The sequence below is a fragment of the Saccostrea echinata genome, unplaced genomic scaffold, assembly GCF_033153115.1.
Source record: "Saccostrea echinata isolate AGI-Se365-2 ecotype Australia unplaced genomic scaffold, CSIRO_AGI_Sech_v1 ptg000003l, whole genome shotgun sequence".
Classification (NCBI taxonomy): domain Eukaryota; kingdom Metazoa; phylum Mollusca; class Bivalvia; order Ostreida; family Ostreidae; genus Saccostrea; species Saccostrea echinata.
Window position 1 is genome coordinate 8,141,849 of NW_026889752.1, and position 72,089 is coordinate 8,213,937.

Consider the following 72,089-nt stretch of genomic DNA (forward strand, 5'->3'; position numbering starts at 1 on the left):
AGAGAGATGAGGAAGTGCACGCTATTTATGGAATTATCAACGACAGATGCAGCTTAATTACGAAAAGTGCTGAAAAAATAATTCTTAACGAGCTTTTCAATTACTATACTCCATTCTTAACGAATATTCATAAGCCCCGCCAGCAGATCGAAAACGAGGCTAAGGTCGGTAAACTATGGCGGGTGTAGGTCACGATAAACATTGCTGTGTCCCGTTTTTGTAATGGTAACGGCCGTCTTCACAAAGAATTATCTTTCCACAAGATTCCAACTCGACCTGATATCAGGAAAGCCTGGATTCAAGCGATCAAACGGGATCCAGGGCCTTATTTTACTGTAATTATTTCATTCATAGTATGTAAACAAACGTCTTCACATTGTGATTGCTGAGCTATATCCACCTAGATCTAATACATGTAAACAATTATACTGTATACTTTCTATTTTCCTTATGGCATTATAAAATTAAAGATTACAATAAGGCACAATTGAAGAGTAGGCCTGTTTGATATCTGTACACATGTGGAAAACACTTGTATACGTAAAACGTGTAATTCTCTGTTAATAATATTGTTTACAACGAATCATTGTCTCCTTCAAATTTTTGAATTAGTTGCTGGTTATCTCTATCTTTAACCGCTTTAGTACAATACATTTTAGTGACCATCCTAAAGCGTATTGTATTATATCAAAATAACAAAGATAAACACTAGTACTCAGGTATTAACTGGAATTGTCAGTCAACACTGAAAATAATAGTAAATAATAATACAAGAATTGGTCTGAATCATATAAAGCAGGTCTTGTGATTTGGGTGAGATATTTATTATACAAATAAACAATTTTCCCATAGATAACTAAAGAAACTGTTGTGTGTTCGAGGCATTTCAAGCCAGATGATTTCAAGTGGACCCCAATCAGAAAGACATTAAAGCCAGAGAGTATTCCATCAGTATTTAATTGGGCAAAAGAGGTGACACCCAGGAGGTCAATTCTGAAGCATCCTCTGCCAGAGAAACGACAGAAATTGGAAGACCATGTAGAAAATCATGATAATGTAGACCCCTTACCTGCAACATCTGAATATGAAGATTGGTAAACAAAACTATCAATTAACAAGTAAAGCATACACTGAAATCATTTTAATTCATGGGGGGAAATGTTCATGGGCAAGCAAAATTTCATTGGTTCAAGGGGAAGTAATTTCATGGGCAACTCATAAGAAAGAAAAAATCAGTTAATAAATATGTTGACAAAATAATTGTTCTTTGGGATGTAAATTCGTGGGCAAGGGTGAAACACAAATCCATGTACGTTGCTCCCCCACAGACAATGGTGATTCCACAGAAGTTGTATTTATGCATAATTTAAATTAATTTCTCAAACTTTTTGAACATATAGTCAAAATCTGCTGGACAGATTGAATTTTAAGTATTTTATATTTACATTTGCAAATGTTTTCTTTAATATAACACTATTAAAAGCAACGCGTATCTATATCTGTATAAACACGGGTTCCTCCCGTCATAAACGTTCGACGTAATTTCTCAGTGACGTCATAAAGGGTCGACGCGCAATCAATAGATCAAACTTGTGCCGTTGAGTTTGAAAAAATCAAACATTTAACGTTAAAGGTTATAAGCAGGATAATATATAATATGAAAAAGTCACAAATGTAAATATAAGTAATAAGGTATCATTTTAAAACATCTATCGGGATATAAATACGGGTTGGTACGAGATCAAATTTACCATAAAGCCCTTCGGGCTTTATGGAATTTGATCTCGTGACCAACCCGTATTTATATCCCGATAGATGTTTAAAAATGATACCTTATTTCTTAAAAAAAGTATTGCAAGTGTATACTATTATCACTGGGACAATGAGTTCAATACGCAAGTTTCGAGATTGTAGCTCTCCAACGATAGAGGCGAAAAAAGTATCCATGTCAGCATGAAAGTGGGACAGGTTATCAATGTACACAAACGTGCATAAATAAATATGCGATGGGTAAGGCTTTTAAAACGTATTTAATGTTATGGAAAGATTATACATGAATATTACATTATGTCAAGCAGTGATGGTTTTGATGATTATGTTGATCAAAATCTACTTTTAATTAGGATACTTGAAGTCAAAAGAACCCTCATAGTTTTTTGTGAAAAAGACGCTTCCTTGATTACAAACCTTTTCTAAAAAAAATGATGGACCTTTTGAAATTATTATAAGGGAAAAGTTGCTGTGTCATTCAGAATGTCGGCGTGCAAAGATCAGATGCGCGTATATAGGAGATCCATGTCTTTTCCCTCGTCTGATGTATTATCCATTGATATTTTAGTTTTATTTCCGATTGTTGGGTAGAAAGACAAACTAATGCCATTACTAAAATTCGGTTATATTCGAGTTGATGAGAGCATCCGAATAGACAGTTATGATAGACCAGTATAGATGATGTAACGTATCCAATATAAACAACTGTCCCATCTGCCGGTTTATGCTGAAACAAAATTCCCCTCCGTAACAAAAGAGCGCACCAAGGGAGATAATCTCGAAACTTGCGTATTGAGTTGTTTAACTGAAGTGTTATATAGAGTCTTGTAGTTGGTCTGCTGGACAGACTGATGCTGGATCATCATTTGAAAGAATTTTAAATCATTTTCAAAACATTATTCAGTTGACAAGCTGTTTATAAAATTACTCAGTTTGCAATTGCAATATTGTATTTTGATGATTTAATTAAACATCAAGTTTGCTGGACAACTTGAGAAGATGCTGGATCATCTTGCTTATATTGATGCTGGATCATCTTGCTTATATTCCAGAAAATTGATATGTAAGTAAATTACATTTGTACAACAATACAGATTAACATTTTCAGAAGTATAAAAACTTATTTCAGCTGTCCCTTGATTCAGCCCTGTGATGTGTCTGATAGAGAGAAAATCCAGATCCTAGAAAATATGTTGAAGGAAAAAGATAGAGAAATTGGGAAACTACAACAAAAACTAGAGATTGAAAGATTTGGAATTGAAAGATTTTCTAAAGATGATTCCATGATAATGTTTTACACAGGCTTCATATCATTTGCAATATTTTCAGCTTTTTTTGATTTTATCAAACCTGCTGCTAATTCAATGACTAGCTACTATTACAAAATGTCGGCAAACACCAACCCAAACATTCTTGGTAGACAAAGAAATATGTTATTAATTGATGAGCTTTTCATGTTTTTATGTCGTTTAAAATGTGGGCTTCTGGAGCAAGATCTTGCTGTCAGGTTTAATTGTCATTTATCAATAGTCAGCAGAAAAATTATTACTTGGACAATTTTTTTGTATTTTGCTTTGGGTAGCATAAACATTTGGCCATCACGAGAACAAATTTACAGGAAAATGCCAGACTGCTTTAAATGTTTGTATCCAAATACACGCATTATTATCGACTGCACAGAAATCAAAACAGAGAGGCCTTCTTCACTTGTTCTTGGATCAAAGTTTTATTCTACATATAAAAGCTCTCATACTTGGAAAGGGCTAGTGGGTATTGCTCCTCATGGTGCCCTTACCTTTGTGTCAAGCCTTTATACTGGATGTATTTCAGATGTAGAAATTACTAAACTGAGTGGTCTCATAGAATTGCTAGAGAGGGGGGACTCTGTTATGGCTGATAAGGGTTTTACCCTACAGAAGGTTTTGGAGGGAACTGGGATTGATGTTAACACACCCCCATTTCTAATGAGTCAAGGACAATTCACTGCACAAGAAGTAGAAGAAACTCAAGCAATTGCCAGACTTAGAATTCATATTGAGCGGCATATACGCAGAGTTAAAGAATTCCATTTGTTTGATGCTATTATTCCTCTTAGTATGGTAGGGTCAATCAACCAGCTTTGGACAGTAGCAAATATGCTTACTTTGTTTAGAGGTCCCCTTGTTTAAGTCTGGTCCTAGAAAGATTATATGGCAATGTTAAAGTTGATTGTGTAAATATTCATCACATACAAGTGGCAGTAACTTGTTATTTCCCCAGTGTTTGTTATGTAGTAAATTTATTCTACAGATTTTTATAAATACTAGTATGTTCGTCTTAATAGATAAAAATAATTGAAGTTGAAAGTGATTAAGAGTATTTTTACCTTTTTCAATTAAATCCAGAGTCAAATTTTTGAAATTTTGTAAATTTTTCCATAAAGTCATTTTGCTCTTAAACTGACAGGTAGTGGAAGTAATTTTTGGCAAAAAACAACAACAATGAGCAACATGATTCTATTCAAATTAAATAGTGATAAAAAAAGAAAATATCAAGTTTAGCTTTCATGTCCAACCAAACATCAAGATCAAATTTTATCAGCTCCAGGTGGGACTCCTCCTGCATCCACACAAAAAAGTGACACCACTCTAGCCCTGTTACAGCCATCTGCATCATGATCTGATAGTAATACTTGTGGGTCTTTTTCAGTCTGTATCCATTCTCATCCTTTGCTAAGAATATGCAATCTGACAGATGATTAACTAGACACTTGATTTCCAGCAATCCATACGAGGGATTAAGGGAAGGGCAGTATACTTTACGGTCTGGTGAAGCTGCCAACCAAGGTGACCATGGGTTTACCACTAGTCCGCAAGGGTATATGTTGACCTCTCGGTCTAGTGCCTACAATATGAAATACATGTACTGGTTGTGTTTTGAAGAGGGATATTAAATGTACAGATGAGAAAATTTACTGTAATAAATGTATGAATGAAATTTATCAATAATGAATTGTTATATATGTATTACCAGTATACACATATTTACTTTTTAAAATAGTTTACCTCAACATAAGCATTAGCTGCTATAGGTTCACAGACAATCCCATGGCGCATACTTGAAGTCACAACTTTTCTGGTTGTCCTGAGTCGTTCAACAAGTGGCTCATACTCTAGAATGGTAAATTGTCAATTTTTGGTTAAATAACTAATATCTCACTTGATCATGTAACTAGAAGTACTATGCTAATTTTCAATGAAAGCTTTAAACTATTGAATGACTTACATTAAAGTTTTAGAAATGTAAACAATATTTATAAATATATGTACAATTGCACATTGTATTTTATTTACTTTTTCTTCTCCTCACGATATCTCCAGCAACCGATGCTGTGATCCGGTCTTGTCTGATCCGATGCCACTTGGGGTCCTGAGCTTTTAGCCGAGTCATCTCCTCAATATCTGATGCCTGTTCTTTGCCCACACTTAATGAACTCAGTTTCACAGTTTTGGTGTAGTCTAATGCCACCAACAAACTATTTATCATCACATTTTTCACTGGCAATGTAGGAAAGTCCTCACAATCAAGAATGTTCTACACATATTCACTTCTCATCCTCTGCTGAACACCAATAGGTGAGCCACGAGGAAACTTTCCAAAGTTTGTGTCAGTGTCTTTTGTCTGGTCTTTAAGGTCTATGGTGGTCAACAGTAGACAAGACTTGTCAATGGCTGCTAAGTTGTCACACAATTCTGATAGAGGGAGCACATCAGTATTACTAGAAATTGGATTGTACAGTGTAGAGTGGATTCCTCGGGGCTGTCTGTAGGGATTCTGGGAATCATATCCAACTACAGTTGTGCTGTCTGATGAGCTCCCACTTATCTTCTCACCCCTGGGTATGTGCCATGTCTGGGGCAGTGATGTTTTGGCAACATCTCTGGGAACCGATTTCATATTGGTTGTTTTCATGTGAGCCAAGCAGTACAGGAGGCCGGTAATGTGTCCACATAAAGCAGATAATCCAATGGCACATGAACATTTGCTGGAATCTCTGTCATAAGTTGGCCCTTCTTTCAAAACTATCTAGAATTTATAACACATTATATAGTACTAAATATCAGTATGCATATGCATTATGAAATACATTATTATTAAAACAAGTAATGTTGCTTAATTGCCTTTCAATGTTTACCTCTAAGTCATGTGGCGACTCATTTTTTTCTCTGTGATCTGAAGGCACGAGCTCGGACCAGACAACCATCACTCATCTTGTACACTGCAAAGATATTTAGTAATAATATTAAATTATGTGTATTAAAAATCTAATATCATTTAGTCTTTGTAAATTCCTTGTCAGTTACTCAGGTAGTTGGAACAAATGTATATTTATATTGATGGGGGAGGCCCTTGCAATCTTGGTATAATATTGTGTTTATCTACACTAGGCCTACATCAATCTATAAAAAAAAAAAAAATTACATCCAAGTTTTCATATATGACATACTTTTTAGACTAATCGATAATTTTCCACATAATCAACTGAACTTGATTCCACTAAAATGGGAAAACAAAATCATGAGACCTACCGGTCTCCGTTTTTGTACTATATACGCCGAGCATCTGATCCGCCCCCTTCATGGGAAAAGTTTTCATGTTTACGTACCTCTGATGTCTGTGATGTATTTCTCGCTAAAATACTTATATCCTTTGGATATCTCTTTGGCACCTAAACTAGTAGAGTTCTTCTTTATGATGTCTTCGACAAAAGAGAACGAAATTGTCGGCACTAAGCTTAGATCGCTTGTAGCAGACGCTGTCAACTTATTATCGGCCATAATTGTTGTACTTCGATACGTACGACCTTAGCCTCGTTTTCGATGCGATATGAATATTCATTATGATCTCATTAAGAACGGAGTATAGAAACATTAACTAGTTCTAAGGTATAAAACTTTTGAGATATTTTCTTTTTTATTCCAAACATTTAGTATCTGTTGCTCTGATTACGGCAATATTTCGTGATCGGAAAATTATTTTTCAAGACCGCCATCCTTAACGAAACATATGAAGGCATACATAAATCAATATTATGTTAAAAACGAAGAATAACAGTCATAGAATAATACATTTGTGAATCAAATAAGTTAATACATGTGATATGATGACAAATCAAATTGTATTGTGATGGAGAGTTTCTTCGTCTTCGCTGCGTCTCCCTCGCTATCGTCGCTTCTATTTTTCCAATGTTAACAGATTTTCCAAATTTTTTCTTGCTGACAATTCTAAAATATAAGGTTGGATATTCAATTTCATATCGATGAAATTAGTGATTTTGTCGTCCATTCAGACAAATCGTTTTAACAATACGATAAATGACTTAAAAAAAAAAAAAAAAAAAAAAAACTGCCGTCATAATGGCTGATTTCTTGTTAAATTTCGATTGATCTGAGTCTTCAAAAAAGGAGCATCCGTTAAAAGTCATTAAAGGTCATCATGCATAACGAAACTTCTGCACTAGTAAATCTTTAATGTAAGGACCAGCTTTTTAGGTTTTTCAAAGTGGTTATCTATAAAAATGTTAATGATGATTGTGTTTTCATGTGATAACTTTACATGATCACTATTTGCATTAATTATTTGAAAAGTACCGGGTTGTTTCAAGATTTGTCACGCATAATATTGAATTATAAAATGAAATGGATAGTATGTACTTAAACCTTTGTTTCTTTAATGTCATAATTCTACTTAACAAACATTTAAATTCCATTTGAAGTTGATTTTGAAAATATGGATAATTAAAAGAAAAAGTAATGACTGTGCAGTACAAAATTATTCCCACTGGACATATTTTACTTGCAGTAAACCATAGAAATAAACGAACCGCGATGTAACAAAAATGAAAAGATTTTAATGATACACACTTCTCTGATATAGGTCCCTGTAAACATCGATAACCAGGTTTCAATTTCAAATCAATTTTAGAAGGCAATGTACTGCTGATATGTGTGTATCTCCTGTATATTAGAGTTGTAGATCCGTAGTAAGAAGCGTCTGTATTTAAGCTAAATTTTCTGTGACCGGTCGGCAGGGAATAGTTACTCCTCCACCTCCATGGCACCCGATCCGACTTCTGATGTTTTAGAGGTCCGTGTTTACTGTTCGTTATCTCCATACTTAAAAAAATGAGTATACAGTGTACATATTTTAAAGTAAATTAGCTAGGTCTTATTTGTACAATATTTGTATTTCAATATTGTGGCCCTTATAGAAATATAGCCCTTTCATGGGGTCGATCCATAGATATATCGACTTCACAGAAAAGCGTATCGACCGAGCACGAAATGCGAGGTCAATATGTTTTTCTGAGAAGTCTTTGGATTGACCAAATGAAAGGGCTACATTTGTTATATAAAGTTTTAAAGAGATTGACAGAACAAATTTAATTTGAAAAGGAGGAACAAACAGACACCAGACACCTAAACATAATAAACTGTTTTCATACCATTGTGTTTCCTTCACTCTTTAGGAAAAATCTAGGGAATGTAAAATATTGAAATGCTAAATTTGTTTAAAATAAATATCACAAATATATCACAATTACAAGGAGGATTTGATGTATCTGTTTTTTTAAAAAGTCCGGGTCAATCCGAGTTTTTAAAGTTTATAATTAAAAAGTACAGGTCTATCCGCATTTATATACCTTGGCACGTGATGCAAAACGAACAATGACAAATCTCGTTACAATGTATGGAAATAATATCCTCAATTATTAAACAAAAATTTAAAGGTGCGGTCACATGATGCGATTTTTCATTCGATTTTCATTAGATCTGTTAAAGGATTTACCCAGCTTCCATATTCATCTCGTTTTACATAATGACCGATTTATTGTACATTTTTTGTTTCCATCTCAAACAAATGTCTGGATCTGAAGAAAATGTTTGGCGGCTATTCCTACAACATCCTTGAACACATCAGGGAGTTGGCATTCTTTACAAATTAATTAATTTATTTGTGTAGGAGAACTGTAACGCTGTCTCTCACCACACTGCCATTTGTTTACACCGAGTCAAGAGCATGACAAATTTAAACGTTTAGGTAACCACCTATAAAACTGCAGCGCCACCAGATAGTAAATGACATGAATACTTCATCTTAGATATCATCATGTGATACACGCAGAGAACAAAACAAATAGAACTTTCGACATGTGCTAAAGAAAATGAAGTGTTTTATTTTTCAAAATATAAAAAAAAATGAGAAGATAACAATTTGGTACACATAAGTGCCCCAAAGTGAAGCTAAGTTGTGACATGAAGAGGATTTCTTGAACATATTATTTAATATTTTCTAGGACAGCCATTGTACAAACAACACATATTATAGTATACTGCAGTTGGGGAACCTTCTTTGCCGTTGACATGAAAAATTCTGAATTTATTAGAAGTGTACGAGCAGGTATCACCATGGTATGTATAAGAACGCGTATCTTCATATTTACTATTTCCTTTAGGTAAGTTAAAAAAATAAAAATAAAAAAAATAAATAAATAAATAAAAAAAAATCATTGGGTTTTTAGTCCCATCATTATGTTATTCAAAGTACAATATGAAGCTATATATTGATGTAATTCTACATATATACATGTACATGGAAATTCTGCAAGACAGCTAACAGATTGTGAAGATTATGTTAAAAAAAATCCATCGGCACTTGTAAAATTTACATTGCAAAAAATCATTTCAATGAAATACATTATATATATATATATATATATATATATATATATATATATATATATATATATATATATATATATATATATATATATATATGTGTGTGTGTGTGTGTGTGTGTGTGAGGGTGTGTTTGTAAGACCCCGATACTCACTACACGCACTAGGTAACACACCAGCAAGTCACTACATTTTGAAGAGTCACCACTTACACTCATGTAGTGAGTTTTCTAAAGTGTTGAAAACGGAATTTCGCACCGTATATTACCCAGAAAATACAAAATTGTTCATAGTGTGAGTTTCCGGTCTGAACGTGATTTTTTCCACACACATTTTCATGCTGCATCATGGCGTTTACACACTTTCCCCTGATGGATTTTTTGCGCATGCGCACGAGTAACTTCCGTGAAAATGGACATCAACAGTAGAAGTAAGTTATTAACAACATATTTTGACAATTTTTACATAGTACAAAATCCGAATTAACTGTTTTTGATATGTTTTATTATTATTTAGTCGCTTAAAGACCAGAGTACTGATAAAAAAAAATATAACATGATTTTAACAGATTATTTTGTTAGAAATGACATTCAGTTAAGGATGTGAATAAAGTTGCACTTCTTCTAAGGATATTTTCTCTACTAATTGAAATAATTAACTTTAAAATAACGTACCGTGTTTAATGTAATTATTATTTTAAACTTTAAAATCAGTTTTATATGTTACATAACATTTATTAATATTGACTGAATTTCCTCGAAACTCCGACATTTTAAAGTAGTTTGTCAAAGGCAATGCGATTGCAAACAGATAAATTAATAAATTATAGGCCCTAAGTTTGTCTTTTGTGCACTTAACATTAGGATATTGAAAAAAGTCATTGTGAGTTACTGGTTGTAAAAGTAGAATGAGGGATAATCCGAATTTCCTGATCAAGAATGATAAAAGTGGACTTACCTTTTCTTAAAAAAAATGTTTAGTATATAAACATATGTAAATATTTTACTTAAAACAAGTGAATTTGTTTTAGTGTTCTTTTATCTGTTTGTTTGGGTTTTTTTTAGTGTTTTTTATCTGTTTTAAACAATTCATTTTAAATAATGTTGCCTTATCTAATGAGATTATTTCATCATCTCTAATGAAATTATTTCATCATATAATCTCACATTTTATATACCAGTAATTTGACTTTACCAGAACTTCCCGAAAGTTAAGTTTATTTGAAAGAAAGAGTTTGACGAAATATATGGAGATAACGAACAGTATTCAAGCTCTGATACAATTGCAAAATATTCAAGAGAAAAAATAAAATTCTTTCATATTTGCTTAATATTAAAGAACAAGTAATTAAAATAATTGTTTGCTTGTTTACCATCCCTTTGAAAATTTTTCTCTCATACTGAGATGCCACCACTTGCCGGTGGAGGGCCAAAAATTTAGACCTGTGCACCCATAAGCAATTATGGATCTTTTTCATGCCAGCGTATACTATGAAACAGAAGCTCGGTATATACAGTCATCCAAAGGACCTGTCCCCATGTCCTGCAATGAGATTCGAATCCGCAATGTAAGCTGCGACTCCAGAGCAAATGCTATAACCACTGCGCATACTATTAGTAATTAAAAAAGATAAATGTGAGTTAAATGGAAAGAATTTTCAAGCTTTTTTATGCAAAAGGATGGGAGCAAAATAAATCAACATTTTTAGACTAACATTTTGGTTGGCTTTCAGTTTTCAGATTATTTCTGCTGCTATATAGTTGAATCCGATTTGCCGAGAAACATTTGTTAAAAAACACTATTACCCACCGAATGATGAAGTCATGCCCTCCGGCATAGCAACAGTCAACAATGCTTCATGACGGGTGATATTCCAAAAATAGTGACTGCGCAGAATTTATGCATGCAAGGTTCACTATTATATGTATTCGCAAAAACATTCAGCATAAAATAATAAATACTGCATGAAGTTGAGTGTAACATTGAAAATTTTCACCCCAAGAAAACCATTGTCAACCGAGGCTCGATATCCTGAATCCTTGGATATCTTGAAGTTCTTTCTCAGTAATATAAAGTTTGAGATTGTATTATATAAATACTGCATGTAGTTGAGTGCAACCATGGCAACATTGAAAATTTTCAGCCTTAGAAAACCATTGTCAACCGATGCACAGCCGAGGTTGACAATGGTTTTCTTGGGGTGAAAATTTTCAATGTTACCCTCAATTGCAACTACATGAAGTATTTTTCATATCATACTGAATGTTTTATACAAATACACAGTACAGTGAGTCGCCCACGTGGCGCAGTGGTTAGAGCGCCTGCTCTAGATTCGCGAAGTAAGGAGTTGATCCTTACGTCGTGGATTTGAATCCCACTGTGGGACGTGGAGACCGGTCCATTGGATGAGACCGTATAAATCGAGGTCCCGTGTCGCAGTAGGTGCTGGCACAAAAAAGATCCCTCACTGCTCAATGGCCGTAAGTGCAGAGTATAGGACAAAATTTGCAGCTCTCCACCGGCAAGTGGTGGCGTCTCCATATGAGTGAAAAATTCTCAAGAGGGACATTAAACAACATACAAACAAACAAACAATCACATTACAGTGAACCTTGCGCGCATAAATTCTGCAGAGTCAATATTTTTTTGGAATATCACCTGTAGTCAAGCAATGTCGACTGTTGCTATCCTGGAGGGTGTGGCTTCATTATTCAGCGGGTAATAGTGTTTTTAACAAATGTTTCTTGATGAATCAGATTCAACTAATTTACATGAAAGTATAATATTAAAAATCATGACTCAGTCGGCCTTTAATCTATCTAAGAGTACTACAATAAGTAAATGTTTGGGTTTTTAAATACATATAATACAATACAGAACAATGTGTTTGGATATAGCAAAGAGACAATCTCATTTATGCAATATGTTGTAAAAATGACAATTTAAAAAAAATATCTTGGAGTGGGGGGGGGGGGGGGTTCCTGAATCTGCCACTTTATATGTACCTGAAAGTGGTCAATAAGTCACAACTTACTTAAGGAAGTCATTGATTACTAGTCTGATAATTAGTATGGGTTAGGAATTAACAAGACATATAGTATAGATTGAAATAGTAATACCTGCTTAACTGGGTTAGCAGAATAACAATGAAACTCCAAAAATTTTAAATACAGTCAAACCTTGATATCTAAGGATTCAAGATATCCAGGGCAAAATACCCAAAGAATAAGGGTTTGGGACTTCAAAATCCCTTTCAACATATCCATGATATTCAATATATCAGTGTCATGGATACTGAAGTTCAACTTAAGTAATTATTGCTTGAAAACTTGATATGTTTATATGCATATACATTATGCATATGCACTATATGTTTGCACTATATATATACACAAACTAATTCTCATTAATTAGGAAACAGCAATATGTTGTTATACAGATATCATGATTTATCGAGTTTGGTGATGCATTGAATTCGCACATTTTAGGGTAAATACAATGTACAGAGCTACAGTTTATTAGACTTTTTAATAAGATTTCTTGTCGCCTGCATGACGCAGTGGTTAGGGTGTCTGCTCTAGAGTCGCGGAGTAAGGAGTTGATCCTTACGTCGCAGGTTCGAATCCCACTGCGGGTCGTGGAGACCGGTCCTTTGGATGAGACTGTATAAACAAAGGTCCCTTTTCACAGTAAGTGCTGGCTCGAAAAATATCCCTCACTGGCCCTGAGTGCCGAGTATAGGTCAACATTTGTAGCCCAACACCAGCAAGTGGTAGCATCTCTATATGAATGAAAAATTCTCAAGAGGGACATTAAACAACAAACAATCAATCGATCAACAAGATTTATTAACTGGAATGAAATCTATAAGACATCAGGCCTAAGGAAAAAAACATGCTTGTATACATGTACCATTACTTGCTAATAAAAAATAGGGTTGATAGGTAAAATTTTGTTTTTATTTTGTTCAAATTTTTTTTATAAAGGCATAAACATTGCTATTCATTTTTTTTAATAACAATTTGAAATTTTCGCAGAAAGATTGGAAATGACAAGGGTTAAAAACATGAAGAATGCTGAAAAAAAGATTTTTAGGGAGTGCCAACTCACTTCGACATACATGTATCCCTGTATTTGAGATATCAGTGTTCTAGATAACAACCTTCATTAAAAGAAATTAAAATCTATAACAGGACATGAATGCCTTACCCAGGATAAGTTTTGATGAAACAAGGAAAAAAGCATCAGGCTTCTATGGTTCAAAATCAGAGTAAAGGAGGAATGATGAGGTCAAGGTCAAAGGAAACTTTATAAAGGTTTGAAGTATTATGACACAGTTGAATAACTCTCACCAATTTTGTGTTATTGTACGTTTGATAGAAATATTATGAATACTTTCTTTAAAAAAAAAGAGCTGTAACTAAAATAAATAGTAAGATTAATGATTAACAAAAGGAACAGGTCATAATTTGGACACAGTTGAAATGTTATCACCAATATGTGTCAGTGCAAGTGCATAGATAAAAATAAATAAAAAGATTTTTTTAAGACTAAGCTACATGCAAAATAAGGAATAGCGAGGTCAAGGTCAAAGGGAAGATCAAGATAAAAAAAATTGACATAGTTTATCTCATATATGTGTATAGATAAAAATATCTTGAATAATTTCTTTGAAATTGAGCTAAATGCAGATTGAAATAGTTGGGTCAATATCATAGGGGTCACAATAAAAAATTCAGGACACATTTGAATACTTCTTACCAACATGTGATAGTACACTGTATGTGTATTTGGATAAAAAAAAAAAAGTTCCTTTAAAACTGAACAAAATGCAAAATGAAAAAGCTAAGTCAAGGTAAAAAAAAAATGGACACATTTGAATAGTTCTCACAATATATCATTGTGTGAATTTTGATAAAGATATCTTGAATACTAAGTATTTCCTTTGAAAATCAGCTGAATGTTAAATCCAAGTGTAGTAAAGTCAATATCATAGGGATAGTCAGACTTTCAGAGGATTGTTGGAAACATGCATTAAATTATAATTATTTCTGATTTAATTGTAATATTATTTTGTTTAGTTTTGAGGATAGGGGAATCATATTCAACATTTTCTATTATATTGTCAATTTCTATCAGAGCCTTCCTATTTGTGGATTTTTTTATGCACTGTACAGCAAATACCTGACCATCCTTAGATTTATTTGCAACTTTTATGAGCCTATATAGCAGGCAACACATGTTTTTTCTTGGAACACTCTAGATAAACATACGTATGTACAAGTAAATATTTTTTGGAAAGAATTTTCAGCATAATGTCATGAACCACAGAAAGCATACAAAATAATGCAACATCTGCTTAATAAGTATATTTGGCTTCGTATTCTTAATTACTAGGATAATTTGAATTGCAATATCAATTACATTCAAATTTCCACAAATTTATTATCCATGAATAAGAGACTAGGCAATATTATTCACCAGAGTGGGACCAGTGCATAAACATAGATTTATAAAGTCTTAAATAAATTGGTCTCATACCTTCCACTGCAGTGAAAGAATATATTTCCCGTCCTCATTTTGTATGAAAATTAAATCAAAGTAAATTAAAGTTCATAAATACCCCTGTACATATATACAATATAATATGACCTTTAAATTTCTCCTTCATCAGCCATGTTGAGGTTGTGATATAGATGGCTACTACTTGAAGGGTACAGACTCCATTCAGTTGCAAAATATTTGGTGATTTCCTTTTCTAAATGAAATAATTTTGGGAATTTTAAAAGTGCATGATTTTGGATATCATGCAACCTGAAAATGTTTGAAAGTTGTATAAAATCTTACTTGACCATGACATTTTTTATTTCTAAGGAAATATGACATGCATTGGATTGTTTTTCTTGTAATTCTAGCAGGGATATATCCACTGCAATTCAATCAAGGATGTAAAGAGATTTTCCTCTGGTAAATTGTATTCTATACATCCTCAGAGGCTGAAGCAGCAAGCTAACTTGTAATACAAGATTTGTTTGTATAGCAAGCCAGCTGGTGTAATTTAGTATACATGTACTATGTACAGCTTGAGCTGAAGGTAAAATATTGTGATGTCACAAGGCATAGTAAAAAAGCACTGGGGCCTTCTGCACACATGTATGGAATACAACACAGAGTAAATCCCCTACACCCTTGATTCAGCCTCAAGGTGTATGGAATACAATCCAGGGTAAATCCCTGTACACTCTTGACTAAAAGTATATTATATGCTTCTAACATACTGTCTAAATCTTAAATGTAGCATACTTTCTAAATCTAAATTGATTAATTAATTTCCTGATAATTTGATTATATTGATTAATTTGACAGTTTTGCACTGAAGGCCAGGTCTAAATTGTCCAAAAACTAGGAGGAACCTGTGATTTGAGGGTTTATTTCATGTATTTGAATAACTACATGTATTCATGAGTCTTTTCTCAATTCATAATAAAATCAGGGACCTTTATTAGGAGGGGGTTCGGGGGAGGGGGGGCGCCAACTCCCCTGTTATAACCAAAATTATTCGTATAAAGATTAAGAAATTTTTATTTTGTTGTTGCTAAATATTGCATTTATGATTTGTGTCCCAGGCCCTTAATCTTTAGACACCCTTCTGGATCCGCCACTGCCCTACAGTTACTGAGTTATATAGATTATGTATGTAGGGTCTTTTGTTGTTAAAATGACTTGTCCCACCCTAAAATGGCCAAAATAAGTACCTTTGCCATCATACTTTGCAACTGTCCCACTCTAAAAGTCATAAATATTGCCTGCATATTACAAGATTTTCACTTTTCAGAAATGTGCTGGTTACCGGAAGTTCACAAGAACCAGTTAAGCGAAGGTAACACCCTACAACATGAACATGAACTGATCACTGAGACTGCATTGCGTATGAAAGACAGTTTTGTAAGTATTTGTAAGCTTTAAAGTATAAAAATCTTCTCTTGTTACTTTTGAAGATGGAAATTTAGAAGATGCTTGAAGTTCATCGTATGTACTGTGAACTTTGGAAAGTTGTCACTTAGTTGAGAAAATTCGAACTAGGTCTGTTGTATGTGTCAATTTTTCGGAACGATAATCTTTATAGTGCCCGTTTTATTCATTTTTTATACACGTACAATGAACACAGTTGGGCCTGCATTACAGTCTATCCTTGTTTGGGATTGGGAAACACAGAAAAGTTACAGTGTCTGTTTAAGGGTTTTTGGTCAACTCGTAACCAGCCTCGTATGATCGTATCTAGGTCAGATCTCCTCCTACAAGTAAGAGCCTCGGTTAAACGTCCCTACGCTCCTTATATACCTCGGAGCGCCAAGTCAAAAGTATATCGCCGTGAACCTCTAGCATGTTGAGTAGATCAGATCAAACCCAATAGGTCAACTCATATTAATGAAACGACAAAATTCAACTCGTAACCAGGAGAATTGTTACAAGCTGACTCCCCTATATAAATTGATGACAACTCATAACTTAACAATATTAACAATTTATTACCTCTTCTGAGGTCAACATGGTGAAATACGGACCCAAGACTTGGTCTACGAGGTGAACTGACCTGACCATAGATAGAATGTTCTATCATTAAAATGATAAATGTCCTACGGACCCTGTTTAACGATAGAATGCATTCCGTGTATTGTCCATGTAGCAAAGAAAATACGGGAGATAACTCTAACTTTGTGCATTTACTATGAAATATCCCGAGAGTTCTGAATGTCAACATCTTGTGTAAATTTGAAACGAGTAAAAAATGTTGGTGAAAAAGTGTTGAATTCTTCCATTATATGGATTAAATTTTTAGATGAAAGGTATTTACAGTCTCAAAAGGTTTTTTATGATTAATTTGACTGTTATTTTCAATGCAACTTCATTAATTTTCTCCAAAATCATTTCGGAGCGATTCTGCAATTTTCTGCTATATTATTGGTATATGGGAGGGATTCTAACTGTAGTGAGGGCCTGTCCCAAGACACAGTTAGATTATTCTAATTAACCTGACCAAGGCCACGTAGTGGCCGAGGTCATGTATGGTTAGCAAGTCGGTCATGTCAAGGGTCCTTCTTTTCACCATGTGGAACTCATATGGGGTATCAATTGTTTTACAATACCGATAAGAAAATTATATATTATACACTTGAGTGCATGATATTGCATTACATTACCAATGTTTTTTGAATGGGATCTTGAATCGCTAGTGAAGTTGTTTATGCTGACTTCTGCAAGTTATGTTAGTTTTTGCATCATGATTTACTGATTAAAACAATTTTTGATTGACAGTAACATGCATTAAATTGTTATGCCCTGTTCACACGGAGAGTTTAATTCGCAGTAAATTAATGCGAAGTAAATAATGTGAATTAAAATAATGCAAATTAAATTGTGTTCACACTACAGCTTATGCGAAGTAAACTAATGGGAATTAAAATTTTATTTCTACGGTAAGGCTATTCAGTAAGGCTATTATGATGTCATTTTCAAATCACGTTGCCTTATGCGCAGCAAACCCATATTACATTCTGTCATAGTCTCTATGCACATTTCAGTGATTAACATAATTTTACTTTGTTTTCCACTAAAAAATAGCATAAGTATCCATATCTGTCCACAGACATGTGGCATGTGACTTAATTGTGCCATTACGCATGCGTCAAAATTTAATTCGAATTAGCTTCGCCTAGCGTTCACACGGAGCTAATGCGAAGTAATTTAATGTGCAGTTAATTAATTTGAATTAAACTAATTCGCATTAAATTCCCTGTGCGAATGCGATTCAAATTTAATTCGCAGTAACTTATGTTTAATTCGAATTAAACTCTCCGTGTGAACAGGGCATTATAATTGAAGTGAACTTTTACTGAGCAAAATGAAAATCTGGCGCAGAATTTTACTATAAAGAAGAGCCATGTCTGCATTTCCTGGAATTGTAACAAAATTTTCAAATGAATAAACAAATAAATTTTTTGACTTATAGGCCCTAGATCTGTTGTATTCCGTATCATAAACAGACAATGCAAATTTTATAACACACTTTTTTAACGTATAATCATTATTCTATGCATTAAGTCAGGGATCTATATACTAACGGGATAGGCATCTCCTTCAGTACCATGTTTACTCGCCCAAAACACTACAAGTTTTTCAAACTATGTTTATTCTCAGTAAAAAATTTGTTTTCCGATAAATGTAATCTGTTCTTTTTGTTTATTGGAATGGATATTTAATAAATTTTAAAGTATACGTTGTAAAATAATCTAAATGTAAAGCAAATTACCACCAAATTTTGCAATTCTCGGCCGATCAGGGGCATGTGTTGATTTAACATGTTTAAGTGATTCAAATTAAGAGATAATCATGGGATATTCCAAATTATTGACTCAACGAAATTGAGCCTATGATATTTTCTGAAAGAAGAACAGAGGCCAGTTTATATATATACATATATAATTATAATAGTAACTTGATCCGAAGAGCCGTATCATGTCAAGTTGACATGCACGGATCATCAGATCAAATGAGTTTGATCTGATGATCCGCGCCTGTGAACGAGACGTAATACGGGTCTCAGGATCAAGTTACTGTTATAATGATAAATTTATTATATACCCCTTTACAACTAGCAAAATATAATAAAAGGAAACTTTTAGGATCAATTACATAACTTTTATCCGTTAAGCAAACCATTTTATCAAGGAACTTTTTGATCCGTGAGAATAAAAACAGCATTTATCTGTGTCAACTCAAAACCATAATATGTTTGTATGTTAACATGTTAAGATTTGAATTGCCTTGGGTACGACTTGACTATGGCCATATGACATTGGGTGGCAGGGGATAGTTTCATACTATAGATTAGTACGCGCTGTCAAATTTCTTTAAAAACTGAGATATCCCCTGATTGATGTGATATTTTATGTAGAAAAATGAATAGAATAATTATGGGATACATGTACATGTGCAGTGTAGCAGAGCTTGCTGAGAAAAATGATGTGCATCATGTAGGTGTCACTCTGATGCTTAGCATATATAGAGTTGTAAATGCAAAACTAAGACATTTGGTCAGTCACAGAGGAAATTCAGCTGAAAAGCCGTGGTGTGCATCTCAGAGGGAAGGTGAATGGCCCCAGATCAATTGGTGAATTTTCATTAGGGCATGCATTGTTCTACAGAATACTGGGTGTTTTATCCTGCTCGCTCGGGAATGGGATGGGCTGTATAGGTGCGACAGCAGCCCAAATCTTGGAAAAACAAGCCAAAATCTTTGGAGACCTCCAAGTGCATTTTCGGTACATGTGCACTTTAATATGTAGGTTACATGTTATACGTTGACACATTTTTTGAGCTATAGATATATGAAGTGCAATTAATTAGCACCCAAAAAACTGCCCCAAACTATGATCTGTTTTTATTGACCTCATGCATATGCCTACCCCCTCGGCACATGTTTGGCATTGAAAAGAAAAATTATCCCCTGCCACCTTGATAACAGATATGTGGAAATAAATTTTCTGTTTTTAGAACTTCATGGAGATTTGTCATCTATTACAGCAAGTATTTAGAATAAAATATATTTAAACCAAAATCATTTTTTAATGCCAACTTTTAGAGATCAAAGAGCGAGCCTAGATAATTAATTAGAATTTGTTAGTATGGTATTTCATTGTACATTTAAGGCCATTCCAAGTTTTTTCAATGTTTAGCGTCCGCGTGTGCCTTGGATTTTTTGACATCCCTTAAAAAAAAAAACAAACAAACAAACAAAATCAGGAGTCCTGAAATTGTTTATTCTGGTCGATTCACTGAATTCTGTCAATTTCTCTAAGTATTTGTCTACAATATGCCATATTTGGAATATTTTAAGCATTTAATACCTTGATTTTGCTGAAGAATAAATATTTCTACGAGAAAAATAGATTAATGGAATCATATTCTTTGAATGACATCATTTTTATGGCTATAATGACTTGTGTTTTACTTTTTGGTTTGTGTGTTTTTTGCGAATAGGTAGGGAAGTATTTGAAAGATGGGTGGATGCTAAACATAGAAAAAACTTGGAATGGCCTAAGGTAATATTTTCCATATGCATCAATTTCATAAATCTGTGGTGCAGCCATGCAAAATGACTTGATATTTTGGAGTTAGGAACCACATCAGAGGAAAAGTTTGTTGCTTAGCCAGTGGATGTCAATATGTTGATTGGTGGCTCTGATTTTATTAGGTCACCTGAGTCACTCAGGTGACCTATTGCTACATGTATCTGTTTTCATCCGTCGTCGTGCGGGTGTGTGTCTTGCGTAAACTTTTTACATTTTCAACTTCTTCTCAAGAACCACCGGGCCAATTTCAACCAAACTTGCAACAAAGTATCCTTGGGTAAAGGTAATTCAAGTTTGTTCAAATGAAGCGGCGCCACACCGTCTTCCAAGGGGAGATAACTAAGAATTAGTGAAAAATTAATGGCATCTTTTAAAAATCTTCTTCTCAAGAACCACTGGACCAGGTAAGATGAAACTTATGTGGAAACATCCTCAGGTAGTGTAGACTCAAGTTTGTTAAAATCATAACTCCCAGGGGTAGGGTGGGGCCACAATGGACGAACAAAGTTTTACATTATAGGAATACATAGGAAAAATCTTTAAAAATCTTCTTCTCCAGAACCACTGGGCCAGGAAAGATAAAACTTACGTGGAAACATCCCCAGGTAGTGTAGATTCAAGTTTGTTCAAATCATGACCCCTGGGCAGGGGTGTGCAATTACAAAAATTAGTTACTAGCCTGGGCTAGTGGAAGTAACAAAGTTACTAGCTTGAGGTTGACAATCATCACTAGCCCATTAACTACCGAAAACAATACATGTATAAGTATAACAAAAAGGTAAAAAAAAAAAAATTAAGTTGAAATAAATAAAACAAATAATGGTTTCCACTATGTTATTGTCAGGTACTTCTCCCTATTTTTATTGAATATAATTGTGACAGTCACTGAAACGACTGGCGATAGCAACACACAATACATATATGTTGAAAAGAATTAAAGATTATGATTTTACAACAAGTTAATTCGTACATCAATTCAGTCGATGTAAATATACATATACTTTCGTTTCAGATTTACTAGCCCGACAGGCTAATGCAGTATAGATTTATGATAGCCCAACCTCTAAAATTGGTAGCCCTGAGCGTTGGGCAATGGTAATTGCACACCCCTGCCGGGGGCAGGGCGGGTCACAATGGGAGATCAAAGTTTTACATGGGAATACATTGGAAAAATCTTCTCCAGAACCACTGGGCCAAGAAAGATGAAACTGATGTAGAAACATCTTCAGGTAGTGTAGATTCAAATTTCTTAAAATGATGATCCCCGGGGAGGGTGGGGCCATAATGAACAATGAAATTTTTACATTGGAATACGTAGGAAAAATCTTGAAAAAATTATTTTCTCAAGAACAGCAAAGCCATGATTGGTTATATTTACATGGAAGCATCCTCAGGTAATATAGAGTGGGGCCACAATTTATGATCAAAGATTTACATATGAATACATAGGAAAAATCTTTAACAATCTTCTTCTCAAGAATAGCAAAGCCATGATTTGTCTTATTTATATGGAAGCATCCTTGGGTAATGTAAATTCAAATTTGTTCAAATCATGACCCCCTGGGGTAGGGAGGGGACACAACAGGTGATCAAATTTTAGTTAGGAATATATATGAAAGATCATTTAAAAATTTTCTTCTCAAGAACAACAAAGCCATGATTAGTCATTTTAATACAGAAACATCTTCAGGTGCTGTAGATCACTAAATTTTCGGGACACTTCATTTTCGCGAGATAGTCACTGACTCCTTATTAGCGAGACAGAATATTCACGAAATGTGTTTGCTGTATATAATCTTTAGGAATACTAAGATAAGTGAGAATGAAATTTTCACGAGCACACTGTCTCACGTAATTACGCAAAAATAAAGTTCTTGTGAATAAAAAGTGTTTTACAGTAGTGTAGATTCAAGATTATTCAAATTATGACCCTCGGGGGAAGGGGGGGGGGCATATTAGAAAATAAAACTTATAGGAAAAAAATCTAAATGGGGGACAGATTAGAACTTAATTTATGAGTTGTTACTGAATATTAGACTAATTATTTCGAAGATCATGATCATCCTATTTTTCTTGCTTTTGGGCAACAAATTAAGGTTCTATCAGTTTATTTTATACTCTATGGATCTTCTATGGATTATTGTTTTATACTCACGTGACCGTTAAGGCCCTTGGGCCTCTTGTTATATGATAAATCATGGATATCATTTAATTTCGATGATGAATACCAAGAGTGCAGACTGCAATGAACTTACAAACTAGAAAATCAGGCTTTCTTGCATTTTGTGGGGTCAGCCAAATGGCACAGTGCACATTTTACACTAATACAGTGGCTATACAAGCTATAATTTGGGTCCATTAAAAATGAATTTGTAATTTTTTTTATTTGTTTACCGAATAAAATTATGAAAATGTTGTAAATCACACTTGAAATTGAACATGTGATTTAGATGGCAAATCATAATTATTGATTTTCGTTTGTGTCGGCATCCCGGTTAAAGTTTTAGGAGCAAGTCCATTCCCAAGTAACTATAAGCCGTACCTGGACCCAACTTACATGGATGATGCATCTAGGGATGGACAATACTAGACTTGCTTCAGATACTGGATCTGACCTAAATTTTTCTAGATGAGTGACCAGGTTAAAGTTTTTGGAGCAAGTCCATGCATTTCCAAGTAACTAAGCCCTACCTGAACCAAAGTTGCATGGAGGATGCACCTAGGGATGGACACTACCAGACTTGCTTTGGATGCTGGATCTAACCTTTATTTTCCAGATGAGTAATTATTAGCCTTACCAGAACCAAACTAGCATGGAATGATGTATCTAAAGATGGACACAAGAAGACTTGCTTTTGATGCTGAATCTGACCTACATTTTTCAGATATGTGACCAGAGTAATGTCTTTGGAGTAGCTCTATCACTATATGACATGTTATGACTAAACTTGCATGGATGACGAAACTAGGGATGGACACTACCAGACATGCTATGGATGCTGGAACTGACCTACATTTTCTTTATGAGTAAACAGTTTAAGTTTAAAGTTTTTGGAGCAGGTCTATTCCCATGCAACTATAAGTCCTACTTTAACCAAACTTGCATTGATAATTGATCTCACACAAAATTGGTACAACCTTACAACATACAACCTGGTACAACCTTGGTACAACCTTGATTTACCTTACTTATAGATAACACATGTACCATTCATTGAGCTTTGTAATCTTTGATTACCTATGTTTATATGTTTTAAAAAAAAATCAATAAACAGTTAACTTTTTTGTAAAAAGAATCACTAGTCAACCAAGAAACTTGTTTTCCCTTAGATCCAACACAAGTTTTGGTGGTCATTTGATTACAGGCAAAGAATTGATTAAAATTTAAAAAAAATCTTCTAATATTTGGTCGATAAAATATTTCAGGAGGGATCATTTCAATGACAAAACAAAATGTTAACAATGGTTTTCAAAAGGGTGTCAATTTCATTTGTTACCCTCCAAAACAGGCACCATTTATATAGTATGTTATGAATTAAAGCTTATGTATTCCCTGATCACATCTATTTTCAGAGAAGACGAATGTCACCTTCGTCAGAAGCAGATTTTTACTGCCAGGCTGGCTTTGACCAGAAAGGTTTTGAGATCAAATTTATATCAGGCTATAAAAGTAAGTTTATATTATTTATTTACTCTCAACATCTGTGGTTTTGTTTTGTAAAGTGGATGGATGTAGAAAGAATGATAATATTGCTTGAATTTCATATTTTTTCATTACATGATTATAATTTTATATGCTCTTAATTTATAGTTTTGTGCAAAAAAGTTAAAATCCAGATTGATCTGTATTTAAATTTAAGTTTGTATATTTTTTCCAAAAAATATTTTTTGTATAATTTTTAACATAAATGATGTTTAAACAAATTGGAAATACTGGGGCTGATTTTAGAGCAATCCCCTAGTTACAATATGATGTCACACAAAGACATATTTAGCAGAAGACTTATACCTGGAAAATAAGATCTCAGAATCTGAATTGATAAATTTTTTTGTAATATTTTGTGTCTATAAGTAAGTCTTTTATTGAACCTATTTGACCAAAGTGAGCATCGTGGCCCATGGGCCTCTTGTTTGAAGACAGTTTTAATTTTTAAAAGGTGATGTTGAATCTAAATGCTTTGATGTTTTAGACATCCAAATGGCTAGCTCAGATGTGGAAGTGGAATCGGACCCTTTTAGTTGGGAATTCAATGGAAATTCATTTGACAGTGATGATGATGATGAGATTAATTCAGGTAATATATATAAATATAATTATACAAGTTGCACTACCCAGTCTGCTGTTAAGCTAATTTCATGATATCATAAAGTCATAAAGAGGGATTTAATATTTATCATGTTTATTCACATGTTTTTGGACACAAACTATTTTTTGAGGCGCATCCCTAACAGCGATGTGGCCTCATTGCAGTCGACCCCCATTTCTTTTTTTCAATTACTGCGGCGACAAAGGACTCCACAATATTGATTCTAAATACGCCATTGAAAATAGAGCAAATGTATATTGACAAGTTGGTGATATTCATTGTCTATTTTAAATACCAAATAACATAAAATCTCACATATATATGTTGTTTATACTTTGAAAGCAACAAAGATAACAAAAAAGAAACAATTACAAATCAAAACAAAAATAGAGAAAGAGAGAAAACAACAACAAACAAACATGTGCTACGCGGAGTAAGATCTATTTACATCGCAACAGCTCTTGCCATAAATTATTAGGCCTTGTAATACGACATTACTTGTACGAATATCTGAGAAAAATATACAATAATTTTATTTTATAAAACATCACTAACAGTAGGAACAAGATGGTTGTTTTTATAGAAATAGAAGGGAAATCATTAATTTATTTTTTCACTTGATGAAACGAATAGTAAGATGTTCAACTGAATAAATTTTTGCAACAAGGGCCACCTTTCGCAGTCAAGACGAACTCTAAAAACGGCGTGAACTCCGAAAACGAAGTCTTTGGCTCCATCATGCATTGCGGCAAAATGGCGTCCGATGTAAACAAACGATGGATTGTCGTTCGCTTTCTTCAAATATACGGCTGCATAATGGCAGTATTTAGTGCATTGTGACTTTACTTAAATTTTTGTTGAATGGATAATTATATTTATGAAATTATTTTGTGGATATTGACTTATTTATTGCTTCAAACTCTTGCATAGTAGTAAATTGGATTATACGACATCGAATTGAATACTGCCGGTAAGAATTATTTTCTTATTTGATTTATTGTCTCCTTGATTTAAATTTTATGTTGTTCCTACGATATCTAGGTGCTTTTACTTGTTTTTGAAGACACCCAGCTTGTATGTATTTTAATTAGAAAATGCGCATTTTTCACTACGGAGCAGAGATATTCACAGGTTTATATTTAGAAGACATGTTGTGACCTTAATTTCTAGAAGAGTGGTTTTTAAAGATTTCATTTTGATAGCTAATAGTTTTAAAAATGATTTCATAATAATATCTGTTCGTATGTGATAAAAAAAAATCGGTAAATAACCATGGTAAGAACTTACGCGTTCAATTCAGATGTTGTACACAAATAAAAATACTGGAATGCTAATATATGTGTAAAATTCTGTCAAGTTTTTAACAGTTACAAGTTTTTGTAGACCCATCATTTTTGCCAAAAAATCGCTATTTTTTGTGCGTGTGCATGCGCGGACTCTATTTTCGAAGTCTTTTTCAGTCTCAATTTCTTACTTCCGGAAAAGCAAAGCTGTTTTTGGAGTTCGTCTAGACTGTTTTGGGAAAAAAATTCCACGAGGAAGGGTGACACGAAACGGTGAAATGATCGGTTTTTGGAAAAATGTCAGTTGAGTATGATAAAATATCTGATAAAAAATTGCAATGACAGTGGATTTCAATTTATAGGTTTACTAATACCGTATAAACAAAGACTTTTTGAGTTAATTTTATCGAAAATATCGGAAGAAGCGTGTTTCATAGTATACCGTATACCACTCCCGATTGTTTTTTTTTCAGTCCGAATTATATGAACATTTCATGTATCCCACTATGGTTTACGTATTATGTCATTTTGATTGATAAAACTAGTCTAAGACAAAGTATTGATATTTAAAAAAAAAATGCTCATAATGAAAGAAACGGAAAAAATTCAGATATGAAATTATATAGAATTATTCAATAATCATTCATTTCTAAATTCTTGTTCATTATTTCATCTTTCTACTATGTTTATAATGAAAGAATAAAAAAAATAAAAGTATAATTAAAATCAATTATAGATTAATTTAAATATCAATGAATTATAATTGATATATCAGACTATCTTTAAAAAAATGTTTGTTTGCCCTCTTCCGACCGACTAAAAAAATGCCACGACTCAAAATCTTTTTTTAACCTCAAAGAAATGATATTTTTAATTTTTATTTTTATTCCTGATTTTTTTTCGTTCCCTCAAGATGTATGTCAAATTTTTCTGAGTAAAAAAATTTGAGTTTTCTACCTTCAGTGCGATGCGTCTCTCAGGCCTTCAGGCCTTTGATTTTATGTAATGCCACCATCAGTATCAATACTTCATAAAGATAGGCTTCACCCAGTCTGACTATTAAGCTAGATTTATAATAAGGTTACGAACAAGGATATATTTTCATCAAGGAGCAGTGGTCTAGCTTCCATTTGTTGCAGTGTCTCCTAAATTGTGCACATCATTGAAGAACCATTTATAAAATTTTCAAATCAATCAGCCAGAACATTGTTATAGCAAACATGCTTAAAATGAATTTATATGCTTACATTGAAGTTATTTCCTTCCCCATAGATTTAAAAGTGTTGTAAATGGAAAGTTTATGTTTATAAAGAATTAAATATTTTGGTCCCCAGCTCTTTGCTATTGTAAGCATGTTTTACTGTATTACTCCCTGTTGTTTGAATAATTAATTTATCTTTATTTTGTGTGATGCCATTTTAACCATTTCTACTAGTGTTGTCAACGAGTACCTGGTTAACCGGTTAATCAGCAAACAATGCGAGTATCAGATAGTAAAACTGCTACTCAGTTACTCGGATATTTAGACAAAAGTAGAAAAGAAATGTTATTTTGTTCAGAAATGAATGTACACCTCTACCATTTTATTTACCGTTATTTAACGTTAGACTTGATCTAGCGTTTCACAAACATGACCGATTTGTTTTGATAACACTTAGTTTTCACAGTTTATCTAATCGATGGCTTTGATTGCCAAGCAGTATACAATGTAGAAAACCTGGGTTAATTATAATTACCTCACTTATACTGTGCTAGTCCGCAGTACAGGATTAATTTTAAACAAGATGCCTCCACAGCCATCAAAAGCATAGATTCCGAAATGTTTTAAAAGAATTTAAATTCGAAAGGTGTAAAATATGTAAAATGAAATTAACATACACAGAAACAAAACTAAAGTAAGTTTATATTTAGGACATCTGCAAAAATTGCCAACTATTACAGGATATTCAAGAACAAATTCATTTAGAAGCTTTAATTTGTCTTTGTGTAATTAAAAATAAATAAATGAAATGCATCTACAGTGCATTTGCGTTTGATATTGGCCAGTATGTAAATGTTAAACATGGAAATTGTAATGATGTTACATATATTACAGTTATTATTGAATACATACCATGAGCAAGGATGTTTAAAGGTCTAAAAAAAATCCATCCGTGTAACCGTTTACTTGATCAGAAAAGTAAGCGAGTAACCGGTTACTAAAAATTGTCCGATTTGACAACACTTATAAGTATCAACACATAATTATAAGATTGGATGCTGCTCGGTTCGGATGGCCAGAGTCATTTTTATGACATAATTGAAGACATATTACTGGCATTTTGTTTTTCTCACATTACTTGAATTCTTGGTTGCCTACAACAAAAATATTTAAATTGATATTTGTAACAGAGATTTAATTTTCAAATTTAAAAATAATGTTACAGTAGTTAAGAACTGGAATTAGTGTAAAAGTAAGAAGAACTGGTATACATTGCTAACACAATGAAGCATCGGCAAAGTATTGAAATTATGAAGAATAAGAATCAGAGTGAAATGTATTGAGCATGGATATGAAAAGAAGTGACATACTGTTATGAATGAGATTGAGTGGCCTCTTGCTTTTACTTAAGGATTTTCCAAAACACTGATTGATTTGTATTTGAGAATAAATTGTAGGATTCTTATGAGATGCAAATCCAATTTAAAAGCTTCATCAAATTAAAGACAGACTGAATTATATGTCAAAAGAATGTGAAATGGCATTTCATTTTGAAATAAAAACATGATTTCAACTCAGAAAAACCAATGGGGTACAAAGTAAACAAACTGGAGTGACATACCTAGATTCTCTCTAATGGTTAATACATGTATGTTTAATTTGGGATGATTATTTTGATTCCATATTTCTTCTATGATATGCATTATAGATAAGTCTACTAAACATGTTTTATAGAGTTCACTACCCCAGGAGGTTAAATATTATGATTAGATATTATATCATGTTTTTTGTTTTGTTTGTTTGTTTGTTTGTTTGGCGGGGGGGGGGGGGTTGCTGTTTACCAATCTCCTATGCAGAGTAGTCGTTCGTTCCTCTCTCAAACCTCTGCAATGGGCTCGCGTCAAGATTTTGACATAACGTAAAAAACATAATATTTCAAGGATTATTTCTTTATTATTACTTTCATTCTGAATGAAATATATTCATGTTACAGACATACATTTTTAGGGAAAAAAATATAAATTTTGCTATTTTCTATTCAGGGATATACTTTCATTGTTTATAATACTAGTTGAGCCATATATAATTTATCCATAGTAGGAACAAGTTGATGATGAATTTACTGCAAAGGAAATGTAGTTTGTTTTAACATTGCCAAATCACTCATTGTGTTCATAGTTAAGTGCTAGGTATTGCAAATTAAAAATCCTATTACAATACCTTGGATACATTGCAATATTAAATTTTGTATTGAAATAAATTACAATATAACATTATTTCTATCTTTTTTATTTTTTTTTTTTTCTTTTTTCATCAAAGACAAAACATGTAGTATATTTTTTTCCTTCATTCCATAGCAACATTGATGTGAAGCCAGCAATTTTTTTCATGCTACGTACAGTATCTAATAATCTCTGCATTAGTCACATACCTCAGTATTTGTGTCGACGTTTTGAGTTTCTATCTTTAACTTTAAAATTTATCACGCAGATGTAGTGAATTTCCATGTCAGAGGACAGTAATTGCACACGTAGTGATTTTCCTTCCCAGAGTATATTATTTACACACACATGTAGTGAGTTTCCTTGCCAGAGTACATTATTTACACATATGAAGTGAGTTTCCTTGCCAGAGTATATTATTTACACAGATGTAGTGAGTTTCCTTGTCTGTTTAAAATTATCACACACATGTAGTGAGTTTCCTTGCCAGAGTAAATTATTTACACAGATGTAGTGAGTTTCCTTGCCAAAGTACATTATTTGCACACATGTAGTGAGTTTCCTTGCCAGGGTAAATTATTTACACTCATGTAGTGAGTTTCCTTGCCAGAGTACATTATTTACACATATGTAGTGAGTTTCCTTGCCAGAGTATATTATTTACACACACGTAGTGAGTTTCCTTGTCTGTTTAAAATTATCATACACATGTAGTGAGTTTCCTTGCCAGAGTACATTATTTGCACACATGTAGTTAGTTTCCTTGCCAGAGTACATTATTTACACACATGTAGTGAGTTTCCATGCCAGAGTACATTCACTACTAAGTCAGAAATGTACTGACATTCCCATTTTTTACTGATAAACTTAGACAATTACTGACCATGTGCTGTCTTTACTGCAAAACTTAGACAATTACTGATCTTTTTACTGCCGGTGCTGATAAACTTAGAAAAGTGCTGACAATCTTAGTCGGTGCTGATAAACTTAGACAATTACTAACCCGTTTACTGTCCCTGCTGAAAAACTTAGACAAGTGCTGACTTTTACTGATAATTACTGTCCCTATTGTTCTCGCTCTCGGGGAGACTGCAGATGTGTGAAATTGATTTTTTTTATTTAAAAGAGGGTTTATTTGATTTTTAAAAATTAAATAATTTTTTATCTATGCCCCAATGATATTTAATAAAGCTCCTACGATCAATGTATAGTAGAATTATTTATTTAAGAATATTTCATAAGGAAAACATAAAACTCCAAAACCTTTCAGCAGATACCGGTAAGCAATTTATAAAGTTTAACTCTTTTTAGTGGCGTTTATTAGCGAAATATCATGGCGTTTTACAGTGATCTTTTCCTACTGATTATAAAAAAAAATTATTATTTCTTATTTCTTTGATTTACATGTACTCCCTCTTTTTGTTTAATTATGTATGAAAAAAATAAAACTGTCTTGTTAGATGTGTTATATGCATTTAATTTTTAATAACAATATTAATTTTGGACCCGCAGTATTCGGTGAGCCAGGGGTGCCCCCCTTTCTGAGAATACACTTTTTGGTGTAATTTTCATACATTAAATTTGACGTAGATCCCCCCCCCCCCCGCCCTCAATTTGTGTTGCTGTACACTTAAACATACGCTTATTCCAGCATTTGAAGGAAAATATATATATTGAAAAGCCCCCCCCCCCCCGAAGAAAGGATGATTTTAATGAATGTTTTAAAGTTTATAGTTTACTTTTCCTCCTTAATGGCCTGTATTTACTCATTGATCCTTGGTATTCATTGATTTAGTTATTGCTCATTTTATTCCTTTGAATAGAATACATGATAGTTGATTTCCATATCTTGAATTTCTGGATTCCCATCAGAGAGATTTATTTAGGGTCAATGTCCTTCTATTCAGTTGCACTTGTAAATTGTATTTTCTTAATTCATACGTCAATTGTTACTGTTATGATTTGTAATGCATGACAACTCATTTGGAATTAATTGATAATAAATAAATGATCTATTTTTAAAAAAAATCAGCGGTTTGACGAGAAATATCGTATGCATGTATATTTTAACTCAATTTGGATTGAAAATGATACTTTGTTCAGTATATAATTGGTTTGATTTTACAGTAATACTGTGCTTATTGTTCTTTCAAAATGTTTCAAGTCTGTTACTTGATAACTAGCAGAACTACAGAATTATCGAACACACAATCGGAAACTCTGTGAAGCACCTTTGTGTAGAAGAAATCGCCTGAGGCGATCCGAGTGTGTACGGTAGCGAGAAAATAAGACAATAGGTGTCACTGCAGCATTATACAGAAGGGCACTCGCCGGATATCACAGGAAGTTAGTTACGCAACATTACGGCGACCGGTAGACCTGTCTGTTCTTCAACACAATTTTGTCATGAGCAATTTAACACACCTCTCACCCTCATTTTAGAATAAATATTACTATTCTAAATAAAAAATACTACTAGATTTATATGAGATAAATTAAAATGAATTATCAATTATCAATTAGAAATAATATGTAAAAAGCAAAGTTCTGGAAAGACACAAACTTTTAAGATTTATCTGCAATTTCTAACAAACAAAAAATAATACAATGTAATTTAATAACTACTATAGTGTTGCAAAAACATGGTTTTCAGGGGTTTCTTTCTAATATTTTCTGTTAAGTCGGGTTAGTGTGCGACGTACATTTCAAGGAACGGTAAGGTGAGAGAACAATTATAATGAATGGGTTGTCGCTTGCATTTACCATAGATGATAAACATTTTGAAGATGCATGTAAAGTTTGTTTATCAACTTAAAAAAAAAAAAAAAAAACAAAAAAAAAACAAAAAAAAAACAACAAAGAAACAGGACATAATTCAAAGTTACCGTATATTTTCTGAACTTTTAATCAACAATTTAAGAATAATTATTCGAATATAATTTACATACAACAAGATCAGAAGAATAAAAATTTATTCTCAGTCGAATTTATGCTGTATCTAAAACTATGTTCATTCACTTCGCCTGGATAAATATTGATTTTTTTTTTGGAGAGAGAGAGAGAGAGAGACACGAACGGCAACTCGGCACGGGAGATGTTGGGGACCTACAATGTATAGTATTAATCTTATTTATAAAAAAAAAAAAAGAACGATATAAAATATTAATCAAAACTGAAACAAATGAATAAAAAATACTAATAATAATGATAAAGATTGTATATTGTACCAAGTGGCCACATAGATTTTCACCCTGCAAAGTAGCAAATGAATTCATTTCATGTATACTATAAAGATATTGGGTACAATTTCATGTAACTTGGAAAACATACGTGTATGCTAATATTGAAGATTAAATCTAATTTTGATGTTTTGATGAATATTTCGTTGAGCTTTTTGAATCAACTGGCGGCATTTAAAATTACAGTCGTGTATTTTCCACGTGCAACAGGAAAGAAAAGTCACTATTAATGAAAGAGGATCATGTATTAAGTTAGAAATACATTTCATACTAATTCTCTATTACACATGTAAATATTTCTACGATAATTCATTGCACTTTAATACATTTCATGATTTTGTTTACTGTGTTTAACGCATTCGGCTTCAGAGTGTCAGTACTAGTGATAATTCGGATACACCTTAATAATTAATAATTTTTCTGTCGGAGTTACGCGGATGAAATGAATTCAGTATCAGTTTACATATCCAACTCAAACAAGACCCTTAACTTCTTGCTCTGAATAAAAATATCAATTTCTGTTATTTTCCTTTGCAAATCAAACAATACATTCCCTTCCTTGTGCATCCGTACTATCCTAAAATTGTCTGCACATCTTAAATCATCGACAAATAACATTTACATGTATCTAACGGAATTCTACCAAATCACGAGTCAAGCTCTTTCATTCCCTTGAATTGTCGCTTGAGTACACAGAAACTAAATTTGCATTTATTAAGAACTGACATACCCCTTAAAATGGAAATGCTAACAATTAAAATAAAATGATAGAGAATAATCATACACTGTAGGTATGAAGCGCCTTTTGGTGAAAATAAAATCGCAAAACATTTTATCCCCCCCCCCCCCCAATTAATTTCATAATTTGCTAAAGGGTAAGTTTCTTTGAGTAAATATACAGTCATAAATATATTCTGCCATTATCCTGTTTCAAGATGTCCAACTGTCCAACAATTTAGTTTTCTAAAATTAGGCAGTGATTGATTTTTCTCGTGTAAATTTCGACCTGTATACTGTACTCATGGTCATCAAGCGTGGGAATAATTTTCGTGCACATTTCGACCTTGCACTCTGCACTCATGGCCATTGAGCAGTGAGGGATCTTTCTCGTGAATCCTCTCTTACATTTAATAAAGTTAAACTCTATACTCCACAGATAAGAGGTCTTCCCACATTTATTTCAAAGTTTGTGAAAAGGGGGTTTATTATGACGTCTACGTAATACATTCGAAGTTGTTTTTCCGCTAGTCGGAAAGGCCCGAGAAGTTGCGATTGATCCATTTCACGTTGTAATAGCTTGAATAAAATTGTTATGTTTTAAACGCAGTGGAATTACTTAAAAGAAACTCTGAAACACTGAGGAAAACAACATCGATCGCTGAAGTTCAGATTAAGTACTCTACAACAGTAATCAGTGAATTTCGGTGTTCATTTCAACGATTTCTTTTTCTTTCTTTTTTTGAATTCGGCAATCAACCAGATTTATGATATATTAAATTTAATTGATAGAAAATTTGTGAAACTACCATTAACTCATTTTTGCTCTGAGCATGCAGAGTGGTCAATCAGTTTGTATATTTACTCCTTACACCAGTGGTCAAGCGCAGACATAGAACAATAGGCAATGAGGGCCTATTGATATAAACTGACCACTGCAAATTTCATATTATTAAGATATACAAGAACGTATCTTGGTCCCGCCTCACTGCTTTAGCACGTGTAAAGTAAACGAATAAAAGAGAAGGCGTCGGACGAATCAGCGATTTTCATTATTTCGTAAGATAATTTTGAAAAATATGGTTTCATTGCGTAAATTAAAAGCAGTTTAAGAATCCTCTCAAATATGAGATCGACACAATAATGTTTGCCTTTGCTCAAAACATTGGAAAAGAAAGAAAAGAAGCGTTGCATTAACACGATTCCTTGAACGTCTTAAAATTACGAGGAGAGAGAAATAATTAATATGTGTGCTGCCTATCACTGTATGTAACTCATTACATAAATAAATTATATTGTTCAATATTATTTGAATAGGACTTAAATAAATATATAATAATAATTTAAATTAATTGAATACGACTGAGAATTCAAATTTTATCGAACATCTATTCAAGTTTTTTTATACCATCAGTCTTTCTGCACTCTAGTACATTAGCCACCGCAATTTCCATCATAGACATAATTTTTAATAATTTATATCGGCAATTGTTACCTTCCTTGAAGAGGAACTGCTTTTTTTCAACAAGTTCAAAGAAAGTCTGAAAATATACTTTCCTGTTACTTGATTAAAAAAAATTACAAACATGTATTTCCGATCAATGTAAACTGGAATCAATACGTTAAAATACATTAAAAAAAGGGCATATTTAGCATCCGCCTGCGATGGTATGAATTAATGAAAACCAATATGTTAATTAATTAATTTATTTATTTTAGATTTAACAGGGATAAAAATAAAGTACAATTATTCCACACAATAATTATTTAAACTTGATTCACGCATAATTAGTTGTACATCGTATTATGAATTATTTTACAGATATCAATAAAAAAAAATTGTTAGTTTAAACAGTTTAACTGTCTTGGAACTCGCATTTTATTTCAGAATATTATTGAGATTAAATTAAGATTGTTTCTAAATTGAAAGTATAATACACACAAACATTTTCACACCACTGCAGCCTCCCCGAGAGCGAGAACAATGGGGACAGTAATTATCAGTAAATGTCAGCACTTGTCTAAATTTTTCAGCAGGGACAGTAAACGGGTCAGTAATTGTCTAAGTTTAACAGCACCGACTAAGATTGTCAGCACTTTTCTAAGTTTATCAGCACCGGCAGCAAAAAGGTCAGTAATTGTCTAAGTTTTGCAGTAAAGATAGCACATGGTCAGTAATTGTCTAAGTTTATCAGTAAAAAATGGGAATGTCAGTACGTTTCTGACTTAGTAGTGATTATTAACACACATGTAGTGAGTTTCCTTGCCAGAGTGCATTATTTACCCACATGTAGTGAGTTTCCCTGTCTGTATACATTTATCACACAGATGTTGTGAGTTTCCTTGCATTGGTTTATTTTCATTTTCGATCAATGTTTGGAATCAGCTTCTAGTGTTTCAATGTTATCGATTATAATCAGACACCAGATTTCTACTTTACAAAGCATAATTTTGAAATTTTAAATTCAAAAGTAATGAGAATCTTTTATCAAGTATATTTTTAGAATCTACACACCTAGCTTAATTAAAAATCAAAACAAAAAATAGGGGTTAATGTGCTTCTCTTGGCGCTATTGAGCATTTAGTTTGACTTTTTTGCACTGTAAATACGTCTTACACAGAAATCAATTTTTAAAGTTTTTCCTCCAATATTTTTTTCAAATAGATTATGGGAACAAAAAATTTTCAAATTACTTCGCAAGTTCAATTATTTGACCTTTTTGCACTCAGAAAATATTTTTCTGGCATTAAAAAATTTATCAAGCAATAAAATATCTTGAATGTAATGACATTTTACTGAATTTAAGAAGAATGGTTAAAAGTATTTTATATATTCAGAAAAGAAAATTAAAAGTGGGGGTCTGTGATGTTAATTTTTAGATATTACCAAAATAGTGCTAATTTTAAGCTTAATTTAATTTTTTTCTGGATTTTCACAATATATTTGCTATACTTATCAAATATAATGATAGAATTCATGATATTTTATTTGATATATAATTTAGGACCAGCATAAAACAATTCATGGCTCAGAATAACTCTGTGTGTAGGCTGCATGGAAAAATAGGAATCCAAACTTAGCATACTTTAAATACTTTGAAAGAGAAAGAAATGATCATTTTCTTCTAAAAAAAACCTTCCGCCACAAAATATACTGTATGTGTCCATAAAATAGTGTATTCAAAATTTAGCGAAATCACTGGGTTTTGAGGTGTTGGCGACATCATGAATTAGCGCTCTAAATGTCTGTACCATATATTGTATTTATAAATGATTTCTTAGTGGTATTCATGAATTAGGGCATTGTTGTCTGCACCAAGGGCCCCCTAAAATATGAAGCCTGCTTTTTTAAGTACACATACAGTAGTTCCTCACTTAATGCTTTTGGTATGGAATTTAATCATGGAGTTTTAACTGAATATATTTTAATTGGTATTGTAGAATCCAAATTTATTGTAAGAACTAAAACATTATGCAAAAGTGGAAATATAGGTTAAGACAAAAATCTACTCAAAAGCTCAGGAGCATTTTACTTCTTCTGGAGAACCACTTAGCAATTTTAATTTGTTTAAATGAATGGTGACCAACTTTTCAAGGAGAAGTAGCTATGAAACAGTGAAAATTTGATTCATATAAAAGTCTCCTTTTTATAAACCATTGAAACTTATGTGGAAGTGTCCTGACATGGTATAGATTCAAGTTTGCATGTTCAAATCTGACTTAATGGGGTAGGTGGAACCAGTATGGAATCAATATTTTTTTTACATCAACATATAAAAAAAAATGTCATAATAAGATGCGGTCATAACATGGTAGTTTGTTCAATTGTCTTTTTGTAATTAAAAATAAATAAATGAAGTGCATCTACAGTGGGGTAGGATAGGGCTACAATGAAGGTATCACACTGGTAATTGACCAATCAAAATGAACTTAGTCAATTGTAGTTCCATACATAATAAAGAAATATTTTTTTATTGTGAGAAATTTTTTTAATTTCCCTTATTCTATTTTTACATTTTTGGTATCTGTGCTTAGGATATTTTATGTACTTTGTAAAATATTAAAGGTTTTTGACAGGAACTATTTCTTTCGGGGCATAGGAGGCCACTTCCTGGGGTGCACACAGGATGTTTATAAACACATTGAATACACGTGGTTTTGAGGGTATTCCTGTTTGCGGATGGAAAAAATCAGAAAATGCCGTGTAGGTACCCTATTTTTTGGTGTCAGCTGATGTGACTGGTAACGTTTAACACTTCCTGCTAAATATTTTTTCATGAATTCGAATACCTGATTTTTAATGATTTTTTATTCTATATAGAATTACATAGTGAAAACAATTACCGGTGTGATACCTTGAAGGTGATTGTGTAAAATCATCTACACCCATATTAAAGGCAGTTTTAATTTTATAAAGGCATATTTCAACAAAATATGTCATTTTATGAACTTTCTGTGTGAAAGCACATATTTCTAAATTTAGAAGCAGGGTTGACATTAATTTATACAGATTTCTATGTAAAATACTAATGATATGTCATGTTTTAACCTCAAAACTCCAAATTATGACTTTCAAAGGAGGATTATGCATCTGACATGTAGAAAGAAGTTAGAAAATGTTGGTTTTTTATTTTATATGACTTTAAACTCTGTGCACCACCTGACCGCAGTCAATTATAGTGTCTACAGCCTTTGCCGTAAAAGCACTTTAGGCTGATTTTTTCAAGAATAGACTAATTCTGGGTTTGCGAATGAGTTTTCAACAAAAGCGACAACTGCGATAAAATGTGAAGAAGTAAAACATGTTTTTAAAAAGTGTTAAATTTTACAGAGACTGGGTTTACTTTCATTTTATTCACCTTAAGTGATTCATTTATTACTGGAGTGGAGGAATAGAAATAATGAAATGAGTTAAATTTGTCTAACAAAAGTAATGCACAAATAAAATTTATTAAGAATTTTTCAAAAATAAGAAGCTTATGACCAAAAATGCATAAATACTGTCAGGGCATGAGAGTGAATACTTATTCTGAGTCCCAACCATGCATCACACATATGGTGCAGAATGTCACTTAGCACCATGGTATGCCTGTTATGGTTCTCTAGACTTTTTCCATGCTTTCGCAGCTGACATTCAAGATTTTTCAGTTTGCCGGAGAATGTTTTTTGTCATTTTACAACTTTTATGTAGGTGTTGACCCTCTCTTTTAAATTAAGTCTCAGTCAGGATGTTTATTTTAGCATGATTTGTTAAACACATTAATATACTGAAATATTAATAAATTACAAATTAAAGTGATGAAGAAATTTGACATATTTACACAATCAAAATATCAGAATAACCATAATTCAGCTAATAAAGTGCCATGTTCTTCTTTTGTCACTTCCTATAAATTTTATCAGCATTTTTTGTACACCCACCCACCTCCAAGAATCATGGAGGATGGCCTGATATTAGTTTCTTTGTTGCATTTATTCACATTTAAAAGTGTTAAGACCCATAAAAATGTTTAAGATTTATATTTTCAAATTTAAATGTTGAATTTTTATGTAAATTTGGTGAAACAAAAAGCTGTAATCTTGAATTAATCATGCAAATTCATCAAACACCTTTGAAATTCCTGAGTAATTCAGTGAAAAGAGGATAATTATGTATGTTCAATTGGAATTTCATGGCTAATTTGTGTCTGCAGAGAAAGCCAGTTACATAAATCACAACAATAAATTACATCTGAATTGTTTTCTTCATTTTCTTATCATCAAAGCAAGTTTAATGGAGTGTCAGAGCTGTCTAGAACCTCCCCAGATGCTGATATCATTTGGACTGCCCTGTGTTACAACACAGCTTTTAGATAAACTTCTGCATAGCAGGTTGTAGACAAGCACCTAGGCTTTATTTGGAACATAAATTGACCAGATGCAGATTTTACTATCAGCCTAATATTTAACAATTTCTGTAAATTTTGTCATTCTTAGGAGGGTAAAATGCAATTTTGTTATGTAATAATTGCATAATGGTCTCAGACTTGTGAATTATTTTTTGTTTGTTGTGAAGAACAATGCATATACTCTCCACGGATACAAAATTGGTTGCCAGGCTTAGTCTATTAAGGATGAAATTCTGCTTCAAAATATGCACAAAAAACTTCTGTCAGAGTGCTCAGTGTGTATTCTTGACTGCTCTGGAGTAAGGGAGATAAATGCATCATATCTCCAGCAATAATGGGAATTAGATCCCCAGACTTCAGGATGTTAGTGACAGTTATTTAAGAAATCTCAGGTGCAAAAAAGAAAAAAATCTGACAACTTCAAAGGTCCTTCAAGGTATCACACTGGTAATTGACCAATCAAAATGAACTTAGTCAATTGTAGTTCCATACATAATAAAGAAATATTTTTTTATTGTGAGAAATTTTTTTAATTTCCCTTATTCTATTTTTACATTTTTGGTATCTGTGCTTAGGATATTTTATGTACTTTGTAAAATATTAAAGGTTTTTGACAGGAACTATTTCTTTCGGGGCATAGGAGGCCACTTCCTGGGGTGCACACAGGATGTTTATAAACACATTGAATACACGTGGTTTTGAGGGTATTCCTGTTTGCGGATGGAAAAAATCAGAAAATGCCGTGTAGGTACCCTATTTTTTGGTGTCAGCTGATGTGACTGGTAACGTTTAACACTTCCTGCTAAATATTTTTTCATGAATTCGAATACCTGATTTTTAATGATTTTTTATTCTATATAGAATTACATAGTGAAAACAATTACCGGTGTGATACCTGAAGGATTGAAGTTTTTCATTGGAATGTATGTCACAACAGGACATTGATTAGTGATATTAATGTCCTAGCTGTTATCCTCAGAAAGTGCTGTACAATTTTTTTCCCAATCATGGTTCCTAGAGGTACCCGTAGAGTGGCACAACAATAGTGGATTAAAGTTTTTTGTGGGAATATAAAGGAAAAAATGTTTAAAATAAAAAAGAAATGGAATTTTTTTTTTAAATACAATGTATTTTGTGATAAAGAACAAACAGCAGCATTTTTTTTTCTTCCATAACTGGTACCATTGAACAGAGCCATTCCACCAAAAATGTTAATTATTCCTAGTTTGAGAGCATTAATATTTTTCATCAAATTTTGAATTCGTCTATTTTTATGAGGAAAAAATTGTAAAATGCTAAGTTCAAGATCTTTGGGATTGGTATTTTGACATGTTTGACTACTTTGTATGGACATTCTTTAAATAGTGCACTGTGCACAAATTTGGTTGAGAATGCACATTTAGTTAAGTATTTTAGTATATCCCTATTCGTTCAAGCTATATATACTGTCCTGTCTGTCCACTTTATTTTGCAAGTCATCTAAATATTTAAGTGGTAGCCAAAGAAATTCATTTTCAGGTGATTGATTAGTTTTTGTAGATGTGTATGAATTTTGATCTCTCCCCTGAAGCTAAGCTGAAGTGAAGTAATAATTCTGTTGAACATGAATTGTTAGATATCAAATGAATTCCAAACTTTAAGACTTCGTTTCAATATGAAGGGATATGTTAAGATTCGAGCATTGATTGGTGTATACAATTAAAAGAATGTCTTTGTGCTTGCATGATGAACTGGGTTGAAAAATTTTGAAAATATTAAATGTTTCCCTCAGCTTGTTGTGATCCTCCTGGACATCCAAGTGTTTTCGACATTGATGAAGATTTTGTCAATCTCTCTCTTGGACCAAACCAAGAAATGATGGTTTTAAGAAGATTATAGGATATGTCATAGAATACGAAGACCCCACCACTGGAGGCAGGCTAATGACTACCCAGTAGATGAGTGTGTTTATGAGGGTGAGTAACTGATTACTTGTTGACACATGTATCTTTCTTATGAACTAGTAAGCGGATTTACATGTCCTTTTGTTGCATGTAATTAGTATATTATGGCTGAAAACTGTGAAAAGATGTTTTACAAAAGTGATTCTTGAAATTTGTTTTGTTTACAAAACTTGAATTTGAGAGTTTTTTCATCAGTGAAGGGATTAAAAAAGGACAAGGAATACAACTTCCACATACAGGCCAAGAATCTTGAAGGTTTTCAAATTAGTGAGTCTAGTGATGTGATTGGTCCCATAACTCCCAAGCCCAAATACAGTAAGTATATTTGAAAAAAATTATAACATTTTAAAAAACAATTACCATATTGTACTTTATTTTCAATTATTTTTTCTTTCACGTTTTTAAACTTTTATTTTAGCCAAGGTTTTGCCACCTGGTGTACCAGAGGCTGTCAACAATTCTATAACTTTTTCTGAAATGGGAACCACCTAAACATAATGGTGGCTGTAAAATTACAGGTACTAATTTAAAAGTAGAATAAAAAAAGAAAAAGGGAAATGTTGATCTCTGTTCAAAACCACATAAACACTGTAGCAGTTGATAATATTGATTATCTTTGTAGACTACCTTGTAGAAGAGAGGTTTAAGGGAACAGAGAAATGAGTACCCCTGCACTGACCCCTCTTCACTGTCACCGATCTTCCTCAGGACTCAGAGTGGGAGTTTAGAGTTACAGCTGATAACTTTCCTGGAAACTGTGAGCCCAGTCTGTGCTCACCAGCATACAAAATCCAGGAGAAGATTGGTATGTTGTCAAGTTAATAAATGTATCGTACACTATTATGGTACTAGAAAAAAGATTTGGAGGTCAAATTAAACCATAATGTGTATTTTCTTCTCAAAGCCCATAATACTCTCACTTTACTGGTCAGGAGCTGAAATTTATGTGAAAGCTTCCTGATGTAATAAAGATTTTAAATTGTTCAAAAAATGGCCTTTGAGGTAGATGGGGCCACAAAAGGGGATCAAAGATTTACCTTGAAATATATACATACATTTATGTACTGGTTAAAATCTTTACGAATCCTCTTAAGAACAACTGGACCACAAAAAGTATTTTTAAACCTTCTTGTAGCTTCCTTTTTGTTCAAATCATGGCCAAAGGGAGGAAGGAAGGGGGGGGGGATAGTGGATTCAGAGACCCTTTAGAGTTAGGATAGGGTCATAATATGAGTTCACAATTTTGCATGAGAAAATTAAGGAGAAAAACTCTTTATAAACATTAAGAAAAGCTTCTTTTACATGGGAAATGTTGTAGCCCATGGGACTCTTCTTTGCATGCATAGTAAAGGCAAAAAGAAAAAAATAGATAACCCCTATTGTATTCATAAATTTGAATCTTACTTTTTAAGAAAAGTGTTATTTTCCAATTTAATATCTAATTTGAATGTTTTGACAGAGTCTTTTGCAATTGGGCAGGATGAGGAATCACACCAATCATTTGTAAATGAAAGCAGCAGTCATGATGTTGTCAATGAGAATGGTAATCTATATTTATGATGTTGTTTCGATGTTACAAATTAAAAGTTAACCCCATAAAAATGAACAGTCTTAAAATGATAATTTCTTTTTTAGAATTTTAAATAGGACATGATACAGGGCCACTTTTAAGTGATGAAGCAGACGAGTATGATGATGGTTATGATGATGAATCATACCATCCTTCAAGCGATGAAAAAAGCTGTGATGAAGATACCATTAATGATCTTGGTAATAAAGCTGAAAACAGAACTTTCTTAAGCTCAAGTAAGCTTTTCTGATCAAAGTTTGTCCATTGTCGATCTCCAGCGTCACTGTTGTTTCAAATTTTCAGCTCCTTCTCAAGAACCACTGTGTCAATTTCAACCAAACTTGCCACAAAGTATTCTTCGGTGGGGGATTCAAGTTTGTTCACATGAAAGGCATCACCCTATTTTAAGGGGATATAATCAAAAATAAGTGCAAATTTGATGGCATCTTTAAAAAAATTTTCTCCAGAAACAATGGGCAGAGTTGTTTACTTGTACAGCTTTTTAGTATTTTCCATGAATCTTCGAGTAAAAAAGTGCTCTACAGATTCACGTTGAAAATATACAGATTTTCCCTAAAGATGGAAAAAATCAGAGTCGTTCCCGAAATTTGCCAATCAGTTTGATAAAGAAGCTTGTTGATTGAAGTGGTCTTATCAAAAATGATCTAAAAACAATATAATTACGGCAAATGTAAAATATGTAAGCAACAGTAGACAGCATATGGTGACTTGCGTAGTTAGTGCTTAGTATTTGTATAACAAGGGGTTCTTCATATAAAAATGTCTAATAAGCTGAGTTGCATTTTTACTGACAAACTGCTCAAAATACTGACAACTTCTAGAATACTGACATCAGTTAGAAAAGTTAAACAGGTCTGAGTGGGCCAGAAAAATTATTCTCCAGAACAGCAAAGCCATGACAAGTCATATTAATACAGAAGCATTCTCAGGTAATGTAGCTTGAAGTTTTATCAACAAATGACCCCTGGCAGAAGGGTGGGGACACAATGGGGCATAAGACTTTTACATGGAATTGTATAGAAAATGTCTTTAAAGGCCTTCTTCTCAAGAACAGCAAAGCCATGATTTGTTATATTAATACAGGAGTATTTTTCAGGTAGTGTACATTCAAATTTATTCAAATCGTAACATCAAGGGGTAGGATGGGAGAAGTAGTTTCAGGTTTGTTCAAATCATCACCCACAGGGCATAGGGTGGCACCAATTGTATAATTACTCAAACTTTCCAATACTGAACTGATTTCTGCTTTTCTCTTGCAAAAGGGCTCAGGTGTCATGGACCATGGGCCTCTTGTATAAGGTGCTATGTATTACATTGTACAATATGTAGATTGTTTAAAGTGAATTAAAATTCTGGCAGAATTTCTGTCTTGAATTTTAAGTATGACTGTTTCTTTATTACAGTTAAGGATTAATTCCATAAGTTGTTTTTTTCTCCAGACATGATCACAGTCTGATAAATTGACAAAATTCATTTTAAATAAATTACTTTCCTTTGCATTACATTAACATGATGTTCATTAGCCAGCATTATAAATTATAAATATCTCCATAAGGAGCTTACATAGAGTGTTTCAATCATGCCTAACAGATTGAAGTATGGAAAAACAACTTTCATACCTCTTCATTAGGTTTGAATGGGTAAGATGAGGCCATAATAGGCAATCAAAGCTTTACATAGGGATATATAGGGGGGAAATGTGCAGGGCCATTGTGACTTGGGTGAGCCATGTGGCCCATTGGCCTCTTCTATAAAAATAAAGATGAATCCCTTTTGTCAATACATGTACATATATAATAATTTCAGATATGCCCAGTAAGCCTCTCAAATCTGAAATGCAGCAGAAACAAGCTGCACTTGCAAGTGACAGCGAAAAGGACAGTGAATGTGAAGATGATCATGATGATGTCGGCAAAGTTTTACCACAGTCAGAGAAGCAAAAGACCAGGTTTTTAGAGGCCAAAAACATCGTCTGGAAACTATGATAATAAAAAACATTCATGTCTCTTTTGTGAGAAGTTTTGCCAGCAGGCAGTTGATGGTATGCATATCATATAATCCCATAGCTCTTTAAGTACAAAAAATTGTGAGATTCATTTTTGCATATAGGTTCAGGATGGAGCTGAATATTGAAAAAATATATCCTATAAATTTTTTTTCATGGACATGTAGCAGACAGCTGTTTGCATAATATAAGCAAGTAATTATTTTTTAACCAAAATTTGTGAAATTTATCGCTCATGACCCATTGTTCATGCAAGGTTTACCTATTTATATTGACACTGCAACAGGCCCATAGAACCCCCCCCCCCCCCCACTTTTTCTGAGTATAGTATTTTGCTATAGTAAAGTATCCTTTATATCCTGGTTGCCCCTCCCCCCCCCCCTTTTTGTTGCAATAAGGTCGGTTCAGTAAATAATGTTTTTTTTTGCTTGTCAGATATTTTTTGAAGTCCCCCCTACTTTTGAAACCCTTGCTATGGGCTGTAAATTGAAGTTTTAAAAAATCCTTTACTGGTGAACATCTAGCAGGCAAACTAGCAGGCATAAAATTAAATATGAAGATTATGAATAGTAATCAAACTCAAAAGTCCATTAGAATAATCCATATTCGTAGCAAAGCAAACATGGACCTCTAAAATTAATCTTAATTAATGCTTAGCCCTCTAATTGAAGGCTTCTTCATGTTTCAGGCCCATGAAAAGGCAGAGTTTGTCATAAATTAGAATGTTTTATACAGTATTAGCCAGTATACCTTATCATCTTTACTTTTGAACTTCTAGGAGTTCAGCTGCATCAATATGATAATAAATATAGAATTCTTGTGAAAATTTACGATTTTTGTTGCATGGGTCTAGATTTCTAGATCCAGGCGGTTTTGAAATGACCACAGCCTGAGAAATTCATAATACTCAGGTAATAGTCATAGCCTAGGGCCTTTTGTTGCATTTTAAACACAGGAAGTTATTAACTGCGTGATATTTATATTTCTTGCTTGGTTTTCAGCTTTAAGCTTAAAGAGTTTTTTTTTATTTCGAAACTTGTATGTTGTTTAATGCACTAAGAAAATGCCACTATATTTTGCACAAATACTGACTGATTGTCCTTGGTTGTTCTGTGAAAATAAACTTATTTTGGATACCTTAAAAATTAACAGCAAGAATTATCTATTAACACTTGGCTTATACATGTGTATCTTATTTCATGTCAGCATTCTTTTTATGTACTTTTTTGTATAGTTGATGCAATTAAATTGTTTCATGCAAACAAACCGTCTTTTTTGTTTGATCTTTCAAAATGTTGTAAAACATTTGAGCAAAGGGATAAGAAAACTAAAGGGTGCTGTATGAACTGCATTTCGTAAAAAATCATGGTTTTAGAGACCAACATATCTGAGCAATGGGATTTTTAAATGCTGAATTGGAAAATGAAATGATAGAATGTTATGCATAAAAAAACAATGAAGTAGACTTTCCCCACCAAAGTAATTTCAGTTTTTTGAAGTCATTAAATTGCAAGAATAAATAAGGGGGATCATTATTTTCCCCCTTATTTCAGGTCCGTAGAACGCGGAGGCTACCCCCCCCACCCCCCCTTTTCTGAATATACTATATTACTATTGTAAATTTTCCTTTGAATGCTGGTTGTGGTGTCATCCACATAAAAAAGAACGAGATGTTATTACATGAACAGTAGTTAAGTAATTTGTAATCCTATAAAATTCTTATTAAGAAAAAAATAAACTCTTTAAGATCATAAAAAACATAATGATTGCAATTAAAATTGGGGAACGATTTTCAATTTCTACTTGTCTTACTCAATGCAACAGAAAAAAAAACCCAAAACGAATATTCTTGACGAAGCAAGTCTTGAATCAACGCACACTCGGCAATTCATTGCCGTCAGCGACGTAAAAGCAGAGGGGAGGGGTAGCTTGGCCCCTCCTTTTTTCAAACTTAAAAGTTTTATTTTTAATTTACTGTGAAAGTGTTCATTAACCCCCCCCCCCCCATACACACACTGTTTTGTTCTGTATTTAAATGCGGTCATTTTATTGTAAAGAAATTTTTTGGAGGGTTCACAAAAGTTCAACCCACCAATAGGATTTTCGACTTTTTGAAGTAAACCTATTTCTCTTGCTTGCCAAAGATTTTCGGGTATTAAGTTGTATTTTCTGCCCCCCCCCCCCCCCCCCCCCGACTTTCAAAAACGATGTTACGTGCCGGGCCGTTAATACTTTTAAATCTTTGTCATGACTGTTAATTTATTCTTCTCATTTCATTTGCTCTATTTTAATCTATATACAGATGTTGAAAGCCAATTTTTTATCTTTTAACTTTATCGGATATCCTTTGACAATTTTTTTTTTCTATAGCATTCAGATTTCATGCAGACATTGTCATGTATTTTCGACAATTTTTTGGAAAAATTGGTGTTTTTACGGGAAACGCATTCAAAATTTACTGAATGTAGTGATTTTCTTGTATAATATCTTACAAGAGTGTTTATGTACTGAGTTTCCTGTGTGTGTCCTGGTAAAGCCATGTAGTGACTTGTCAACTTCCGGTGTGTGATTGAGCAAAATCACGTGACCAAATGTAGTGACTTTTAGGTGAAAAATCATTTTTTCATTATTTGAATTTTCATCTTTCTGAACCTCATTTGCATATACAAAGACCCATAGAATCACAGTTATGGTCTGTTTATCTTGTTAGCATTGCTGGAACATAGTGTAGTGACTTTCAGGTGTAAAACCTCGTGTAGTGAGAATTGCGGTTGTACACGTAAGGGTGTGTGTGTGTGTGTGTGGAATCACTGTCTATTGGGTATGCCAGGGCATCAACGATAGTTGGAAACGTGGAATAATTTGCAGTAATCATCCAATGTTTCCAACTAAATTTGGTGTATCTGGTATACCCAACAAATTAAACAGTGATTCCTTATATTTACAATATATATATAAAGCAGAATTGTAAATCTAAATTCAAAAAAAATGCTGTCTAATATAATATAAATGCACGAGGTCTCACATGTTTTAAATTTCAATAGCCTCCGCCCACAGACGTCAGACACAAACAAAACCGCAGGAGATAGACATGCATATAAGGCTCCTGACTTTTCATCTGGCGAAATTAACATTCCGGTTGAATTATCAATATTTATTTTATATATATATATATATAGATCTTTTATAGTCTGAAAGTTTCCACGCATAGCAAAGCTATACCCCGGGGTAAAGCTTTTGCAACAGTCCCTGAAACGTTCTACTTTCCCATTTTTCAGTTCGCTCACCGTTCGTTCACCGTTCGTTCAGCGTGCGTTCACCGTTCGTTCACCGTGTGTTCACCGTTCGCTCTCCGTTCACAGTTTTGCGTTCACCGTTCACCGTGCGCTCGCGTTCACCGTTCACAAAGCGTTCAGCGTTCGCTCTTCGTTCCGTTCACTTTGCGTTCACCTTGCGTTCAGCGTTCACCTATCGTTCAGTTTTCATTGTCATTCGGAACTCCGAAGTGAAAGGACTTATCTTTTTGTAGGAAAGGAGTTACAGGTTTTTTGATTTAATAACTAACATATCGTGTTTGAAGAATAATTATTTCATGGGGAAAAATATCTACGATATATATTTTTATTATTCTAACTTAGCTGTTAGGTTATTTATTAAATTACTCTGGAAAATAAATGTTGTTATAAGCATATTCTGTACTTATGTACAACGATGCGGAAATATTAAATTTAACTAAGGGCAATGTGCAAATACTTCAAGCACTGCAACATTTTGTTGTTTTGTTAAAGACGACAAATCGTTAATGGTGATATAATTATCCAAGTCAAATAATTACGCAGCAAAATTACGAAAATATTTTTTTCTAACACGTTTTTTTTTCAATTACTACAGAAAATATAGTAGAACTAGTTCTGAGAGTTATACATAATACTGCGGATATCCTGTTAATTTATTATCTTTGGAGCGAATTAAATTGATAGTGTGGTTAAAGGAAATATTTATTTAAAATGTACTGCACTACAGAATTTTCTCTACTGTAATATGTAAAGTCTATAGTTATAAAGAAAAAAATTCTCTCTTCACCGTAACTTTCTATGTTTGCCATTCGATATGATTAATACCCCCCTTTTCTCCCTAAATCGGTTACTTAATTAGTCAGTACTGCATTTCCAGAATATTTTAATAAACATTTTTAAAAAAAAAAGTTAAGGTCTTTTTTAGAACAAAAATTTCAGCCTCAAAACAAACATGTATCTAAAAAAGTCACAAAACAATAGGTATCTGAAATTGACAGAGAGTATGTTTCAAATCCAAGTGTTAATGCCCAATGTATTTTATTCATTTATTATTGAAATGTTGGAATCAAATCTAGAAATGATAAAAATAAATGTTATAACTTGTTGGAAATACGCACTTCGTCTTCGATGTGACGAAACTTTAACACCTGCACAATGTCGAATAATTTTGATTGACAGGACAAGCACGTGGACTTCGTGTGAACTTGAAGCAGGAACATAAAAACGAGTATGACTGTCAAACAAATTGATATGATTTGTTGATAAAAAAAAAAGTTACTTTCACTGTCTGATATATTTAGAAAAAAAAATCAGAGTTTTTATTTGATATAGGTACAAACATTTAGTGAAGCCTGAAAGGAGAGGGGGGCTAAAACGGAATAGTTCTCTCTCTCTCTCTCTCTCTTGTCTGTTTAATAAAAACTATAACAGCATATTACTCTAATATCAATTTCTGTAAATTGAATTTATAACAAATAATATGAATATGTATCTCTGTATTATCTTGTCCGAGTATAACCACGGCCATCTACATATACATGTAAAAGTCTGCTCAATAAACCATCATGAAAAATAGAAATGACACATAATATATTATTGTATTAAAAATTTAAAATACGAGCGTATAAATGCAAAACGTCCATTGACCTTTGTAATTATTTTTTTTTTCAATTACTTTACACGAAATCGCCTGGACACGGAGATATATGAATGGATGTTACAACCACTTTAATTCATTCTAGAAGTCAGAAGTTTTCTCTGATTTGTTATCAAATAAGAATAAACATTTTTATTTTCCAACTAAAAAATATCTTTTATACTTCAGCGTTCGGCAACAATTGCAATGTTTTAATGCGATAAAAATCGTGTGATTAAAAACTTAATGTGCATGCATCGCCTTTCTTAGGACAATTTTGGAGAATTTATTTTATTGACTTATTTATTCATTCATTTATTGGTTTACTTATTTATTTATTTATTTATTTATTTGGCACCTGACATTATAATACAATAAAATAGTTTCAATGCAAGGAAAAGATCAGAGGCATTCCGAATATATCGTTCAGCGTGCGTTCACCGTTCGTTCACCGTTCACTTTGCGTTCGCGTTTGCGCTCCGTTCGCATTCAGCGTTCACTCACCGTTCACCGTTCACACATCGTTCACCAAGTTGCGTTCAGCGTTCACACATCGTTCACTCACCGTTCGCTCTGCGTTCGTTCAGCGTTCGCTCACCGTTCAAGTGGGAAAGTAGAACGTTTCAGGGACTGTACCCACCCCTCGGAAAATTTTCATGCAATTTTTGCCGCCAATTTTGATTTCCTGTAATCAATCTATAGAGTTATGATGTCATCCTGACTTCAGTAGCATTGTGACGTCATCAAGATTTCAGCTCATTCTAGTAGTGCTTTCTTATTCCAAATACTTGTTCAAAACTTTTATTATTATTTTTTATAATTATTTTTTTTCGTGTTTCTCCTATGGAACTGAAGTATCAGGTAAATCCAACCCTCAGAAATTATGATACACATCAGTATAATAAAACGCTTATCCACTGGCTGTGAGTGGGATAGCTCTTTCATCAAACCTTTGACATGATATATATACATACATACATATATATATATATATATATATATATATATATATATATATATATATATATATATATATAGAGAGAGAGAGAGAGAGAGAGAGAGAGAGAGAGAGAGAGAGAGAGAGAGATCAATGAGTTCCTCTTATCATCATCATTGTTTCTTTAAGTGGTCCTCCTCCTTTCCAAGAATTCCATATCATGTATTTTGGTCCTTTTTCCTCGACTGAGTCTCTATATTTTGCATTTAGATTTGAGTAACTACAATAATAGTACCACCAAGCACCATGGCGCTCCGTTGCACAGCGTCGCCCACTATATGCAGCGTCGTTGTCTTTAGTAGAAAATCTTTTTTTATTATGATAAGCCAAACTGTCACCTGTAACCGGATATAATCATTCTTTTGAAATAACAGATGGCAAATAAATCTTCATTTTTGATCTGGGGAATTAGTTGCATTGTTGTGAAGTGAAGTATATTCATTTAATCATTTTTGTACTCATCAACACTTTTTTGTAATATTATTATATGAGAGAAATGGTTAGTTGCATATGACAATAGATACTTACATATTTCGTATAACTTTTTGATTAATTAATTGATTTTAAGTTGTTTTCCATCTCTTATGAGAATTGTTCACTCATGGGAACCACCATATACATCTGAAGGGCTTCCAATTAAAACGTTTATTCGGCACCATGGGCCACTGAGCAGAGAGAGCTGCTTATCGTGCCAATGCCTACCCTGACACGGCCCTCGGTTTTTAAGCTCCCGCCCGAAAGACCCGTGATTTTCAGTTCTAGTATAGGACGCTTGGCAAAGAAACAGCCACAACCTATGTTTAAGTCTTAGGTTTGACATGGAGCCGGGAACGAGAATCGTAACCGGTACCTCTCAATCACAAAACATGCGCCCTTCCTCTATAGGCCACCGCAACCGGTTCGGTACTTTTTTTTAAACATGTGTTTCTAAAATGGGCGATATGTCGAATTCAAAGTGGAACTAAATTTCAATCAGTGTATTTTAAATGGGAAAAATCATTTACCTGCTGTTCCGGAATACCCAGACACATACAGTTTAAAATATGTGTCCTCACTTCCGAGCGAAAACGTAGAATATTGAGCAAAAGCCTTTTCTCCATTAAAACGCTGAAGCTCAATCCGAAGTTCCTGGTTCCCATCTTTAGTTAAGGTGTGAATGGCATTGTTTCCTATTGACATAATACAAATCAAACACTTGAATATAAGAATTGGCATAAATTACAAAAACGTGAACTTAAAAAAATAATATAAAGGATATTTCACAAATCCTAACTAGATATACATAGGAATTATCTTAAATTTTGATAGCTATATTACTATTTAATCATCCAATGACTAGTCATCAAAGTTTAAATAGCTGTTTTTATCAATCTAATTTATTTGTAAGTAACTACGAAAAAAAAAACCAGAAGTCTCTGATGAGACTGTAGCTCTACTGGTCTGTTTGTATAACAAAAGAAAAGTAGCACTTGGATTTGAAACATTGCAACATGCAACAATAAATAGAATTATGTATCTTAATGTAGTCTACTTTTGTGACAAGTTATATTGAAATCAAATGAAAACTAGGAGTAGTAGCGTTTTGAAAGTATTTCACGGAAATTTCTATTTTTAGTACCGGTAACAATGACAACACCATTCACCCAAATAAAAAAAAACAGAAATACATATTATGTATCGTAGTGTATTCTAACTGTGTGCCAAATTAGATTGAAATCAGACCAAAATTGTAGGAGGAGTAACGTTTTAAAGGAATTTCACAGAAATTTCTATTTTAAGTAACCATGGCAACACTGCTCATCGAATTCAAAAACCAATGCAATAAATTATGTATCTTAGTGTAGTCTTCTTGAATGCCTAATTATATTAGAAGCAGACTAAAACTGTAGCAGGAGTAGTGTTTTAAAGGAATTTCACAGAAATTTCTAATTTTAGTAACCATGGCAACACCGTCCATCGAAATCAAAAACCGATGCACTAAATTATGTATCTTAGTGTAGTCTACTTGTGTGCCAAGTTATATTGAAATCGGACCAAAACTGTAGGAGATGTAGCGTTTTAAAGGAATTTCACAGAAATTTCTATTTTTAGTAACCATGGCAACACCGTCCATCGAAATCAAAAACCGATGCACTAAATTATGTATCTTAGTGTAGTCTACTTGTGTGCCAAGTTATATTGAAATCGGACCAAAACTGTAGGAGGAGTAGCGTTTTGAAAAATTGTTTACAGACAGACGGACAGACAGACAGACAGACAGACAGACGGACGGACGGACGACGGACACCTTACTATCGCATAAGCTCTTCTGGTCTCTGACCAGTAGAGCTAAAAATCATTCTCATTTATATATCGAAAGCAAGAACTAATTTTTAAATTTATACCCGTTACTGTTAAGGTCCAATTTCCCCGTTTTTCTATATTTCATAAAAAATTAATTTGCAACATTGATTTTTATAAACAACGAAAGCATTATATTCAAATGGAAAAGGGTTTGAGGTATTAAGGTAGGCTTAATTTTTCCAACATTAATTCTATTTCTTCCCATTTGACGCAGTAAGTAGAAGTAGCACTAAAAATGTCTTTTACATTATCAGAACATAAAATGAAAATACTATGTGTATATAAAAACAAGCATTCTGAGAATATTGCATTAGCAATACTAGTCCCCTACCGGCAAGTGTAATCTGGTTCCTGTTATGCCATAATTCCGTGAAAAATCAATGAAGCGGAACGAAATGCAAACTTGATCTATGACTCATCAAGGTAAAGTCACATGCCAAAAATCAGCTCATTATCTGCAAGCGTTTAGAAAACAATTGCGGAAAACCCTGAAAAATTGAAAAGGTCGTAATTCCGTCAAATATCATTGATGCGGAACGAAATGCATACTTGATCTGTAACTCATCAAGATACACTCACATACCAAAAATCACCTCAATATCTGCAAACGTTTAGAAAAAAAGTCCGGAAAACCAAGTGGGACAGACTGACAGACAGACAGACAGAGGGACAGACGGACAGCTTGACAGACAGACAGACGGACAGACGGACGGACAGACTCAAAGGAAACCTATAGTCCCCTCCGGTTTCACCGGTAGGAGATTAATAACATTAAGTGTCATACAAGTTAAAGTCATTTCTGAAAAAAAAAAAATACTGAAGCTATACTTTTTAAGTCCAAAAAAGTACGTCGTTTATCTATGCTTGTAAAAAAAAGTTACCATCAGCAAGACACATTACACTGTAAATAATATTACTTTTAAAGTTCTTATAAAAATGAAATATTTTAATTTGCAAACTGGGAACAAGCTGCGTGCAAATGTTTAAAATAGAAAACAATTAATAGCTATTATTTTAGCAGCAGAAAATACAAATCAATGTTGAAAACATTAGACTTTCTGCTAGAGGGAGTGATTGTCATGTAGGAATATTATGTTGAATACAAAAATGCTAAAAATAATACCTTAATTATAAAAAGGAATGTCTAAAATAAATATATTTTTGATTTATGTCCTGTAAAAGTTATATCTCTTGAAAGAGGGACGTAAGACATTAAATTTTGAACATTTGGAACAAGTCAGGGATACTTTGCTGAATGCTTAATATTCTGACCAATATATCATGATATATATTTTAGCTGTAAAATACTTTGAGAAAAATATTTCTTTAAACATTGGGAAACTTTGATCTTAAAAAAGAAAGCGATAAATCATTACTCTCGAATTGTCATTATAATAACTAAGATAAGATCAAGAAAATATTAAAGGATTTTTAAAATAGTTTTTTGAGTGTAATTAGTCTGTTAATCACGACTTATAAAGCATGTTCATGTATATGCATATATCATATTTTGAACTTTACATATTTAAATCGACTAATGCCAACAATAATGCATTCAAGAGTTAAATTAATCCTTGCCCTATATCGTTTATTTCCTATCTCACTTGCCTTATTGTGACGTCATATGTGTAGTGGTTTCTACGTGTATATTTCAAATAATCCATACCGAACTCTTATATCTTCATAACATAATTGTTTCAGTATAAAAAAAAGCAGTAAATGTAAATAATACTACTTAAAAACAATGATTGAAAGAAAGGAAATTTATCATGTTTAGATGAAACCCTTGCCTTTTTTCACAGTCTTATACATATAAAACCATATTTTCCACTTATTGTTGTATTTCAATAAGAAGAAAGCTTACCAATCCAATAGTTTTTCGTTGGGTTACCAAACCCTTCTTTATATTCTATCCATGTCCGAAAAAAGTCTGTTGAATTGTCCTGTCTTCGTTGAATAGCCTTCAAACAGTACAACTCTTGTCTTATATAGCCATTGCTAAACATTTTATTGAAAGAAAAAACATTCTGTATGCCCTATTTCGAAGATGTCTAAAATTAAAAGTTTTTGTGAGTGAATGAATTTAAGTATATCGATAACTACTATATACTATTTTAGTTACAACATTACATTGTGTTTGGTACGACTTTACACTATGTTAGTTAAAACTTTACACTATGTTCGTTACAACTTTACACTATGCTAGTTAAACTTTACACTATGTTGTTACAACTTTAAACTATGTTAGTTAAACTAGTACTTTTAAATGCATGAAATTTAACTTACGGTCCACCCCCCTCCGTCAGTGCTCATGTCACAATAAACAGCTTTTACTTCAGGAGCTACATATATCTGATATACCCCATCTTTTCCTTGTAAATTCGAATCTTCTCGTAGAAGGTCAAAGCAATTTTCTGTTAAAATATTTATACAGGTGAAAATGGCTATTCGGGTACTTTTTTCTGTGAAACAGCTCTATTTATTTCTAAGCAAACGGAAATTTCAAAATACATTTTACATATCGTAGTTATTTATGTAAATGTATCTAAAAATTCTATGATAGATTTAGCATTAAAATGTCCAAGCACTTTTTAAAAAGAAATATTTCTTACTTACTTTCTGTATTTATTACATCACTAAAATTAAGACATATGCCCTAACAAAAATTTACTATAGTTAACTATAGTGAAAACTTTGATACTTTGAATTACAATGAAACTTTACTCTAGAATTTTTTTTTTAAATTTCAATGCTTAAAATCTCTAAAATTCGATAACAGTAATGTAAAATTTGAAAATAATGTGTGAATATAGAAATAATATTTCAATTTAATAAAAAAAAAGTGCAGGTATGAATTAAAGAGTAAAAAATATAACGCTCTGAAATCTATAGTAAAAATACTTAGATTTACTAAATAAAAAAAAAAAGATACTATAATAAAATATAGTTAACTATAGTAAACTATAGTTAACTATAATTAACTTTTTCACTTTTTGTCAGGGTAAGCATGCAAAATATTATGACTATCATCAAAAGAAATACATTTTTGAATACCCAGAATTTATAATAAATACGATATTAATAACAAATTTTCGTTCATCATTTAGGTTCAATTTAATTGTGTATATTTAGCTGCTGCATAGTTTATTTCTGTGTTATTGTTTATGCTCATGATTTAGCAGAATTTTCTTTTATACAAAACACAGTGCTGTTGTTGCTTACATTTGTTTTATTGATTGTTTTAATGAAAGTAGTCACTAACAGATTCAGTTGAATGATTACTTTACATAATATGACAAAATTAATATCTTATTATTTTCGAACATTAAACCACAAAAGTAAGCCTCGAAAATTCCTTTTAGGCTGCGATATTATCTAAAGCTCTTTAGAATAGAAATCGATTAAATGGATAAACATATAGGAACTCAAAGAGAATAAAATTCCTCAATTTTTAATTAAGTCAAAAAAGTTCCTCCCGAGTTTCCATTGTTTTTTCTTGGGATACAAGTATCACGTTGATACATATTTCTCATGTGGAGGGGTTGTTCATTTCTTCTCTGTAAATAAGTCGTGCAGGTAATTAGAACATAGCTTAAATATACAAAAATGTATATTTGTATTTTCGGGAATTTTGTTGAAAACATGCTTTTGATGAAAGAACAACCAGTTCTGCGTCTAGCTAAAGAGGGTAGATCAATTCTTAATTAAATCGGTAAAATACGCAGCTATGTCAAGGCTTCCCGAAGCTTTAAAATGCGCTCTAAACATAATATGTCATTGCGAGGTCGGTTTTGGTTTTAATTTATAAGTATTGAACTATAGTAATTCCAATTTATATAAAGGGTTTCCTCGGCTATATATTAACATACTTGTTATGATATCACATGACTTTGTTGATCACGTGACGACCATTTATAAATTTTTGAAGTGTTTCATATAAATCGCTTCGGCGCAACTGATTAACACAATAATTATTAACATTTTGTTATATAAATAAACTCATCGTATCCTTGTGTATCCCAAATTTGCTTGGGAAAAGTCATAGTATTACTTGGGTACAAAATATTTCCTGAGAAATTCAACTTACCTACAAATCTGAGGGTATTTTCCACACAATATCGTAATCTGTATTAAAACAAAGCCAGCACACATTTTCCCCAAGCAAGATTCAGTTAGAGAACAACCTCTTGTTAAAGATTTCCACAAAAATTCTCAGATTAATCCTCATTTATCACCTGCGCCAGACTCTTTTATACACACAAAATAAATTCTACCTCCAACCACGGGTATGAAACAGAGTACATTTCAACAGTATATTTTTCATAAGCATTTTGAACATGCTGAATTTCAATCAAGGGTAGGTAAGTGGTGTATTTTTAAAATATTCGGACATATAAGACTTAAAAAACATTTAACGACCCGTGAATTTTGCAGTAGTTATCTAGCATTTTACATGCAGTTTGAAATAAAGTGTAAAGTTCATGACACTCTCCCCGTCATAACACCTCAAGTTTGCAGTGACTTGACGTCATTTTCCATTATGACGTCATATTTTGGTAGTTCAGAGATGTGAAGGCACAGAGTGCACTATGATATTCTACGGGAAGCCTTAACCTACCTGCGTAGTGAGACTTAATGCCATTTCTTGTAATATGAGGAAATAAAACGTATGTACAGCATTATTTCCAATATGTTAGCTGTTTCCTCTAAATATTTATTTAAACTGTCTATATAACGGTTTTTAAGGTCTCCTCCGAAAGTCCTGTGATTTTCACTTTTACTAGGCTACCGTGACCGGTTTTCTTGTAGTGGAAATTTTCAATCGATTCATATGGATACGCCACCACTTGCTGGGGGAGGACTGGAAACTCAGACCTATACCCAATTCATATGAAGCAGAAGTTATTCAAAACCTTCAACAATGGAAGAAAAAAAACACACTTGCTGTGACCTTCATCTCTGCATTTAGATATATCCACGATGTATTATCAATTAACAATAGTTACTTTAATTCATATGTCGATTCGATATATCCGAGTGAACTTGAAATAAAAGACACCACAGAGTCTGACACATTTATTTCATATTTGGATGTTTTACTGACTATAGGCGAAAAAGTGCCAACTTGCAATTAAATTGTATGGAAAAGAGATGACTTTAACTCTTAAATCGTCAACTTTCCTTTATTTATGTAGTAATAGCCCGCTATCACCTACATATGGTGTTTACAGCTCCCAACTTACATGTATTCGATACTCAAGGGCATGCTCTCAGTGCGATCAATTTTTAATCCGAGGCAGGCTACTGACAGATAAGTTGATGTTACATGGATTTCAATAACCTAGTTTAAAGTCGGTATTTCGTAAATTCTATGGTCGTTTTAATGCCCGTGCTAGCAAATATCACTTGGACGTATTTTGGCTGACTTATATATTTTTTGAGATCGACCAATGTTCGTTATCTTCACCTTTTTCACTTCAAAGGTATGATGATTCATACATCTACCAATTATGTTACAGAGATACTTTTTCACATATGAACCATGAACAAAAATAAGTGCTTTACAGGAAACTAGGAAACGAAAATACATTACTTGTTTTATCAATCAGTTTATAAAATTAAATTTACATTATTTTTATGCTTCCTTTACATTATCAACTATGTATGCATTACTGTATATTTTTTTCTTATACCATTGTGATTCATAGTAAGCGTCGGGAGATTAAAAAAATGTGCAAATATATATATATATATATATATATATATATATATATATATATATATATATATATATATATATATATATATATATATATATATATATATATATATATATATTAGAAATAACTCATCATTGCAATATCAACTTATGCGAGTGTTGTTATCTATAAATTAAGATGAATAAGTAAAATTGCAAAAACGTTTTATCTCCTTTATCATTTCAGAATATATAAATCAGCTAGAAGAAATTCTGTCTTTAAAACAGCAAAGTTCATATTAGCTTACCTCGTAAAACTTGAACACATTCACCCTGTTTACAGATGGATCCTTTGTTACATGAATGATTGAGACAATCACCTCCAACAGCCTAAGGTTATACAAATATAAAAATTACTTGCATGTCAGTGTAATCAATTAAAATTTTATTACATCGATTCTGAAGGAAAATAATCCCAGCTTTCCCTACCGTCGGGAAGTCCTTTCGGTCGATATGGATACTGTGCGTTTTAATCGGAGGGAGAGTTGAACTATGGGTGACATATTTCGCATTCAGTACACAAGTTCTTTCAATTTGGCTCCAGTCAACTGACTGACAGAGTGTAAATGTATAGCAAACCACCACACACATGGTAAGACTTGCGTTGGACAGAACTTTAAATTCTGACCCAACTTCTGTAGAAGAGTTATCAAAGCTTTTGATTAAATAAGTCTCCGGATTAAAACACTGACAAAAACAAGTCCTTATCACTCCAAAAACTAGCCAAGTTAAATAAAGTATTTCCATTATAGCATTTGGCATTACACAATGCATTTTAGGCGTACAGATACGGGAATAACAATCCTTAATAACACTTCAGTTTAGAAATATATATAAGGTTTTTCTTTCATAATTAGTTTTAACTCATTGGATCTACGTCAACATATCTATGAATAATTAAGTTCAATTTTAGCAGTAAGTGTGGTTTTATCTAAATATCAAGAAAATCAATATTGACTTCAGTTTTGAAACATATACTGGGTTAATTATTTTCATAATTATTTAACGTATCTACATTAAACACAGGGGTCGACTGACAGAATTTCTTAATGACAGGAACATACCAGCAGATGAGCAGGATGGTTTATGACAAGGACGATCTTATGAAGATCATGTATTTGTGTTAAATAGTATTGTGGAAAACAACAAAAAAATTATACAGCCTTCATTGACCTAAAGAAGTGTTTTGAATTTAATGACCGGGAAATGCTCCTGCATAAGTTACTACTAAATAATATCAATAGGAAAGTCTACAAATCCATTAAAAATATTTATATATGTTACTTTTCATGCCTAAGGATAAATGGAAAACTGAGTTGTTTAAGTGTTCGACTGGTGTCAAACAAAGCTGTAACCTAAGAAACATCTGTGAAAACTAAGATTTCAATTCAAATTTTCGACATAGTTCCTGTTGCAGATAAAGAGGAAAATCTACAACAGATGTTAAAACTCTACAAGACTGGTGTAGGCGAATCCTTATTAATGCATCCAAATCAAAATGTATATACCTTCTACATGGACGAACACAACAAAAGCATTACGCATTTCTGCCGGCGCTACATTTTCCACAAATAGAATTCCTCATATAAATAGTCCAGTGCAGAAAAAAGTATTGCAATATTATACTCTGAATAACATGCATTAAAATTTATAGGAAGATAGCATGCATAAAGGTACATTGTAGGAGTTGACACTTGTGCATCAATTTTGCATTAAACGTGTAAAAACAAAAGCAAAAATAAATAAATAAATAGAAAAAATAAATAAATAAAAATAAAATAAATAAAAAATGGGGGGGGGGGGATAAATACATTGTCAATAAGAAATAAATGAATAAAAATAAATAAATAAATAAATATATGCATAAAAGTAATTAAAGGTATTAATACATCAATAAAATAATATTACAATTCATTTTCATTACAAAATAAATCAAATTATTATAGTAATGTAAATATAAGTTCACTTGTACCCGATAAAACTGCAGGGAATTTATACTGTACCTAGACATTGTGTCGTCATATCTTTGGCTCTTGTACAACGGTTGTAAGCATATTTTACAAATCAGCTGTGCGTAAAAAATCCCACCCATCCACTTCATATATTTGATATCGATTATTTCATTTCTTATTTTCTTTATACATTAGTGTATATGCATTTATATTTTTTTTTTTTCAATTTATTTAGGTTCTCGTTTTTATCAACATGTACCAATTTAGTATCAACTCAGCAATATCGAGACAAAGTTCAGCAAAAAATAGATAAAGAAATTGCGTTAGGTCGAGTTGCTTGTCCTTTTGATGAAGTACACCTAATAAATTTTAGAATATCAACTATAAGTATCGCAGCTAAAAGATGGGGGTTGGCGTTTAATACATCATTTATCATTTCCCGAAGGAAATAGTGTAAACGATTTTATCGATCCTGATTATTGTTTGATTCACGACACACCCTTCAATAAAGTATTAGAAATGATTGCAGCATTAGCTAAAAACTCCCTTTTTGCGAAAATGGACGTCAAGTCAGTATTTCGTTTATTAACAGTACATCCTTCTGATCATGAATTATTAAGTCTTAAATTCAATAACAAGTTTAATTACGATATATGTGTTTACCTATGGGCTGTTCTGCTAGTTGTGCCCTTGGGAAAAATTTGCCCAATTTTTACAATGGTTAACTATCACAAAAACAGGCATAAAAGCAATTAACCATTATCTAGATGATTTTATTTCGCTGCTAGAGATTTCGAAGTGAGTAAATTACTGATGACAAACCTTTAGAATACTTGTAATGAATTTGGACTTCCGCTAACAGAGGAAAAAACTGTTTGTCCAAAGCATTCGTTGGTTTTTCTTGGTATAGAAATTGACACAGGAAAAATTGTTATAGGTATACCGGAGGAAAAAAAAAACATTGCACTTAGGAAAACTATTGAAACAATTTTCGAAATACCGAAAATAAGATTAAAAGAGCTATAGTCCTTAATAGGTTCTCCAAATTTCCGCGCTAAAGCCCTCCTTTCAGGTCGTGCCTTAATCATTGTATCTGTGATGCCATGTTTGGTATTCAGCATTCGCCTCATTTTCTAAGGGTTAATACTGGTAAGAAGAGAGACCTACGGGTTTTGTGAGGTTTGTTCGAACAATTTAACGGTAGCTTCATTTTATTTAAGAGATTATTTTTTTTTTTTTAATTTTGAGCTTCACTTATACACAGACAGTGCAGGTAATGCACAGCTTTGTGACGGTGTTTATTTACAAGGCCATTGGGCATATTTTCCGTGGCCCACCCAGTGGCAGGATTCGGATATAATATCTGATATAACTTTCTTAGAATTAGTTCCAATAGTTCTGGCAGTCCTATTATTCAAAAATCATTTCCAAAATAAGAAAATCATGTTTCGTACAGACAACATTGCTGTAGTATCTATTCTAAATAGGAAGACATCTAAATCTGAAAGAGTAATGGAATAAGTGTCACCTCTAATGATTAACAATATGTATTTTAAAGTAAAACATAACTGTGGTTGCAATAATTCAATCGCTATTCTATTTCCCGAAATCAGTGGGAAAGATTCCAGTCGCTCGCACCAGAAGCGGATCAAGATCCTATACACATCCCAGGAGATTCCACAAAATGATATTAGAGCTGAAATAGAGCATTTAACTCTTAATTCTATTGCCCCTAACACGAAACTGCAGTACTGAAATAGTTTACAGGTAAAGTTTTTTTTCCAAGAATGACTACGGTTTAGATGATATTTGGGGCCCTCCCCTCTCTCACTTGTGTATATTAATCGCTCACTTGTCCTTCGTGATTTAGCGTACAGCACAATATCATCTTATTTATCTGATTTAAACATAAAAAATGTTCTCTTTGTTAGGAATTAATGTCGCAGCTGTTGCAGAAAAAATACATAACCCGCGTGAGCGGGTTATGTAAATTTTTTTTCTGCAATAACTGCGACGTTAATTTCCTTACTAACAAAGAAAGAAAGACATTTTATTGTTTGTATTTATATTTGCATAAAAACATTCAATGTTATATTAAATATGTTAAATAGTGTATTATAGATGTGTATGTCATTGTATGCATAATTGATGGAACGGCCTTTGCTCAAGAAATCTATGCAGGTGGCTAGCTTAGTGTCGTTTATTTACTGATAAACGGCAATGGTTTTCATCAGAAATAAAGGAAATAATACTCAGTTGATGTAAATATTATGGCATCTATCTCGCCTATATGCGAATAAGATGCTTTTATCTTGGAAGCGCAATTTTTTGGCGCAGTTGTCTCTCCTTGTTTCGGCACGAGTTATCTAACTTTCAATTATATAATGGAAGCGCTCGTGCTGCAAACTCTCTCTTTGCCGGTTACACGCTAATTGCAAGGTTTGTGTTAATCATTTTTTGAAAACGATAACAGCTAAGTGTAGATTTTTAAAATAGTTTGTTGCTTGATTGCTATTAGGCCTAATGTTTTTATGAATTTGTATTGTTTATTTATCTATTCTATGACAAATGTTTTTAGATCAGGTCAGATGCATTTCAGTTTTTCTTTTTTGCATCACCATGTGCTAGCCGCCATCTTTGTCGCAAGTTAAAAAATTAAAATTTAATCTAATAACATAATCTAACTAATAATAATTTATGACTTTATCTTATGAGAATTTATATTTACAACTTATCGACTCTTTTCAGGTTCAATTTTCAGTAACTGGATGAATGATTAGCAAAAAAAAAATTACAGCTAGGCATACTATTTTGTTGCAAAAATGTTACTTAATGGAACTGATTTTAGCACCATTGACTACATGTTTCCAATTCATTTTAATATTTTGTATAATTATATGAATTAACTGTTTATTTTATTATTTTTTTTTTTGGACTTGACATACCACGCATTAAGCGAGCAACGAAAGGCAGGCCATCTCAACCTTTTGACCCATCTCAAACAACAACAGTGAAGAATCGGGGTCGCACAAGGAGGCGGATGGATCGAATCCAAGTAACCGGATCCCCAAACATGCAACCCCATCTGAAAGCTACGCCTGTAGGTCTATCTCATCAACCCATGCTGCTTCAGCAGGCCCATCATGAGACCCAACCACTGCCGGCTGCCATGACACAACAACAGCAAGTCAGCCAGCAAACATTTATGCAGCATTTCAACCAACAAGTTCACCCTGCACCAATACCTGCACAGCCTCTGCAGAATGTTCTCCAGCAAGCCCAACCAAAGCATACTTCCACAACAGCTGCAAGCTACGCCAGGACCATCTTATCAACCCATGCAGCCTCAGCAGACCCAACAACGGACCCAACTGCTACAGACTCCCACGACACAGCAAGTCAGCCAGGTGCAAGAACAGCTCTAGGCCCAAACACGCCAGAATCAGGAAGCTGTGCTGGTGCATTCTGTTAATAATTTAGGTATGCACATTATTCAGTCTTTGAAACAAAGAATAATTGAGGGTCAGTTTGTAGAATTACAATCCCTGCGTCCACCTAAGCCTGGGGGTAATGATAAAAAACTAACCCTAAGTGCCACAGGGGAAATTGTAACAAAGGAAAATGTGTCCAAAATATATTTAATTGAAAAATGGACGGATGTCATGCTTATGTTTGCATCCGTTTACATATTTTCCCATCCAGATAAGGCAGTAGATATGCTATAGTATATCCATACAGTTCGTTTGGGGGCTTCAAGGGGGGCTACAGGGTGGTATCAATATGACACGCACTATCGTCTGCGGAAATCTATAGATCCCTCTCGTTCTTGGGCATTAGTTGATTCAGAGCTGTGGTTGTTATACATGAATCCTAGTTATCAGATGGGTCTTCCCCAGTCTCAAAACACATGCTGCTTTGACTTCAATTTTAAGGGGTCCTGCAGTCGAAAGCCGTGTCAGTACATACACGCGTGTACATGTTAGGCTGGCATGCACCCAGTCATACAATGCAATTATCAAAGAGCCCAGGCAAATACCAGTAGCTCATCAAACCCCACCTTCTCCTTTCGAACCCAGCCCATGAAGCCACAAATACAATATAAAATTGCATATATAAGACAACAAGCTCAACAAAACTCTTACCAAAAACCTCAATCCCACATCCAAAATTACAGGGGAAATGGCCAAAGATATTTGGGTCCTAGGAAAAACACCATTTAAAATCCCTATATTAAAGAGTTACCTTGATCATTATCCAAACAAAACTGTAACAAACATATTGTTAAGTGTTTTTTTTCTCAAGGGTTCAGACTTTATTACTCAGGTCCTAGGATACATATAGAAAACAACAATTTAATTTCAGCCTATGAAAACAAAGCAGAAATAGAAGAAAAAAAAAAATAACAAAGAAGTCGAATTAGGCAGGGTAGGGGGGCCCTACTAAGAATTACCCATATGTAATCTCCGAGTATCTCCAGTAGCAGTAGTACCAAGAGGGGGTACCGCTGGGTGGCGTTTGATAACGCACCTATCATATCCTACAGACAACAGTGTGAATTATTATATAGACCCTAGTGAGTCCACAGTTCAGTGTACATCCTTTGATACAGTCATAGAAATGTTGGCCAAGATTGGTGAAGGTGCCTTTATTGCAAAAGTAGATTAAATCAGCATTTAGGTTACTACCTATTTTCCCTGGGGATTTTGACCTTTTAGGATTCAAAGTTGATGGTTTATATTACATTAATAAATGCCTTCCAATGGGCTGCTCTCTCTCTCATGCAAAGTATTTGAAGAATTTGCAACATTCTTGCACTGGATTACAGAACAAAAGAGTAGTCTCGACACTTTAGATCATTATTTAGATGATTTCCTATTTGCAGAAGAGGATAGGGAGTCCTGTCTTAAATTAATGCAAACATTTCAAGGAGTTTGTACTGAACTGGGGGTCCCCTTAGCTGATGACAAAACGGTTTACCCCACTCACTGTCTTGTATTTTTTGGTTTTGAAATTGACACAGTGCAAATGTTAATCAGAATACCTCATGAAAAATATATCGAGTTGGCTTCTATACTTCATGAACATTTAAGCCAAAAACAGATAGTTCTGCGTCAGTTACAGTCATTGTTAGGGAAGCTAAACTTTTTCACAAAAGCTATTTCCGCTGGCAGAGAATTTGTTAGGAGATTGTACAATTCAACCCATGGCGTATCTAAGCCTCACCATCATATTAAATTAAACAATGAAATGAAGCAAGACATGCTTATGTGGTTAAGTTTCCTAGAGCAATTTAATGGTCAAGTTTATTTTCAAGAAAGTGATTGGTCTTAAAATTTGGTTTTAGGTCTGTATACTGATAGGCTGGATCTGCACATCTGGGTTGTGGAGCATACTTTCAAGGGCAATGGTGCTATTTCCTTGGCCGCATGAATGAGCTAATTCAGATATCTTGCGTGACATGACAACACTATAGCTTATCCCAGTGGTTTTGGCTATTAGTTTATGAGGTAGTATACTCGCAAATAAAAAAGTACTATTTCAAATTGATAATGAGGCATTGGTTGCGGTTCTCAATAAACAGTCCTCAAAATCCAATAGAGTTATGAAAGTAATTCGTCCGTTAGTGTTGGATTGCATGTTAAACAATATTTTTCCGTGCTGTTCACATCCGTACAAATGATAACATTATTGCCGATTCAATTTGTCGTCAGCAGTGGCACCGTTTCTGGCAGGCTGCACCACATGCTCAGACATCGCCACAACCGGTACCAATCACATTGCAGAACCTCATATCCAGCATGAAATAAGCAATCTGTTAGGGGCAGCATTATCTGAAAACACTAGCAAGGCTTATCAAATCGGTTTAAGAGCCTACTTCAGCTGCTGCATGCAACAAGGATTAAATAATCCTTGGCCACCCACTTGTGATTTGATTGTAGATTTGTCGCCCATTTGTCACTTAAGGGCCTGGCCTTTTCTACAGTTCGTTCTTACTTAGCTTCCGTTTCTTATAATTGCAAACTTCAAGGTCACAAAGGTCCGACAGAAGAGTTCATAGTTAAAAAGTTGTTACAGGGGTTGAAACGCACATCTCACAGCATTGACAGTAGGTTGCCCATTACAAAGTCCATATTAGAGCAAATTCTTAAAATTTTTACCCAGCGTATGTGCAAATTCATATAAGGTGTCATTGTTTTCAGAAGCATTTTCTACTGCATTTTCTACTGCCTCCTTAGAGCAGGAGAACTTGCAGTCTCCGGAAAATCCGAAATCCTCAGACAGAGTTGTTGCCTACACAGACATTCATATTGATAACACTAGCTCTACATTATACCTCAAAATAAAATTTTCAAAGATCGATCAATATGGAAGGGGTATAATTTTGCAGATACATGGCACAATGGATTTAACTTGTCCCTGCACTAATCTTCGAAGATTTTTAGAAATTAGACCTACTCGGGGGGGGGGGGGATTATTTTGTCATTTTGCCGGAGCTCCTCTCTCTAAGTACCAGTTTACTTCGGTTTTATCAAAAGCAATATCGGCATTAAACCTTGAGTTTTGGGGCTACAAATCCAACTCTTTTTCGTAGTGGAGCAAGTACGCGATTGGATTTAAAGGGGTTTTCATCTCAAGTTATCCAATCCTCAGGAAGATGGAAATCGAATTGCTATAAAACCTACATACGTAATCCAAGATTTTGGTTAACCCAGAGTTATTATTTCAGATTCTCAAGTCGTATGGTTGTTCGGGTCATCAATTATTAAAAGAGCTTTTGCAGAAGCTAAAAAAGGCCTGGTAGGTGTGACTTAAATTTGCAAAGATTAAATATTTCAATTTGGTATCAAGGTTACAGTGGTATAGAATTTAAGAATGCTTTAGCTAAACTGCGGTTGCTGAAAAAAGTGGGTCCTACCCTAAATGTCATCCTTGTGCACTGTGGCGGAAATGATATTGGGAAAACATCAGTGAGAAAATTAAGAATGTTAGGCATGAAATTCTTGGATTTTATTAGGGAGGAGTTTCCTCTTGTGCACTTAATATGGTTTCATATTCTGTCCCTCATTAGTTGGCGTTATTCGTCAGATAGTCTGGAGAATACCAGAAAGAGGTTTAATGCATTTTTCTCTAACAAAGTTTGTCAAGCTGGGGGTTCTATAATCCACTACCCTGACATCAAAAACTATGCCCAATTTTTTGAAAGGGACGGGGTACATTTATCTAAGTTAGGAAATGAAATTTTTCTCAATACATTTCAGGGGGGTATAGAAGCAATTATTAGGCATGGATGCAAGTTTTATCCATCACAGTGATGAGTGATATCGGGAGAGGAAGGGTCACGGCTGCTTCAGGCCGCTCAGGAACCCCTACTATTAAAGTGGCGGCGCCCCCATTCATAGATTCTTTGTTAATGCATATACGACTGGGGTCTTGCGGTGAACTGAGCGGCACACATCACTTTAACTATCATGTAATATATGTTCATTATTGGACCGCTGCACCACACAGGGTCACAGTGGAATGCCATGTAAATATTGTTACAGTAAACAAAAAATGTTTATTTTCTTCCTTGACTTCTGCACCTTCCAGAGTCATGGATGGGTTAATATTATTGTTGCATTGCAATTTTTTATTATTTGACCTTGACCTCTGCATCTTCCAGGGTCAAGGTCACTTGATATGTTGTATGTTGATGTTGAACTGAAATGTTGTTGTTGTACTGAAAGGTTGTTTTTGAGCTTGTGTTACTGGGCCTACCCGTTGCTTTGGAAGCCCGAAATAATATGTTGTTATATAATTCAGCCGTACCCAAAAGCGTCAAATAAATATAAAACCCATGAAAATTTGTGTTTGATTTATTGCGCCTGTCCAAGTTAAATAAGATTTAAACGCAAGTTGACAGGTACCACTGACTATACACAATGCTTCCTGGTCAGAAAATTATTAGAAGGTATAAAACGTTCCCGAAAATCAGTTGACCGTTGTTTACCTATTACCAAAAACATTTTGAAAAAGCTCATACCAATTTCAAGTCTAGTATGCTCCTCTAATTTTGAAACATACCTATTTTGCTCTGCCTTTTCATTAGCGTACCAAACCTTCTTGAGAGTTGTTGAATTTACATGCAATAAAAAAGTGGCATTCACCATGTTATTGGCATCAATGATATACAAATTTATACGATCAGTAAGTATTAATGATAACAGTTCCATATTCAAAGACTGATCAAACAGGAAATGGTTCAACAATTCAGTCGAACGAGTCAGTTATGCCTCCTACTTCATTTGCAAAGTAATTGTTTGTCTGTCAGACCAAAAATTAACGGTCCGCTTCCTGTTCACATAGACGGCAGCCCACTTACCCGTCATCAATTTACGTCTGTCCTTAATAAACCAATAAATATTTTAGGTCTTTCGAACTCACGTTACACTTCCCACTCGTTCCGAATTGGGGCTGCCTCGGACAGCTTTTCTAAACAGCATTCTGCATCCGAAAAAAAAAAAAAAAAGGTAGATGGATTTCTCATGCTTATAAAACTTATATCAGAAATCAGTGAGACAATTTATTACGCTGGGCAAGAAAAAAAGTATATGGATAGTTGAATCATCCATTATCAAATGGGCTTTCAAACGCGCAACCCTTTCAACTGAAAAATCATATTTGTGACTCAGACGACTAAATTATCATATCCTTTCGCAGAGCAAAGGTGGTCTAATTTGGAGACAATTGTTTCTCCAAATTGAGTTACTATTAAGGTATGAATCATCGCCTAATATTTTAATTATTCACTGTGATGGTAATGATATTTGTATTGTGCCTTTACCTGAGCAACGCTTAAAGATGAGAGAAACAATTCAAATGATTAGGTATAAACTTACAAATACTGTCCTTGGGTGGTCTCATATTCTTCCCAGAACTTCATGGCGCTTTAGTAAAAATGTTAAATCTCAAAACCTTGCAGTCAAAGAATTAACAGTTTTATTGATGTTTCCTAGAGATATCTTGGGTTTCTAGAGGACTATTTGTTAAGGATACAGTTCATCTTTCTGAACTTGGCAATGACATACTATTATACAATTTACAACAAGTCTGCTCCCCTCAGTGGCGAACATTGGTGTCCGGCCATTGTAAGCGTCGCTTATCCTCCAATTTTATTGGCGGTGGTTGTTCTCCCATCACTTAAACAACAATGTGGCGATTTTCCGCTACGCTTTTGGCTTTTATAGATTTGATAGAATTATTTTAATGAGTATCTGTTCCCAGTACCAGTCTAAATTTGTCTATCTTTCTCAATCATGAAGCCAATAATGTATAATGATAATGTCATAATGTACAATGCTATAATGTATAATGCTGAAGTGTATAATGTATGCATAATGAATGATGTATAATGATGGAATGCATAATGTTGAATAATGTATAATGATATCTTTGAGGGCTCCACATTGGACAGTGGGTTGAAATGATCAAAACAATGTTTTGACTAGCAGCCCTCAAATGAAAATGTGGCATATTAATGTTTAATGTAATGCATAATGTAATGTTTAATGTAATGCATAATTGATTGTAGGGATAGCCAATTTATCACCCGGCTGCCCTAAGGCCGTGCTCTCGTTCGCCAACAACAAAAAATAAATCTTATTTAACTTTACATTTGCCTTCATTGTCTATTATAATAAAAAACATGCACTGACAAACAAACAACTTAAAAAGACAAAAATAAAAAAAAGCAAAATAAATGAATGTTATCCTTTTATTTCCTTTTCTACCAAAACTTTGGGCTTTTTTTTTGTAGCTTTGCTAAATCCAAAAACAAATTATTCTGACGTGTTACTCATCTACTTTACATTTAGATGCTTATACAATTACATGTAAATGCATTTTCGTAATCTGAGCAATAAGCTGAGTAATGGCATATATTTGCATTGTTCCAGAAAGAGCTAGGTTCACTTTATGCATAAAATGGCCCTATCTTTCTATCAATTAATTGACTATCACCCTCTGTCCCATTTCATATATCAAAATAAAGTAGAGACTTGGTGCTTTCATGTGACCTTTTTTTTTTTTTTTGAGAATCCAGGTATTGGAAAACAGGATTTGAGAAAATTCAATTTGCAGAAAACATCTGTATTAGACTACCTTCAGCAAAGAATTAAATTACGAGCTCAGCCCACGATCCATAAATTAAAACATGTTTTGTGATCTTCAGAATCAGATCTTTCACTATGTAATTGCATACTTTGGATCAGAGGTTGTGCTCTATATGAAATATTGAAAAAAAATGCCTCAACTTTTGGCCATTTTTAAGTGAATTTACAGGATATGGGAAAAATGACGCATTTTATGACGTCATAATGCAGTGACTAGAGAGAAAATGACGTCATGTTCAAAAGATACAAGGTCATCAAGGGTCCAAGTTATAAATACTGCATTTTCAACCAAAATGAGCAGTTTCCATTTTCAGAAATTCTCAGGGCCAAAAAAGGCCCTAATGCCTCTTGCTCTTTTAAGGACATACGCAACGTAGTTTGAACTTTATTGTCTTTTTCCCTGGAGTTGAAGAGTTCCAATACTTCAAAGACTTGTGTGCTACATTTTAATATCTATAAATGCTGTTGTACACTTCTTCTAAAACAAGTTTGGATAAACAAAATATCTAAAATATATGCTTAGTAATTTTTGTATATTTTTCTTTGAATTATGCAAGAATTTTCATCAATTGATATCTTTTTTAAACCCCTGGTAATGCATGCTTTTTTTTTTTTTTGTCTATGAACATTTGATGGCGCTATAATCTTAAATTAAGAATATCTTGAAAAATTATCATTAGGTAAGGTACGTTGCGTATGTCCTTAATTCTGATTTTGGTATTAATCAGATAATGTTTTATTCAATTTCGTCTCGATAAACAACCTCTAACATTTTCTTTTTAGTGTGTTCTCTTTGTTTCGATGCAATTTAAATCGAACTACATGCAACGTTAGAGCTCAGCGAAAGTCGTACAAGTTATCCCCCGTAACATCTCGTTGTTTGAGACGGCAGTCTGATCTTTAGGGTAGATTTCTGAAGAAATATAGCGATTTTCGAGAAT

At 33.3% G+C, this 72,089-nt stretch overlaps 2 protein-coding genes, 1 long non-coding RNA gene and 1 pseudogene across 4 annotated transcripts; 2 read left to right on the plus strand and 2 right to left on the minus strand.

Annotated features, from left to right (window-relative positions):
• Positions 1-4,263: 4,263 nt before the first annotated feature.
• Positions 4,264-6,666, minus strand: LOC133178825 (uncharacterized; annotated as a pseudogene).
• A 9,429-nt stretch (positions 6,667-16,095) lies between these two features.
• Positions 16,096-41,911, plus strand: LOC133178843 (uncharacterized). The gene is made up of 7 exons (XM_061313517.1): positions 16,096-16,432; positions 20,528-20,589; positions 24,193-24,289; positions 24,431-24,464; positions 24,810-24,914; positions 41,615-41,734; positions 41,838-41,911. The coding sequence occupies exons 1-7, from the start codon at positions 16,226-16,228 to the stop codon at positions 41,909-41,911; spliced, it is 699 nt and encodes a 232-aa protein (XP_061169501.1). The 5' UTR covers positions 16,096-16,225.
• A 244-nt stretch (positions 41,912-42,155) lies between these two features.
• LOC133178827 (uncharacterized) lies at positions 42,156-45,183 on the plus strand. 2 transcript variants are annotated; one of them, XR_009720042.1, is made up of 4 exons: positions 42,156-42,224; positions 42,879-42,962; positions 43,055-43,189; positions 44,817-45,183. It is a non-coding gene; the product is annotated as an uncharacterized LOC133178827 (long non-coding RNA). The 2 variants fall into 2 exon arrangements; XR_009720043.1 differs by having other exon boundaries at positions 42,168-42,224; positions 42,899-42,962.
• A 5,851-nt stretch (positions 45,184-51,034) lies between these two features.
• On the minus strand, positions 51,035-59,548 carry LOC133178845 (ficolin-3-like). Its single transcript, XM_061313520.1, has 4 exons — positions 59,507-59,548; positions 59,294-59,375; positions 51,949-52,113; positions 51,035-51,282 (listed from the first exon to the last, which is right to left on the minus strand). The coding sequence occupies exons 1-4, from the start codon at positions 59,546-59,548 to the stop codon at positions 51,035-51,037; spliced, it is 537 nt and encodes a 178-aa protein (XP_061169504.1).
• Between the last annotated feature and the right edge of the window lie 12,541 nt (positions 59,549-72,089).

What these genes read in the sequence shown, in the direction of transcription:
- LOC133178843 (XM_061313517.1), top strand. Translation starts at nt 16,226, where the DNA reads ATGGCCAAAATAAGTACCTTTGCCATCATACTTTGCAACTGTCCCACT. An exon ending in AAAACTTGGAATGGCCTAAG is followed by an intron (nt 20,590 to 24,192) that starts GTAATATTTTCC and finishes ATCTATTTTCAG; the next exon opens with AGAAGACGAATGTCACCTTC. An exon ending in GTTAAAATCCAGATTGATCT is followed by an intron (nt 24,465 to 24,809) that starts GTATTTAAATTT and finishes TTGATGTTTTAG; the next exon opens with ACATCCAAATGGCTAGCTCA.
- LOC133178845 (XM_061313520.1), bottom strand. Translation starts at nt 59,548, where the DNA reads ATGTCACCCATAGTTCAACTCTCCCTCCGATTAAAACGCACA. An exon ending in ATGTGTTCAAGTTTTACGAG is followed by an intron (nt 52,114 to 59,293) that starts GTAAGCTAATAT and finishes TTATGTCAATAG; the next exon opens with GAAACAATGCCATTCACACC. An exon ending in TGGGTATTCCGGAACAGCAG is followed by an intron (nt 51,283 to 51,948) that starts GTAAATGATTTT and finishes ATCCGGTTACAG; the next exon opens with GTGACAGTTTGGCTTATCAT.